This window comes from Vitis vinifera, chromosome 2 (assembly GCF_030704535.1).
Source record: "Vitis vinifera cultivar Pinot Noir 40024 chromosome 2, ASM3070453v1".
Classification (NCBI taxonomy): domain Eukaryota; kingdom Viridiplantae; phylum Streptophyta; class Magnoliopsida; order Vitales; family Vitaceae; genus Vitis; species Vitis vinifera.
Genome location: NC_081806.1, coordinates 7480286 through 7546921, shown reverse-complemented (window position 1 = coordinate 7546921; position 66636 = coordinate 7480286). Strand labels below are relative to the sequence as shown.

Here is a 66636-nt window from a genome sequence, read left to right as displayed (position 1 = left end):
TTTTTTAATATTTAATTAAAATAAATTATTAAAAAAATAAATAAATAACTTAATACTTATACTCTTTAATTTTAAGTTTTATTTAGATTTTAATACCTTTTTAAAATAGAGAATATAAAGTCAAAATTAACATAAAAATCGTATTTTGAAAATGTGACTTTCCCTAAAGTGAAATTAGGGTAAAAAGTTGGGACAAATAATTGAGGTTGGTTTTGGGAAATGGTGTATTTTGTCAAAAATAAATAAAAATTAGAATTTTATTTATTTATTTATTTATAATATGAGAGCAAGTCAATGTTAGAGTCCACTGAGACACAAATATGCCAAATTTCGGACCTAAAAATTAATAAGAGGAATGTTGTGGTAGGCAAACGTTCACATCATATTAGAATAATGGATACATTTTTCTTTCTTTCTTTCTTTCTTTAATCATTTATAATAAAAAGCCAAATTCCAAAATTAGAAAGAGACAAAGTCTAAATGGCCTACCATGAGCCACCCGACATCACAACCCACCAGGCGGCCTATGTCACTTCCATTCACCTCATTGACTCAATCACATGCCCATAAAAATCCACCTTTTTTTTCTAATTAAATTTTATTTAAAGAATTTATAACTAATTTTTTTTTAATATAATATAAAAATATATTATTTGGTTACCAAAAATTTAAAATTTTGAACAATGAAATCAAACAAATCCTCAAGGTCTGAGATTGATTATGATAAAATTCGTATATATATAAAGTCAGAATTTTTTATATTCTATGATCACAAACAAAATAGAAAAAAAAAATTAAAATCATAAATTATTTTTATATATTATTTCATATTTTTTCATATATTTAAACCTTTTATGTAAAAATTAAATAATTTTAAAATATATAATTTTTTTAATAATTGTAATTATATTTAACTTTTTTTTCACATTTTTTATTATAAAATCAATTATGAAAAAATTATTATTTTTAATATATATTTTTTTAAGAACCAAACATTGTCTAATATTATAATTTAAAAATCGTGATTTTGGATTTTTACCTTCGCTTTCAACTAAAATTAAAAATAAAAAGTTATTCAAATGGACCTTTTTTTATTCAAATTAATGCGGTAACCACTCCGGTGGGTGGGCGGCTTCGCTGTGGACATGGGAATTCCGACATTTCCTTTATTAAAATTTAAAACTGCCTTCAAGGCTTCAACAATGAAAAGTAATCAGATATGGGATCACTTCATTAAAAATATAATATTTAATAGGATTGGGGTCCAAACTCCAATTTTATAAAACCAAGAGGGCACCAAAATAAAAGTCAAACTCAGTGTCCAAAAATAAGTAACAGTACGGAACAGGAGGCTAGGGCGCTTTATAAAGAATTATGAGCCGTTGGATCTCCGGATAAGCTCGGTGGTACACGTGTCCATGGATGGGGGATAGCTGCGTCAAACTCAGCGTCGGCTGGGTGTGAAAGCCACCGCCGGTATGTCGGCTGCACGGACACATGCCACGTGGCAATTTTGGATAGGGAATGGGATGGTGATGAGGAATACTTGGTGCAGTAAATAACGAGTTAATGACCATACATGGATCCACGTCACATGTGATGATGATGATATTGGGACTCGGGAGCAACACTAGCCACATGCGGTCTTAACCCACTTGTGCTCACAATTTGCTAGAGTCACGTTTTACGCATTTGAAACATGATCTTTTAAAGCAAAAAGCTTAATAAATAAATAATTTGATTAAAAGGCTTGAAATAAATTCACATGTATGAATAATCTTCACTTTTTATAAAATATGAAATAAATCTTTTGACATAAAATTATCTACACAAAAAATATCATCTAGTAATTTTCTTTTATCATCTACATTGATATGAGAATATGATCTTCTATATCTTAGGTTTTTATGTTTTTCCATCTAACGTATATTATTTATATAATATTTAGATCGAATAAGCATATGAAATTATGTCAATTGCTTTCATATATTACGGGTAACATAAAAAATATCTCATTTTTTCTCTTGAAAATCTTTAAAATTACCATCAAATGAAATATGAATAATCCATCCTCCTCATAATTTTTAAATAAAAATTAATTAAATAAATAAAAAATTTATTAATTTTTTTAAAAAAACTTTTAATTTCTCAAACGTAAATTTAACAATAACACAGAGAATATCTCTATTTTTGTCGAAGTAAAAAATAAATTTGAAAACCGTAAAAAAATTATTAAATTTAGTTGACTTTTTTTTTTATGGGTTTTTCTCATCCAATGTGAGATATTTATATGATAAGAGGTATGAAGAAGACTTCACATTCGAAAGAAAGAAGTAAATCATTACAATGTGGACTTCTATGTTGATATATCTAAGGAATATGGTGGTTCTAGTCTTCTAGATGAAGTAGAAAGGTCAACAGGATATGAAACCAACCTCGGTTATTGGATTAGTAATGAACCTCATCATGTTTAATACACAAATTACTTGTGCCAAGTATAATGAAAAACGGTTCTAATTACATTAGACAAAATTGTGAATTAATATAACAATCCTGTCCTTTGACAACACCTTCGTTAATCAAATTTAGATGGCTTAGTCCCTTCCTTTCGTTCATCTACAATTAATTAGGAATAAAAAGTGGAGCTACCAAAAATTGGGATGAGCATACTTGATCATGTTAAGTTTAGGATGAATATATGGACAAGGTTTTTACAATTACTCATATAGGATAAAAAATAAAATTATAATGTAAGTTAAATACATGCGGAAAATATTTGTTACTTGAAATATGGGTGAAAATGGACGTTAGAAACGACTTGATTGACAAAAAATTGTAGAGATATAAAGAAGCTCAAAAACTCCACAAAAAAAATAAAAAAATAAAAATCAATGGAATCACCTATAATTGTATTATTTGTAGGCAAGTTAATCGGTGAACAATAAAAATTTCAAACTGAATGAAGAACTATCTTCATTATATTTTTAATTACTTGAATAAAGAAACAAATTTTGAATATCATGGAATTTTATCTATTTATCCATACCTTTTTTTTTTAAAACCTAACGTGGACTATGAATTTTATAAAAATATTTAAATTCCAACATCTCCCAATTGCCTACACTGGATATCATAAAATTTATATATCTTTTTTCTCTCATTCCTAAATCAAGTCTTTTTTTTTTCATACAAAAAATGGAGTGTGCAACACGACGAGAAGTTGTAAAACAAGAGTACTTATGTTAAGTGTCCATGTCATCAACACAACACATCACTAAAAAAAATTATCTCGCCTAGACCTCAGATTTGTCAATCACACCACTTCAAACACTTTCAAAAACTCCTCAATGACTCATATCTCAATTAAAAAATGATGAACCCTAACTTATATTAACATTGATGTGAGCATTCAACTCATATATTTTACATTGTATATGGTTTAGGTGCATAGGAGTTGCATAGATAATATAAGTTATGAGTTATTTATAAGTAAATAAGTTGTTCTTGAATTTGGGTAATCTAGTAAAAATTGTAGTGCACTACCTCATAATTGGAGGGATAACTTGTCTTGGTTGTCGAAATGAGTTTTCATGGTAAATGCATTAGTGTACATGATGCACATTAGATAGGACATACGGTGAATCATAATGTAAGACTATAGATTGTCATGATTCATCAAGCTACCATTGCATGCATTCTTAACCTTGAGAGGATATTGAACCTATACAAAAATTAACATGAGACTTTGACCTATGAGTAAAACCCTAAAGTGGTTATATATCTCCCAAGGATTGGTCGCTATTGATGAAGGCTAGTGACAATAGGTATTTTCAATAGAAGCACCATGATATCTCATGGGATTGAGATAGTATGTTCATTTGAGTGATCTAAAGGACATGTGATCATAAAATTCGTGCCCATAATAATTTCTTTAGTGAAATTTGATATATGCTCATTGAAATTAGAGTATGTCAATTGATCACATAATAAATGAGATTTATAACTCAAAGATTGGAGATGAATTTTTTATAAGTGATAACCAAGGATGAAAATATTGGTAATCACGAATATATCGGTACTTGGATTTTATGGATATATCGGCGGATATTTTGACACAAAATATCGATAAACCAAAAATCTATCAAAACTTATGAAAATGTAAGAAAAAACTCTTAAAAATGAAATTAGAAGTATAATAAACATTTTAAAGTTGTTTTGTTGAAGAAATTAATATATGTATGATATGATTTGCGATATTAAATTTAATTATATAGTATCGACTGATGAGAAATGTGAATTTTGTAAGTGTAGACTCATTATGAAGTTAAATTATTACAAATATATTAATTATATGATTTAAATATATTACTATATTAAGTTAATTTACTTACCTCTATTGAAAATATATTAATTAATTGTAAAAATGTATTAATTTAAATTCAATGTTATAATAATTTAAAAATGTGCTAAGTTAATTTATTCTCAATATACTATTATTACACTTGAATATCAAAATAAAATAAAATAATTAATTTAAAATTAAATATTTTTCAGATTTACTAATTATGTTATTTAAACATATTTATTATTTTTATTTTAAAATATTGGTACATTTTGATACAAAATATTTTTATTTAAAAATATTAATAATTTTATTTATGATTTTATATTTGTTTTATATTTAATTAGTATACAAAATAAATTATAAGATAATTAAAATTAACTTATTTATAATAATATAATTCTTTACCATTTTTTCATCGATATATCTTTGATATATCCAATATATCTTCGAAATTTTAACGATTTTTTCTCATTTAGGATCGATATTTTGCTTGTATCACCGATATATCCGTGATTACTGATATATCGCTGATATATCACTGATATTTATAGATATTTACCGATATTTCCGTCAAACGATATATCTTATCTATATATCGTATCCACCTTTTCCGATACACGATATATAAGTGATATATTGACGATATATCCCGATATTTTCTTCCTTGATAATAACACTACCTTGTTAGATTACGGATACTAGTTCATGGGGAATTTGCATGTAGTGGATCATAGGTCATACTCGAGCTTTGTCTCATTGTTATTTACATTGAGTATTGGAGTATAGTTAATTCTCTATAGTAGGATGTTGAATCAAATTCAAAAATGGATTCCAAGGGATCCAATACTCTTATTGTTCTTAGTGGCCCATACTCTAAGCTAATATACCATGTTGGCATTGTTTATAAGAGTTAGATTGATTCTAGGTTCATTCTTGTGCATAAAGACGTTTTGGTAATTACGTAAGATCGCACAAAAGATAGGAAATAAAGTCTCTGGATTAGACTAATTGATTAATTAGATGACCTTATGTAGTTAATTAATTAATTAAGATCCGTTTTAGGGTAGATTAAGTATCCCAAGCATATTAGGCTCAAATTACTTAAACCCAGTAAGGGAATCCTATAAATACCCCTTATGGTTAAGGTTTCCGTGACTTTAGACAATCTTCTTCCACTTCTAAAGAGAGAGAGAAAAAAAAATCCTAGGTTTTCACCTTTCCAAAGTCCATACTTTGGAGTGTCAAGGTTATGGTTCAAGTAATCGGGTGGAAGATCTTAGGTGAATGAGACCTCCAGACTATTTAGGCACATTCATCACCTCGAGGAATTGATCTAATAACATTTAGATCTAGGTATGAGTACTATACCTCTAGATCTATAGTTAATAATGGTTTTTATTCCAATTTTATTCTATTGTGATAGATTTAGAGATGCCTAAGCATAAATGCATGCATCCTACAAGATCCAAGGCTTAGGAGTGAAGTAATATGGGTTCCCAACACCTTAGTCTTTAGCTTAATCCACTTAAGCATGAAAGCTTTGTGATGTACTTTTCTTGAAGTTGAAATAAGGTTATCTTATTCTTCTTCTCAAAATTTTATGATATCGACTTCATTTTAGCTTTAATTCTTTCATTTTCTAATCTGACCTTCTCAGTCTTTGTAATTACAACAAATGGCTTATCTTGCAAATCTTCATATTTCTTCTTTATATTAAAGTTTTTTTTATGCAAAATTTGGAAATGTTGGTCTTCCACTTCCTTTGCTTTCTTTAGCTCTTCCAGCACAACCTCTTTCTTATAAAGCGATTCATCATTGCCCTAATAGATAACGTTAAGTTTTGTTAACGCTGCCATCATCTCAACAATGATGGCTAGAATCTACAATAAACAAAGAAATTTATGATACCTACAACCTCATTGTTATATAAGTGGAATCATTTGAAAACTAAATGCGATTCACTATGTTTTAAGCACCTTCAATCCTTGTAGTTAAGTAGGAACAAAAATCTTTTTTAACATATCCTTGTTAGACAAGTTTATTCTTAGTGAACCAAAAGCCACATTCTCAAACGTTTTTATTAACAATTACCTCAAAAACCTCTAGGATCTCCATGGGGCTCGGTCTTAGGGTCTTGAGATCACGGCTCTCGTATTCTCACCCTTCTATTAGAGCTTGGCTATCTAAATTTGGTTTAGGAGGCTTTTCTCTTGTGTCTTCTCATAATGTTATTTGAGCTCTTATCCACCAAGACTAGTAGCACAATAAGGTCTCTATCTTTAGGGGGCTCAACGTATTCATTTCTAAGTGAAAGATGGAGCACTTGGCATATTCAATTATAGGTGAAACCTTGAACTTTGGTAGGACTTGCTTTTAATTTTAAGCGACTCCTCTAATTCAAAATAATCAGAGTTAATAGAATGAAATATTGCTAACACCCATTAATCATTTTTCTCTATGGGTAGAGATGATCTTCCCTACCTACCATCTTTAGGGTAGTAATAGCAACAATGGTCTTGTCCTCTCTTCAAAGTGAAATAAGATCTTTCATGACTATCTACATTACATAGTTAATTGAATTAGTACTTGAATGAAATTGTGGGCATTTAAAGTCAAATAAGAAATGACACCTACCCACTTGATTAAATTGTGGGGTATATCCCATAACTTCTTGAAATCACAAACATCAAAATCTCATTTTACTGTCAATTCCATGTATCCATTCTCCTATCATTTTGTGTAATTATGAAGGATTTATATGAGAGAATATAAGTTCTTCAATAGAGAAATAAAATGAGTGTTCTCTTTCTTTGCCTTCTTGAGAATATACAAAATCACTATATCCCCCAATTTGAGATTATGTGATGAATGTGATTAAAGACCAAACACCAAGTTAGTAACCTAATTTAATTAGGGTGAATTTGAGAGGAGGGGTGAAGGTTAAGAACATGTAAGAAACACCTAATTAGTGGGTGCCAAAGAAGTCTAATGTCAACTTGGAATTGTGAATAATCACGAATAATCTTAGAAGAGTAATCAATATGGAAATTAGATATTCAAAATAGTGTAAAAGTTGAATTCCACATATCTATCCAGTTGATAGAAGAACTTAAACATGGCCTTTAGTGTGTCTAGTTACTAGGTGCCACCATGGTTGGAACAAATAAGAATAAGACATAGTGGGGAGACAACACTAGAAAAAAAAATTAAATTAAAAAAGGGATAAGGTTGTAGAGATGTATCAATGACAAAAATAAAAGAGAGAAGAAAAGCTTTGAGCATGACATTGTACCATATGAGGAAAGTTCAAGGTGGCTACCCTTTTTAAATTAAAAAAATGTTTTCTTTCCCAAGATTGGCATAGTGACTCATGATGTGTTACTGATACCATCGATCTCGATATATAATGAAACTATCTTATTTATGAACTCCATGTCTAACTGTGAGCCTTGTATAATCTTCGAGGGAGCCGTGAAGGTACCATTAGGAGTAAAGTTGTTGAACATAAGTATTCAATTAAGCATACGTGAAGAGTGATTGGATTAATAAACTAAAAATAAACTAAATATATGAGAAGATCTTGGGACTTGTCAAAGTGACAAACTTCATCTTTTCATTTGTAACTCCTTTAGAAAATTATATTAGGTAGAAGAAAAAAATTAAAGTACCATTTTTTTGGGAGTGTTACAACAATATTGATTTTGAATATTAAAACAAATGAGAATTTTGAGATTTTTTCGGTATGTTTTTAATGTGATTTGGAGTGCTTTAAGCGATTTTAAATTTTTAATTAATTTTAAGAAAAATCTGAAGTTTAATTTAAATTAAAAGGATTATTAAAGACCCGAATTTTAAAATTTAACATTTCATCCTATTTTGTCCTTATTTGGACAAAAATATCCTCATTATTATTATTATTATTATTATTATTATTATTTTTGTAAAAATAACCCACTCTTTTTCTTTTATGACATACTAAATTAAATGGTATTTATGCAAAAAAGAAGAAGAAGTTATTTTTCAAATAAAAACATAATAAAGGTCTTATTTACGGATCGAGGGATTATTCCATGCCGTAATTCTTTAATTTTATGTGGTCAACATTTTTCCTTTTCTATGGAACAATATATGAACACTCTGTAAACAATTCGGTGCCTGCTGTTCCGTTCAGAACTCCGTCCGATTGTCGAAGCAGAAGCACGAAACTGTAACGACAGCACAAAAACCTTATCCTAACCCTAATTCTAGCATTTCGTCCGCTCTGAATTTCTCTCAACATACATGGCATCCCCATCGCCTGCCCTAAGCAACACAAGCAATGACACCACCACCACCGCCACCACCACTAACGCCGCGACTGCTGCCCTCGCCAACATTGCCGCCGCCGCCGCTGCCGCCGCCACTCCTTCCTCAATCACCTCGCAGCCGAAGAACCTGCGCGGCCTCAACAAACCCAAGTGTATTCAGTGCGGCAACGTCGCTCGATCCAGGTATTTTATTTTATTTTTAATCGTTCAGTTGCTGTTCAGTCGAAATTTGAAAGATTAATTGGAACCCTAGGGTTGATGCGTGGATGAATTTTGTGGAGTTGACAAAGAATCTGATGGAGCTTGTGTCCATCGTTAGGATTTTGCTAACACTGCTTAAAACGTCAATAATCAGAATGATTCGAAACGGGGAAAGAGGATGCTATTTCTTAATCATCTTGAATTTGAACGACAACCAATGTCAAAACTCTGAATGATGTCAAAACCTTTTAATGGATATGAACCATAGGGATTATCCCCTATGTGGTGGTCGCATTTTAATATATCCCTGTTTGTCTATCAAAAAAAGAACTCTAGGAATCATCCATGGAATTCAGGAATTTGTCAGTGATGGCATTGTTTAATAGAGAAACTTTAGGCTGGTGTCTCTCCCATATTTGGAACCAGGGAGAAGTTAGAAGCTTTCTCCAATTTTGGTTCCCTCTGAAATTCTCTTCACAAGGCCATAAAATGTTTTTGATGGCAACCCCACATTGCTTGTAGATCCTCATCCCCTGTAAGATCATCTATAGCTCTGATAACTTCCTCAGACTGAGGCAAGTTATCCATATTAGGAGGCCAGTTGAATGGCATTTATAGTAATGCCAGAGTCTGTTTTTGCTTATCTTCTTCTGTTTCTTGGTTCTTCCACTCTTTGTCTTTTTAAGGGGCAAAATAAATGCACCAATGACATAAAAAGAAGAGGGATCAACTCATATACATGGGAAATATACAAAAATAAAGCTGCCATCCTCAACACATAAACTACATCCCCGACTTTTCATCTTGAACTTGATCCCTCCGTTCTTTTGGGATCCTAGGTTATCTTTCCCAATCACAGTCAAATATAGTTATTTCCATTCTCATCCAATTAGTTTAATTCCTTTAGATGGACACTTAATGCAAAGATGAATAGGTGGTTTTTAGTAGTCACGTGTTTGTAGAGAACTTGAGCTTCATTCTTGCAGCTTTCTTTGAACTATTAATCATAAGGAACTTTTAATGAGTCTTTCTTTAACATTTTAAAGCTCTAGCCTATTACTTGTAGCCTGTTCAAAAGTCCTAAGTGATAATGTGGGTGCCTATTGCCTCATCTTTAATCCTCTCACCTTCTAGCATCTCACTTCACATGTCCTCTCTAGGACAACACCAGCTTCCTTTTAGTTGATTTCTTGAATTTGAATCTTGAAGTTGATACTTGTCCTCCACTTGGCTAGATCAACCCAAATCATCTACAACCATCTTGTTCCGGTGATTAAATGGTAGGAAGGCTATTCCTCAATTCATCAATTACAATCACTTTGCTTTCCTCATTGTACTTCCAAATGAGAATAGGGCTCCCCTTTTTGGATGCATAAAATCTTGAATGTTGTGCTACTCCCTCTCTTGGGTTCCCCATTCGTCCAACCAAGTCACAAACCAGTTAGTCAAAAAAGGAGCCATGCATTTGGCATCCCTTAAGTGTGCTATATTTCTCTCCTTTTGCATTCTCTCCTCCATTGAGGTTTGGTTGCTTTTTAACTTTTTTGTACATCCTTGAAGGATTGTTTCTCCTTCTTGTACTTGTCTTTCCTTTTTCACTCAACCCATTATTTGAACAATTGTTTTTGTTTTTTTAATGATAAGTAAAGAGAAGATATATATTAATAAAAAGAGCTATAAGGTCAATAGGTTGTATACAAAGGATAACAAAAGGCATAGCCAGGAAGAAGGTAAAGAAAAAATATTGATCCCTCTATCATTTAGATCCCACCCAATCCACAAAATTAATTAAAGGCATTGTCCTTCTGCTATGTATGACCAAACCCATGTTGACAAACTTTTAACTAAAGAGCTCTTCCATGATTGAGCCTATTGCTCTGCATTTTCAAAGGCTTTTCAATTTGTTTCCTTTCACAAAGTTCAAAAAATACACAATACGGTGGCTCTCCGGACCTTCTTGATTTCTTCCAATAAAGGAGCCATGTCGATTGAAGAGGGTCTCCCTAACCGAAGAAGGAGGACCCAAACAATTCCGAATAAAGAAAATAGTTAGTTCCATAACTCTGTAGCTTTAGGGCAACTAAGAAAATGTGATCGATGGATTCCAACTTGCTTTTATAAAGGTAACATTTGTTTGCCAAAGACCATCTCTTCTGACATTGATTTAAAGTCAGTGTAATCTCCTAGCAAGCTTTCCAAGCAATAAAACTTACTTTAGATGGAACCTACGAATTTCAAATAATGTCTTCTAGGCAAGGGATTGAGTGCCCCAGCTTCAACATGGAATAAAGAGATTTGATAGAAAAGGCACCACTCCTTGAACCTATCCATACCACCTTGTCGTTTCCTCCTCATTTCACAAATTTCCCTTGCAACCTTGAGAAAAAAGACTCCACAAAAAGGATGTTGAGAGAAAACCTCACTTGGTTAATTGGACTACCATGTGCCTAGACAAAAAGGATGGGGGGCTTGACATCAGAAAACGCCTTACTCTTAACAAGGTTCTTCTATTTAAATGGAGCTGTGGACTCACATCCCAGATAGAGTCCCTTTGGAAATAGGTTGTAGTTGGAAGGTATGGCTTAAAAGAAAGGCAATGGTGCCCGAGAGTGGCCACGAATGGTTATGGGGTAAGGTTGCGGAGGGCCATCAGAAAAGGGTGGGATGTATTTAGAAGTAAAACCCATTTCATTATGGGTAATGGTGGACGAATAACATTCTAGAAAGATACTTGGTGTGGTGATATCTCTTTGGAAGAGGCTTTCCTGGTGTTCTTTGCCATAGCCATTGACAAAGACTCTTGGATAGCAAATTTGTGGGAGAAAGACAACGAGAAGGGCTGATGGGGCCCCCATTTCAACATATAACTCTATCATTGGGAATTAGAAGTAGTGAAAGTCTTTTTTCAAAAATGATATCATTTCTCAATTAGAAGGGATGAGGAAGACAATTTGAGTTGGAAGGAAGCAAAGACTAGAAAGTTTTCCATCAAAACTTTCTATGCATTCTTAGTTAAAGGATGTAGTGAGCTCTTCCCCCTTGCAAGCATCATTTGGAATCCTTAGGTGCCAATGAAGGTGGGTTTTTTCTCTTGGGAAGTTGTTTGGGGAAGGATCTTAACTTTTGATTGGCTTAAGAGGAGATGTTGGAGTTTTCCGTGCAAATGCTACATGTGTAAAGGGGATAAAGAATCAGTTGGTCGCTTGGTTTTTCATTGCCCCATACCAAAAATATTGTGACAGTTGGTTTTCTCTTTGTTTGGAGTGGCCTAGGTGATGCTACTAATGCATTACTCCATCAAAAGCATCCTTTTGAGTTGGCATGGTTCTTTTGTGGGAAAGAAGAGAAAAAGCATGGAGGGTTGCTCCTTTGTACCTATTTTAGGCGTTATAGAAGGAAAGAAACAATAGGTCTTTTGAAGGCGTAGTGCAGTTGGAACAAGTGATTGAATCTTCCTCTATATATAACTTCATCAATTGGGTTAGATTGTATATAGTTGATCATGCTTCTTCAATGATAGGCTTTGTGAATTGGCTGAGCTCAAAGTAAAGAGAGGCAAGTTGTTCTTTGTTTTCATTTTTTACTTTTCCCTTTTGTTTGCCTGTTTTGGTGCTCTTTGTATGCATCGTGTCTAGATTAGACACCTTTTTCTGGTGCTTTCATTATAATATTTGCCTCATTTGCTTATAAAAAAAAATATCAATGCTCGTTTTTTGTAAATAATGATCTTAGCACCAGGTTTTGGTAGATGGATTGGTTGCTTGAGTTATTTGGCATCATAATAAACTAACATGCCTAGGTACTTATCAAAAGAAAAAAAAAAACTAAGATGCCTAGGTACTTGATTATTGTAGCATGGAGGGAGGAAGAGGCCAAAACCTTCTTTTCCTTAGGGGATTTGTGATTGGGAGATTCAGTTGGTGGTGTCCTTATCTAGCATTTATGAAACCATTGTGTACTAGGCAAAGAGGAATAAATTGGTCTACACTATCTCTTAGGGTGGGTGCTTCTTGATTAAGTGTTTCTACTAGGTGCTTTCTCCTAGGATAAATACTAGTCCTTTCTTTATTCTTCAGATTTGGGATTGTTTAGGATTTCTAGAAACTTCTCATTGTGGATCAACTCATAGGGAAAGGAAGGACTCTTTTGAACATTCGTTGCATATGTAAAACAATGAGAAGTCAACAAATCATCATTTTGCTCATTATTAGATGGTTGGACTCTTTAAACCTTGTTTTCTTCATGTTTGAACCTAAACAAGCCTTCAATCATGTAAGTTGGTGAGGGAATCACATGGCAAAGAGTAAGACAATTTGGAGGACAACCTTGTTCTCTTTTATAGATTTCTCAGATAGGTTGGGAACAACCTACATTTTTACTTGAGTCTTTGGATAATCTTTTATTTTGCAGCCAGATTTGAGGAGCCAAAGTCTTCCAAGATGAAGTTCAACTATTGTTTGGCAGGAGAGGCTCATCCTTCTGATGGCGTCTTTAGTAAGCTAACTGATTTTAGTAGCTTTGTTGGGATGCTAGTAGTGGGTCTTGAAAAGGAGATTATCTCCCTTTTAAGGAAAGATGGAGGCAAGGAGAGGGCATGGTATGAATGCCTCAGGGGGTAAGGAAGCCAAACTCGTCTACCCATTTTGAGAGGGAGATCTACAAATTGGAGTGTACGGTTAACCATAATAGGTCTCCTTTGGTAGTTAAAAGCAGAGGGTGAAGCAATGGGCATCAAGTTCTCATTGCGTAAGCATTTCAAATAGATTTGTTTCTTGGTGTGGTGAGCAATGAGGGATTGAGAGTTGACTAGGGGCAAGCTTGTTTCTAAGGTGTTAGGGTAGTGTATTTGTTTGATTGGTTTTCCATTATTGTTCTCTTTGCTTTCTTGCTGCCCCTGGGTGCCTTTTGTATACTACGCGTTTACGTTAATGGGCCCTTCCTAGTGCTTTTAATATATCTCGTTTTTTGCCTATAAAAAAAATTATGTTTCTTTTGTGGGTTTTCCCTTATATACATCTCTTTACCAAGGTGTCTAATGATATCTTGATTTTCCCATTAAAATTATGTTAATTAATAGGCAAAAATGAAAGAAACAAGTATTGTTTGTGTTTGACCTCTTATTTGAGTAATGGGATCACAAAAGAGATCGTCTCATTGATCGGAAAACTTATGTAAGCCTTAAGATTAAGAAGTTGTTGTTGTCGTTTTTTTTTCTATTTTTTGGTAAGAAAGGGTTAAGAGTGGTAAAATTTTGTTTTAGATTGGGTTTAGGTCTTTTAGTGGCTTTTATCCAAAACAAGGCTCTCATGGGTAAATGGATTGAAAGATTCTAGCAATAAAGCTATGATAGTTACAATGGCTACAAAAGCTAACAACTCTCAAGGGTTTCCTCCCCTCTCCCCTGGTCGGACTATTGTTGGGTTGGTTGGGTGGGTGGAAGGTGGAGTAAGCAACTTCTTGATGGATCATTTCCTTGTATTTTATTTTTATTTTTTAAACACAACTATTTTTTGCCTTTCCCTCAAGTTCTTTTCCATATCTCTATTGAAACTTTAATTCATGCAAAAGTCATTTTTTTTTTTTTTTGATAGGTAAAGAGAAATGTATTAAATAGAAAGAGGAAACACCAAACTAGTGCCCTCTAGGTATACAGGGAGTATACAAAAGCAGCACACAGACTCGAAACCAAGGAAGGGGAAAAAAACAACAACCCCTACCCTTACTTAGAGCCTAGCCACTCAAAAAAGCTAACAAGAGAACAAGAGCTCAAAACTATAAATACCCTAACCCAAGACCAAAGATTACATACAAAAGAATGTTTCAGCCTTTGGAGTGAAAGCACCTCATTCCCAAAAGCCAACAAATTTCTTTCCTTCCATACTGACCAAAATATAAATAAGGGGGCCATTTGCCACGCCTTTTTACGGGTTTTCCCCACAAATGCTCCATGCCATCCAAGGAGAGTTTCCTTAACTGAACCAGAGAGAACCCAAGCCACACCAAAGAGGGAAAAAGAAGATTCCACAATGCCTGCGTCTTAACACAATGAAGTAAAAGGTGATCTAACGTTTCTGCTCAGAAAGACAAAGAAAACACCTATTTGCCAAAGAGTACCCCCTCCTCTGAAGTTGCTCCAAAGTTAAGATTTTGCCTTAGGAAGCTTCCCAAGCGAAGAAAGCTACCTTAGTAGGCACATACGCTCTCCAAATACTATCAAAAAGGAACAAAGCAGAACCTCCGGGCTGCAGAATAGAATAGAGCGACTTGACTGAGAAAACTCCATTTCTAGATGCTGTCCATACCACCTTATCCTCTATCTCCCTTTGCATCCTAAAGGGTTGGATTTTTAGCATAAATCGCTCCACCATCTCAATCTCCCAATCATTAAGCGCCCTTGAGAAAAGCGGGGTCCAACCATCTCCTACACCATCTGGATTCCACACATCCGATACCCAGACATCTTTAGCCAGGGAAATGACAAATAAAGAAGGGAATGACTCGCAAAGAGGCTCATTTCCACACCACTTATCCTTCCAGAATCTCACTCTCCTATCACTGCCCATGCGGTAGGCTAAACTGCTATACATACCCAACCATTCCTTTCTGAAGAAATTTCTGAACTCCTTTATTGATATTAATCGGTACACACCATACACATATATATACACAAATGACTGAATAAGAAAAGATCAATCTAGCTTAATTCTCTCCTAAAATTAGGAAACTAAATCATAAGGAAATATCCTAAATGATCTCTCCTTTTTTATTCCTAAATTAAAGTCCTAACTTTGGCATTATTTCAACACTCCCCCTCAAGCTGGAGAATATATATCATATAATCCCAGCTTGCAAGTTAAGTCTTCGAAGTTAGGCCTAGGTAAAGCTTTGGTGAGGATGTCTGCGGTTTGGTGCTTGGTAGGAACATAGTTTAATTTGACCGTCTCACTAGTCACTTTCTCTGTGATAAAGTGTCTGTCAATCTCAACATGCTTGGTCCTGTCATGATGCACGGGGTTCTTTGCTATGCTTATAGCTGCCTGATTATCACACATCATCAGAATTGGAGATGAACTCGTTTGTCCCAGTTCACTAAGAACCCTTTTTATCCAAATCCCTTCACAGATTCCCTGTGCAAGAGCTCTGTACTCAGCTTCTGCACTACTTCTGGCTACAACTGATTGCTTCTTACTCCTACAGGTAACAAGATTTCCCCAGACAAAAGAACAATATCCGGAAGTGGACCGCCTGTCAATGATGTTTCCTGCCCAATCCGCATCTGAGTATACTTCAGTGTCACGGTTCTCTGTCTTTCTGAAGAATAGGTCTTTCCCTGGTGTCATTTTTAAATATCTAAGAATCCTGTAGACTGCTTCCATGTGTTCCTCAGTGGGGCTGTGCATGAATTGACTTACAACACTCACTGCAAAGCCAATATCTGGCCGAGTGTGTGAGAGATAAATCAAGCGCCCGACAAGCCGCTGATATCTCTCCCTGTCTACCGGTGTACTTTCTTTCTCGATACCAAGTTTCTTCTGACTATCCATAGGAGTATCAATTGGTTTGCATCCAAGCATACCGGTCTCCTTAAGAAGATCGAGTATGTATTTTCTTTGAGAGACTACGATTCCCTTCCTTGATCTAGCCACTTCCATACCAAGGAAATATTTCAAATTTCCAAGGTCTTTAACTTCAAACTCTTCTGACAAATACTTCTTCAAATTCTGTAACTCCCCCATATCATTTCCAGATAGAATAATATCATCGACATAGACTATCAATATGGCCAATTTCCCGGCATGAGACTTCTTGACAAATAGAGTATGATCAGCCTGACCTTGTTTGTAGCCCAGCTTCAGGACTGCTTTTGTGAATCTATCAAACCAGGCTCGAGGAGATTGTTTAAGGCCGTACAATGATTTTTGGAGTTTGCAAACCTGATTCTTTGCCATACTTTCTTCGAAACCAGGTGGTATTTCCATGTAGACTTCCTCTTCTAGGTCCCCATTTAGAAACGCATTTTTTATGTCCAGTTGTTGCAAGCACCAATCTTGATTGACAGCCAATGAGAGAAGGATCCTGATAGTGTTCAGTTTTGCAACAGGAGCAAAAGTCTCCTGATAGTCTATCCCATAGGATTGTGTAAACCCTCCAGCTACCAAACGAGCCTTGAATCTTTCGACTGATCCATCTGCTTTGTATTTTATGGTGAAAATCCACTTGCACCCCACAGGCCTCTTCCCAACCGGCAAATCTGTGATAGTCCACGTCCCATTCTTCTCAAGTGCATCAATCTCATCTTGTACTGCCTTCTTCCATTCTGAAATTTTTAATGCCTCTTGTATTGTGTTGGGAACCTGAGTATCATCAAGAGAAGTAGCAAATGCTCTGTAAGATGGTGATAACCCTTCATACGTAACATAGTTCCCAATTGGATGATCTGTACATCTCCTAACACCCTTCCTCAATGCAATTGGCAAAGTAGAATCATCAATGCTGGGAATTAACACCTCTCCAGCCCTATCCTCACCTATGTTCTCTTCAGGAAGACTTGAATTGGAGTCAATATATTGGCCACATGTTGACTGTGATCCGTGCTCTAATTCCTGTCTTTTCCTCCTCCTGATGTAAACTTGTAAGTTCTCATTAGCAAGTTGTGGGGCTATAGGTTGAATAGGCATGGGAGACTGGATGGTCACGGGAGAAGGAACATTTGTGTGCTGGGCTGGCTGAACTGATGGCGGCATGGGTGTGGACAACTCAGTGGGCGCGAATTGGGAAGGATTTGGTGACTCTGAGTGAAAAGAAGGTACACCCTCAAGAAAAGACTCCCAAACTTGATGTTCATTCATGCTCTCCCCCTGAACATGAGATTTGGGATAGAAGAAGACATGTTCAAAGAAAGAGACGTCCATGGTGGTGTAAAATCTTTTGTTGGTTGGAGAATAGCATTTGTACCCTTTTTGGGTTGGAGAATACCCTAGAAAAATGCACTTATTTGCTCGAGGAGCAAATTTGCTACGATTTTGAGGATACACATGAACGAATGCCGTACAACCAAATACTTTGAGTGGTAAATCAGAAGAGGCGGCATGGGTGTGAGGAAACTGTTTTAAGAAAAGTTGACGTGGGGATTGAAAGGTAAACACTCTGGATGGCATACGGTTAATCAAATAGGTAGCTGTGAGAATAGCTTCCCCCCAGAAATAGTTTGGAACATTAGAGGAAAACATAAGGCACCGAGCAACCTCCAAGAGATGTCTATTCTTGCGTTCGGCCACCCCATTTTGTTGTGGGGTGTCAACGCAAGAACTTATGTGGATAATGCCATGATTTTGAAGATAAGTACTGAGACTACTAGTAAAGTATTCCTTTGCATTATCTGACTTGAGGATTTGTATTTTGGAATTGAATTGATTTTGAACCATAAGATTGAAGGTTTGAAAAATGTGCCCGACCTCTGACTTTTCTTTCATAAGGAAAACCCATGTTACCCGAGTATGATCATCAACGAATGTCACAAACCATCGAGTGTCAGAAATATTTTTTATCCGGGAGGGACCCCACACATCACTATGTACTAGAGAGAAAACAGTCGAAGGTTTGTATGGGATTTGAGGATATACTGTTCGAGTATGCTTTGCAAACTGACAAATTTCACAGTGATAAGATGCTGGATTTTTATTGATAAATAATCTGGGAAACAATTTTGCAAGGTAAACAAAGCTAGGATGACCAAGGCGATAGTGTAACATTATAATCTCACTATCTTTATTGACCTTAGAATTTGACACAGAATTGAAAGACTCTGACATACTCTGAGACTGTACGCAACTTGCTTGAGAGACTTGGTTTGAGAATTGGCCACATGAAAGGAGGTAGAGCCCGGAACACAGTTCAGCACTGCCAATCATCTTCCCTGATTTCAAGTCCTGAAAAACACACAAGTTTGGATAGAATTTAGTAATACATTGGAGATCATGAGCCAATTTGCTAATGGACAAAAGATTACAATCCAAGTTTGGAACATGGAGGACAGAGTCAAGATATAAGTCTTTAGTAAGTTTTATAGAACCTGTCCCGACAATTTTTGACTTTGAACTATCAGCAATATGGACGGATGAATGACCATTACTTGGCTTGTAATTTTGAAGAATGGCAGCATCTCCTGTCATGTGATCAGAAGCACCTGTGTCTACTATCCACGGCCTCATTCATCCTCGATTAGCAGTGAAGGCTACACCGGTAGTACTGCCACTGCCAACTTGGCTTAATAATTTCTGTAGCATCTCCATCTGCTCTTTGTTGAATGGACTCGGCTCGGGAACAGATGTGCTCTCAGAGTTGGCAGCCACGTGTGCTCTGCCATCTCTGTCAAACCTTGGCTTTGGTTTCCAATCAGCAGGTTTGCCATGAAGCTTCCAGCAAGTCTCCTTATAATGGCCTGGTTTCTTACAATAATCACACCAAGGCCTATCCCGTTTCTGACGATCTCCACCACTACTATTAAATGACCGAGCAGCAAGGGCAGAGGCATCCAATGTTGGGGCAGGTTGCTCTTTTGATCCCATCATCACTTTCTTTCTACTTTCTTCACGCCTAACCTCTGAAAAAGCCTCCTTGAGACTTGGCAGGGGTTTAATGCCCATGATTCGGCCTCTAACATCATCCAATTCCCTGTTTAGTCCTAGGAAGAACTTGAACAGTCTCTTTTGTTCCACAATTTGCCTGTATGTTGCTGCATCATCCGAACATTTCCATGAGTGAGTCTCAAATAAGTCAAGTTGCTGCCAATACCTTGTGAGTGTGTTGTAATACTGAGTAACTGACTGCTCTCCTTGACGGAAGTCATGTAGAGCTGATTCAACCTGAAACAGTTCTGAAGTATTTTCAGAACTTGAGTAAGTTTCTTTGGCTGCATCCCATATGTCCTTTGCAGTCCCAAACAGCAAGAAATTTTCGCCTATGTCATTGTTCATGGAATTGATAAGCCATGACATGATCATGCTGTTTTCAATCTTCCACTTCCTGAAACCCGGTTCTGTAGTTTCTGGCATGACTGCTTCTCCAGTGAGGTACTCATCCTTTCCTTTACCGCAAATGAACAGCAACACAGATTGTGACCACTGTAAATAGTTATGGCCATTTAATTTGTGTCCTGTGATGAGAATAGGAGAGGAATCATTGCCACCAAGGTTTGGAATTTCAGATCTGCCCCCTGATTTTGGTGACGTGACGCTGGATACTTGTGATGATGCCATTCCGTATTTTGTCATGGACCGGAAAGGTAGAAGAACACTTTTCAAGGCACGTGCAGGGACTGGAGTTGAGAAAAAATAGCCGGAGGACGCCGGAAAATCTGATCAGAGGGCCCGCGGAAGCAAAAGAACCCCAAAAGAGGCACGTGCAGGGCTCGGATTGCACAAACAGGTAGGAAGGGTGGCTGGTCGGCGTCAGGCGAGCCTGGAGGAGGAAGCGCGTCGCCGGAAAGTGGCTCACGCGCCCTCACGCGCCGGCGCGTGAGATGCAGTCGCCGGCCGGAAAAACGCGCGTGGGCGGCGCGTGGATGGGTTTCTGGTTCCGGTGCTTTGGGACAAATTGGAGATCTCCTCTAGGCGCTCCTTGCGGTGTAGAAAAAAACCGTCGCCGGAAAGGTTCGCCGGAAAAGTTGCCGGCGGTGAGTGTTTTCTGACGACGATTCGACTGACCGGAAAGCGTTTTCTCCCTTGGCTCTGAGAATAGGGACTGATGACCGGAATGAGAGAGAGAGAGAGAGAGAGATGATCGGATTGAGATATGGCCAGAGAGATTTGACCGGAATGAGTGATGGCCTGAATAAGAGATGGCCAGAAGGGATTAGGGTTTCAGAAAACTGGCTCTGATACCATGAAGAAATTTCTGAACTCCTTTATTGATATTAATCGGTACACACCATACACATATATATACACAAATGACTGAATAAGAAAAAATCAATCTAGCTTAATTCTCTCCTAAAATTAGGAAACTAAATCATAAGGAAATATCCTAAATGATCTCTCCTTTTTTATTCCTAAATTAAAGTCCTAACTTTGGCATTATTTCAACACTTTCTAATAGCTTTCCAAAGCCCTACACCATGTCTCCTACTTACGGCCTTAGTACACCATCCCCCCTCCTCTACACCATATTTATGACTTATCGCTTGCTTCCACAAAGCCTCACTTTCAATGGCAAAGCGCCAATTCCACTTACCCAAGAGAGCTTTATTCATCAAAGCTAAATTTCTCACACCCAAACCACATTTCTTTCTTTCCAAACAAACCAAGTTCCACCTAACAAGATGTGGCCTCTGCTCCAGAGCTCCTCCCTTCCACAGGAAGTGTCTCTGAATCTTCTCTAACCCCAGCCTTACTTTTCTGGGCAAAAAGAAGAGAGACATGAAGTAAACCAACAAACTAGAGAGAGTGCTCCGAATTAGGGTGAGTCTTCCCCTTTTTGATATATACTGTCTCTTCCACATAGCCAGCCTTTTCCGAAACCTCTCTTCAACACTATCCCATACCACCTCTGATTTGAAGGGTGCCCCCAAAGGCAACCCCAAATAACAGGAAGGCAGACCACCCACTTTACAGCCCAACTCCAAAGCCAAATCCTCTATATCATTCACCCTCCCCACCGGGATAAACTCACTCTTCTCCAAGTTAACTTTCAACCCTGAGCAAGCCTCAAACCACATGAAAAACAAGCTTAGATGTGTCAACTGATCTTGAGACTCCTCACAAAACACCAAGGTGTCATCCGCAAAAAGCAAGTGAGATATTAGAATCCCCTCTCCACCCCTGCCTCTTACCCTCCACCCTGATAAAAGGCCCCCACTAATGGCCCTTCTCAATAAGCAACTAAACACCTCCATAACTATCACGAACAGATAAGGGGATAGGGGGTCTCCTTGTCTCAAACCCCTTGAACTTTGGAAAAACCCGGAGGGAGAACCATTTATAAGAACAGAGAATCTTACAGTAGAGATGCATCACTCCATCCACTTAATCCATCTCTCCCCAAAGCCTATTTTTTTTAGCACTGCTAACAAGAACTTCCAGTAGACATGATCATAGGCCTTTTCTATATCCATACACATCACACCTCTTTGATTGCTTTTCAACCTAGAATCCACAGCCTCATTTGCAATCAAAACTGCATCAAATATTTGTCTACCCTCCACAAAGGCATTTTGGGGTTCCGAAATCACTTTTCCCATTACCTTCTTGATTCTATTTGCCAACACCTTAGCCAACAACTTGTAAAGGCTTCCCACAAGGCTAATTGGTCTGAAATCTTTCAAATCTTCTGCACCTCCCTTCTTAGGGACTAAAACCAAGAAGGTGGCATTTAGAGATTTTACAAATCTGCCCCTTTCATGAAATTCTCTAAAAATGCCCATAATCTCAACCTTTCACCACATCCCACCAAAAAAACCAAAACGCCATGGTAAAACCATCCGGCCCCGGGGCTTTTTCTTTGCCTAGATCTGAAAGAGTTGCAAATACCTCTTCCTCCGAGAAAGGATTTTCCAACCCCTCAGCCTCACTGCTATCTAACCCCATAAAGGACAACTCGTCAATACTAGGGCGCCACCCCTCTTCTTCTGAGTACAACTTTTGAAACGCCCCCACCACACTGTTTTTTAAATCATTTTCCTCTGAGTGCCAACAACCATTAACTTTCACCTTGGACAGCCAGTTTCTTCTACTGTGAGCATTCGCCATCCTATGAAAAAATCTAGTATTATTGTTCTCCTTCAGCCACAACTCTTTAGACTTCTGTCTCCAAAAAATCTCTTCCCTCATCACCCAAGACTTGTAGGACTCCCTTGCTCCATTTCTTGCTTCACACTCTTCCATATTTAAAGCTGCACATTTCTCCTTTTCATCCCAATACTCAACCTGCGTAAGAGCTTCACCCTTTTTAGTCTCAACGTGCCCAAACTCTTTTTTATTCCAAATCTTCAGAATATTTTTAAGGGCCCTCAATTTTGCATCTAAAATGTAGTTGGATGTCCCTATAAATTTTAAACTCCCCCACCACATCTTCATCTTGTCTTTGAAACCCTTCTCCTCTAACCACATATTCTCAAATCTGAAAGAGGAAGGTCCCCTCTTCAACCCTCCTCCTTCTAGGAGGACCAGGAAGTGATCCGAGACAGGTCTGGGGAGAATTCCCTGCATAGCCCCATTGAACAGATTATCCCAATTGTTCGTCACTAAGAACCGGTCAAGCCTAGACTGGGTCTGGTTATTCAAGCCTCCTCTCCAAGTAAATGGGCCCCCCCGTCAAAGGAAAATCCCTCAGCTCCAAATCCTCTATCACTTCTGAGAATCTCCTTATTGAAGCAGTAAACCCACCTCCCCTACTGCGCTCCTCTAGAAACCTTACCAAATTGAAATCCCCTCCCACACACCATGGGTCACTCCATAACCCTTTAACTGACCCAAGTTCCTCCCAGAATTCCTCTCTATCTCTATTGCATACCGGCCCATGCACTCCAGTGAACACCCACACTACACCATCCACACAATTTTTAAACTGGCACGAAATTGAGAAAACCCCTTCTTCCCAACTAACCAGCTCCACCAGTCTATTGTCCCAGAACACCAGAATACCACCAGTTGCACCCCTAGAATTGACTGCTCTCCATTCTAGATTTCTTCCCACCCCTAGACTACGAACAAGCCCCGTAGTCATTTCTTTAATTTTAGTTTCCTGTAAACAAACCACGTCCACTCTCTGGGATTTAATGACTGACTTGATAATCTTCCTTTTATCCCTATCATTAGCCCCTCTAACATTCCACGATAGAATTCTTATCTTCATTTACACCCTGATCCTGAAGCCCCTCCGAAAATACCCACACTAGAACCCATTTTAGCTTTTTTGTAGCTAACAGTCCACTCTAGCTTCTTGAGTTCCCTACTGGATTTTGAAGATTTTAAACTCGTCTTCCTAGTCACCCCTTCCTTACCCTTTTGCTCAATTCTCCCCTTCATTCTCCTTAAGAAGTACAAAATTTCCTCTTCGAAGCCTTCCGTCGGCATACCCAAGCAGCGACTGAACATCGCAAGACTGCTTGAACTCCAACCTTCATCACATCCTCCTTCTTCCAGGTGACAGATATTCCTTTTCTCAAAAGGACTCGTAAAGTCCGACCCACCGGGACAAGTGCTAACCCATTCACTCTCTCAGCGTCAACCGAGTCCCAAGAAGGCTCACTCCAGCCTCTGAAAGCCGATGCAGCTCTATTCCGCACCACACTCAACGGAAACCGACCCAACTCCCCTTCCGCTCCATAAGCAAACCCCTCTGACACCCCTACAGCTTCGGCGTGGCCCCAGAGAGAAGAAGAAGAAGAATTGGGAACAACGTGATACTTGGAAGCCTCCTCCATCAGAGCCTCGTCGGTGACCCTCCGCCGGCGCGGTAGCAACTCCGCGGCGACTCCAACTTCAACAGCCAAGAGCTCCGCAATTATCCCCCCAACACCCCCCGCGGGAACAGACGGAGCCCTAGCCGAGGAGTTTATAACTTGTTCAAAAATCTCATTGCTATGGAAATTGATGGCCTACCTTTCCCTCTCATTCCTCTAAGAATGTTCACCTACCTCTCTTTATTCTTGACGAGTGTTTTGGACTACAAATAAAAGGGTTTTTAATTCTCTTATTATTATTATTTTTTTTTATAAACAATAAGAGCTTGTATTAAACAAACCCTAAAGATAGGGGCATACTCTATGTATACAGGTAGTACACACAAACCATCACATTACAACACCAAAAAAGACATGTACAAGAATAACCTCTAAAACAAGCCATGCTATCCATAAGGAGGAGCATCTAAGAAATCCAAAAAAGAGAGGCTTTCCATTTCCAATGATGCATGGAACTATGTCAATAGTGATTTAATGAGGAACTTTTTAAATCTTTGATATGCGAACTCTTCTTCATTGGAAATCCTTTGGTCATGCTCTTTCCATATGAACCAAAGTAAGCAAATTGAAACCATACATCAAATAGTTGTTCTCTTCTTATATCGCCCCCAAATTTCCACTTAAGGAGGAGATTTATCATTGAAACTGGAAACCCTCTTTTTAGGCTAAAGACTGCAAAGAGAAAGTCCATAGTACTCTTGTTTTATCACAATGAATTCAGATATGACTAACTGATTTTTCATTGTCTTTACAAATGTTGCATTTGTTGACCATGGACCATCCCCTTTGCATTAACATATCTAAAGTTGATCTCTTCCCCCAAACAACTTCCTACGCAAAAAAAGGCATTCTTAGGGGAGCTTGGGATCCCTAAATCTCTTGGTTGGGAATACTATATTACTTTCAACACTTAAGGGTTTGTAGTACAACTTGACACAAAAATTTCCTCTCCTATCATCTTTTCAAGGTAAAGTGTCATCTCCTTCTTGCACTCTCATAGGGTAAATAAGATTCAAAAATTAGGTCACCTCCTCTATTTCTCAATCTTAGAAGTGTCCTCTGAATTGAACCACCTCCACCTCATCCTCCCTTTTATAAATCTATAACTATAGCATTCTTGGAAGAACCTATTCTGAAAAATTGTAAGAAATTCATCTTTTATCCTAATCTCCTCTACTCGTCTATCCTACCAAAACTTTTGTTTGTCTACCATTTTTTATTTAGATGGTTAATCTGAGGCTAAAGTCTTTCCATCATTTTCTAATGTCTTGCCACAGGTTATCAACACTAAGTTTTGTTTGAGGTGGGGGATGTGAAGAGGGTGAAGTTTTGAGTGGATAGATGGTGTGCGGAGGAACCCTTACATGCGTCTTTTCCCACCATCTATGCCTTAGTGTTGGAGGGTGGGGGGGCAGCATTGGAACCCTTGTTTGCTAGACATACGAATGATGAAGAGTTGTACATAATGGAGTCTCTTGTCTCAAGATTGATGAAAAGTTTGTGAAGTGGGGAGAGAAGGATAGGTTGGTGTGGGTAGGGAAAGGAATGGTGCTTTCTTGGTAAAATTATTGTTTTCTATGCTGGAGTTGGGTGCTTAACTATTTTCTCGAAAACATCATTTGGAATTCTTGGGTCTTGACTAAAGTGAGTTGTTTGTTTTTTTTTTTTTTTTTTTTGGGGCTTACGAAGTTTGTTGGGCTAAAGTTTTGACTTTTGAGCAACTTCAAAGGAAAGATTGGTCCTTGGCAAATAGACATCATCTTTGTAATAGCGAAATGGAGTTTACTGATCATATCCTTTTTCAATGTCCTAGAGCTAGGGAACTATGGAACTTGTGTTTTACTTTAATTGGTGTCGCTTAGGTTCTCTCTTTGTCGGTTAAAGAGGCCCTGTTAGGTCGGTATGGCTTCTTTGTGAGAAGAAAGCAAAAGAAGGCATGGGGAGCTGCCTTGTTGTGTATTATCTTGACTTTGGGGAAAAAAAGAAACCGAAGAACATTTGAAAATATAGAACAATAGGTTCATTCTTTGAAGAGTTCATTTCTGATTAATCCGTTGTCATGAGTTAAGCTATATATTTTTTTTTATAAGTATGAATTAAGTTGTATATTGTAAAAGGTTCTTTGACTTCATTTTAGTTTGTAGATTAGATAAGGTCTAGTTAAGGGAATGAGTAGCTTTTTGTATTTTCACGCCGTTTTGGCTAGGCCTTTTGTATTCCTTTGTATAAAATGTACCTTGGTGTATAAGCCTCTTTATTAATGTATTATTCCTCTTGCTTAATTATCCATATATATTATGTGTATATATATATATCGGGGCTGAAAATTAATTTGGATAAAAACAAGTTAATTCCACTAGGAAGGGTGGATAATTTAGAAAAGCTGGCTTTAGAGATTGGTTGTAAGGTAGGTAATCTTTCATTTGTATACTTGGCTTTTCATTTGGGTGCCCTTTTTAAATCTATGATAGCTTGGGATGGGGGTGAAAGAGAAGTTCTATAAAAGATTGGTAATATGGAAAAGATTATATATCTTCAAAGGTGTAACATTTTTTATACATCCTTGGAGGATTGGTCATCCTTCTTGTACTTATCTTTTTAAGATAAATGAAGGTGATTGTTTATGTATGTATATATATACATATATACATATATAAAGAAGGGAGGCTCACTCTAATTTGAAGCTCTTTATCTAGTTTGTCCATCTATTTTGTTATCTTTGTTGTGTTTGCAAAAGATAATCAGATTAAGGTTGGAGCAGATTCAAAGGGATTTCCTTTGGGAGGAAAGGCAGGGCTCTTGAGCAAAAACCACATTTAGTAAGGTGGACGATTGTTTGTTTAGATAAAAGGAAGGGGGACTTGGTTGCTAGGAGTCTCTCAATGCTTAATAATACACTTCTTTGCAAATGGAGTAGTCATTTATGTGAATGAAAAGGGGGGCCCTACAAAAGCAGGTTATAAGTGAAAAGTATAAGGAATAAGAAGGGGGGTAGCACTCTCGTGAATTGAGATATGGGTATAGAGTTGGGTTATGGAGAGCTCTAAGGAAGGATTGGGATCTACTGAACAATGGGTAATGGGTTGAGGATAATGTTTTGGAAGGATAAGTGGTATGGAACTTTTATGTGCGTCTTCCTTTCTTTATTTGCCATTGTTGATTTCAAGAGGCATGGGTGCAGATGTATGGAATCAATTGGTTGGGCACGATTGTTCAACTCCTTGCTTCTCTAGGCTTTTCAACAATTGGGAGGTGGAAAATTTGGTGCGGTTCTTTTCGAGATTACAAGGGAAGAGGGTGTATAGGGAAGAGGAAGATAGGGTTATTTAGACGAAGTGTAAGAGCGATAAGTTTTCTGTCAAAGCCCTCTACACTGTCTTGGAGTCAGGGAGTTCAGTATCTTTTCTGGTGGGTGTTATTAATTCATGCGTGCTAATGAAGGTGGGTTTCCGTGCATGGGAGGCCACATGGGGAAAGATATTAACTTTGGATCAACTAAGGAGAGGTGGAGATGTTTTCTTTGTCATAACGAGGAAGAATTCGTTGATCACATCCTTATTCATTGTATTAAGACAAGAGTGTTATGGCAGTTGTTGTTTTTCTTTTTTCAGCTTGCCATGGGTGCTTTCTTCTTCGGTTAAAGAGACCTTCTTAGGATGGCATGACCTTTTTGTGAGTAAAAAACCAAAAAAAAAGCGTGGTGAGCAACTCCCTTATGCATTTTTTGGATAATTTGGAGGGAAAGGAAAAGAAGTTCATTTGAAAAAGAGAAGCAATCTAACCGAAGGCTGAAATACAATTTTCTTTGTAATCTTTGATCATGGACTAAGGTGTTCATGGATGATAGTACTTTGTCTTTAATTGAGGGTAGTTGTAGTTTCTTGTTTACTTTTAGATCTTTTTTTTACGTTTTTTTTTTTTTAATACTCTCTTGATTTACATGTCTCATATATCACGTGAATGAAGGTCTTACTTTGGACATTGAAAAGTATTTTCTTTGCACAAATTAGGATGTTTCTTTGTTTGTCAATCTAACATTAAATGAGACTACAACATTATGTTTTTTGATCTCAAACACTAAGGGGATTACATCCAAAGAAGAATATTGGAGCATGTAGGGAATGTTTTCTTTAGCTGCTTCTAACTACCATCCATTTTCTTCCTTATGAACAAATAATACAATTTTATAGACAAGTGCCAAAGAGATGACACACCATAGTATACAAGAGATATACAATGAGTGCCAAAAGGTACTATCACAAACAAGAACAAAAAAAAAAAATTCTCTCTCTTAGTAGGAACCCAACCAATCTACAATATCATTTAAAAACATAGAACCTATATCTATGTACATCTTCACCCACAAAAATAAATTTCTAAGAAAAGAACTTTTCAAAGCTTGAGCAGACTGCTCTCATTGTCAAACAATCTTCCATTCCTTCCTTTCCAAACAGTCCAAAAGATGCACAATGGAACCACTCTCCAAACCTTCTTGCATCTTTTACCCACAAAGGATCCATGCCACCCTAAGAGAGTCTTTTTAACTGTAGCAGCTTGCACCTAATGAATACCAAGCTTAGTGAAAAGCAATTGCTAGAGGACTCTTGCCTTGGAATAGTGAAGAAAAATGTGATCTATGGATTCTTCTTTGACTTTGCTAAGAGAACATCTATTGATCAAAGATCACCCTCTTCTAACTGCCATCCTTACTTATCTGCCAAGAAATATTGTCTCAATATGGCTATTGGCTTATAATGTACACTGATGCAGTTCATTCTCAGTTGATACAAATTGATGTGTTGAATATGGGTTGTTATGCTGATTATCACATTCATTCAGTGTATCAGGTACTGTTACTAAGACATTGGCTACTATCTAAGATGATGTTCAGGTGTTAATTGCACAGTTCTTATCTGATAAAAAATTTGGATGTTAATTGCTCTTTGGATTTTTTAAGATGTTGTAGAAGCTTCAACTCTACACTACATGGGAAAATATGATTTTCTTTGTACTACTTATAAAATAAAAATAAAAAATGATTTGCTTTGTACTGTTTTACCAAGTTGTTTGAAATGTTGTATTTAGGGATAACCGATTAAAAGGGATGAAATCATCCCCACCTTGAAAAACCTTCACATTTTTTCAACCTAAAAAATACCCATTTTGGACAAAAAATGCCCTCATTTTTTACTTGCAAAAATAACTTTTTCTTTTTTTTTAAATACATATGTAAATAATGAAAATGTTGAAGGGTATTTATGTAAAAAATGGGTTACTTTTCAAGTTCAAAAATGGGAGAGGTTGGTTTTACAAATTTGGGATCTTTTCATTCCTTTTAATCAATTAATCCTTATATTTATGCATTGAAATGATATTTTTTCCCTTCTTTAAACTTTTTGATGAGCCGAATTAAACGTGCAGGTGTCCATACCAGTCATGCAAGAGTTGTTGTGCAAAAGCTCAAAATCCATGTCACATACACGGTATGCACACTTTTAGTGATTAGTTAGTAGTGGAGAACAATTCAGTTCATTGCATATTTATATTTGAGCATAATTGTGAAATTATAAAAATGTTTAAGAGGCCATTTTCTTGTATAGTGCTAAAAGTCATACAAAAGCTCAGCTAAGATATGAAAATCTCAATCCCACTAAAAAAAAAGGCTGGATGCATTCCTTGGCTATTATTTTCATTTTGAGGTGGAACCTCCACCTTTTGGACAAGTTACAGTTCCACTCTTTGGTTGGTTGAGATATGAGTGTCATGTTTTTCATGTTTTGACGGGGCAAAGTCGTGTTTGGGGTGGCAACTTTTCCAATTCTTAAGGAGTTCATATATATGATAAGCAGTTCATATATACTTGATATTTATTTTATTTGTATATGCCATGTAATGATCGATGTTTAAGCATATGTATACATGCTGAGTAACTTATTTGAGAAAAGCCATGTTGAAAACAACTATATGATAATTTATTTGAACAAAAAGTTATGACATCCCTTGTATATCTTCACTGCTTTCTAAGTGAATAAGAATGGTTAATATAAATGAAAATAACCTTTTAACCATTCGTATTACAACCAATGTTTTAAAAGGCTTTCAAGGCCTATGCCTCAAGGCTTGCCTCAAGTTGAGGCATCAGGAAACAACCTTGCAGCTTTAGCCTCCACACAGGGTATTTGAGGTTTAAGCCTCACCTTGCTGAGATGCATAACCTTGAGGCTGTTGAGGCTTAAGTCTCAGATATTTGTGGCTTTTTTATGTGGATTGTTGGGTTTTTGCTTTTAAAGGACAGATACTTCGCTCGTGGAGTTGCTGTTGCAACAGGATTTGCTGCTAGAGTTGTTGTGTCACCTTTTTCTTTTCTTTCTTTTTATAAAAAAACAATAGTGTACTAGAAATCGTTAAGGCAAGTACATGAGAAAGATGAGGAGTCCATAGATTTACATAAGTTTATTAAAAAATTGGAGATTGAACCTTCTCTAGTATACTAATAACACCTCTATTGCTATACATCCATATGGAACCATATGAGAATATTCAATATAAAACCTCTCATCATTCTATAAGGATTAATACATCTCCTTCGAATAGAAATAGAAACAAATCATCTCTTCTCACTATCCAAACCCTTACAACGTATACACCGGATGCCAATCAAGCTGAACAACATTGAGAGGAATGCCCTTAAACGCCATGATGCAAGAAGCCTAGAAAGAGGAATAGAAATGAATTAAATCCCATAGTATCTTTGAAGTCCTCCACTTATCCTTGAAGATCCTAGTATTTCTTCCCCTCTACACAAATCCATATCGGCATGAGACAAGCATTTTGCCATAGGATTTTGCCTCTGATGGAGCTCCCCAAACCCCAATATGAGATGGTCATCATATGATTCATGTCACTTATGCTTCTAGGAGGGCTCCAATCCATGTTGTGCCACCTTACTGCCACTGCTTTGATAAAATTTGAAACTGTACCACTGCAATTGGCAGATGAAGAAGGAGAATGGGTAAATTGACGTTGATAAAGAGGCTAATGGAGGAAATAAATAAGACAATGATTCCTTAATAGTTATATTGATGGTGATATTAAAGAGTGAAAGACTAATTTGATGGGGTCATGACTCATGGGAGAGTGGATTTCGGAAGAGAGGAGGAACTAAATTAAAAACTATTATCACAAACAAATCTTATGGTTTACTTGTTGCTCTGTTTTTATGTGTGCATGTGTGTTTTTATTTATTTTTTAAATTGAGGTTTGCGCCTCCTTTTGCCTCAAAGCTTTACATCTTGCCTTATTTGAGTAAAACACCTAAAGACTACCTTTAGCCTTTTAAAACTCTAAGTACAACCACCATGAAGGAGGATGGAGGATAAAGGAAAGCTCTTTACTTCATGATAATTCCAGCAATCTTGTTGCCAATTATCATGCCTACTGTTGGATGAGGCCAAATATTCCTGTATATCATGAACTAAATATCTTAATTGTTGACTAGCAGTCAACTTGGACTTTTGAGCTGTTGGTTAACTTAAATATTTTGACTAACAATTGATGTGCTCGTATTGGTGATGATCATGATCCTTGTGCATGCTTGTGTTCTCTATGTCTCATAATTAAATGCATTATTTTTCATCTAGTACATTTGACCACTGAAGTCATTAGACCACTTTGACCATTTCCTTTTGTGCCTTGAAATGGGCCTGAAGAGAGTACTGTTATCTAGGTATAATATGACGAGATCGAGCCACAAACAATACAAATTGCAAAAGGGGTTTTGTTGGTGTCCATTCTCCCTAGTAAGATCAAAACTTTACACTGCAAAGAGAGTATGTGTTGAATCCTTTACCTCTTTGATTTAAGAAAGACAAAGCTAAATTTGCCATTGTGTTAAATCTTTTCCTTTGAAATCAATCTCACTCTTTACCCCCCTAGAATGGATTCCAAGCTCTACCATTATGGAAGACAATTGGCAAAGTGCTATCTAGTGACAGTGACAGTAATTATGGCACTTATATTCCCAAAACTTCTTTTTTGTAGTTATCAATTTAAATCATTATGACACCTTAACTGTGCCGCCTTTTCCTTTTGTACATGTGAAAGGTCTTCTTGCCTTCCCTTTGTACTTAAGAAGTCAAAAAGGATTCTTTTTCCCTAGTTTGCATTGTATCAGCACTGAGAGTGTCACTATTCTGTAGCAGCTCCGTTTTCATCCTTTGATTCTTTGGGTACTATATGATTGTTAAAGGGCTGCATGCCTTGGCCCAAGGTGCAGACCTAATTGTGGTCTCTCATCTAGCCTTTCAATGAAGTGCCTTTAACTAGGAGCTACCTTACGTGAAGGCATGCATCTCGATTAAAACAAATATGTTCACCCTGTCTAGGTTTTTTTCCCATAACTCATACTAGATGATGTCATTTTGGCCCCTTTTTTTTCTGGAAAAGAGAGAAAAATATAAAAATGACAGGCAACAGCAGTCTTTTGTCTTCTCCTAAAATCCTCAACTGAAACCACAAACACTCAATCTCCTTGCTTCAAAGCATTTGAGGGCTTTAGAAGAAGGAAGGTGACTTTCAACTTGAACATGTGACTGCACTGTTGGGTATTCGTTCATTAGTTTCTAGTGATTTATTTTAATTAATTTTGTTATTTTGAGTTTATTACTGTTTGGTGATTTTTGACTTTATTGTTGTTTGCTTGATTAATTTCCTGAAGATACAAGCATTATCTGTTTCCTCTGATTATGAGTTTCCTATGGCCCTAAGGGCCTAATTAGTGAAATGGAACTTTTGTTTGGCTTATTTATTATTATCCTTGGAAGTTCTAATCATATACTGAAGTTTTTTTTGTAGAGAAAGAAAAGATAGATGTGACCTTATGTTCAAATTTCTGAAGTGCCATGGGCTGAAATATTGAAAATATTACACTATGTTTTTTTGGGCAATTTTTTTTGGTATATTGATAATTTCCTTTTTCTGAATTATAGAAAAGCACCTAGTGAAAATAGGGCACAGCCAGTACATAGGATATGTAAAAGTACACCTATAGGCACAAAGAAAGAAAAATTTACTAAGGCCAAACATGATCAACCCAAATAATGAAATCTAGACATATAAATTTTATTTAACAGTAAGATGGAAATTGAAGGTTGAAGTAAGGATTTGGGAGTCAGGGAGACATCTGGCTGATATGCTGGCCTAAACATATGTATATATATATATGGTCTAGAAATATGACTATTTGTGCATATATGAGATTTATGAAGATGAATCTCTAAGATATACATAAAGAAAGAGAATTAGTATTAATTGCAATTAAGCCTATCAAAAAAAAAGAAGTATTAATTGCAATTAAAGTAGAATTAATATTACTTGGAATTAAACTAGATTAGTATTTGTTGGAGTTAAATTTAGAGTAGCTAATTAGGTTATAGGAGAATTACAATTAGAGTCATAATAGTTTATTAGAATACTAGTAAACTTTGGATTTCATAGAGAAACATATGAATAAGGTTAATTGATGGAAACCAAAATATGAATTGATTGATGATTAATAATATTAAGTTTTTTTTTTTCCAAGAGTTGCAATCCTCAATGTTAAGACTCCATTGATTTTCCTTTAAGTGAGACTCTTAGAAGGTCTTAGTGAGATTCTAAGGTTTCTATCTCTTCTTCTTCATATCTTCTTTCTTTATATTTTTTATTTTATTTTTCTTTACCATAAACTTTATCCCTTATTCCTCTCTTTAAACCCTAAAAGTAAAAACCCTAGCCCGCCCATTTGATTGTAGACAACCATCCGAGGGTTGTTCTACATCAGTTTTGGTATCAAAGCAGAAATTCTTCGTTTGAAGGCATATGTAATGAGGAGTAGAGCAACATATGCAATCATGATTGAAGGTTACAACTTTTCTTATGCAACTGTCTGTGAACATACCAAGACTAAATGAAAAGGAGGATTAGCGACGTAATAGCATCTTTTGAACTCGTGTTGCTTGCCAAGGAAGACTATGTACTATGATTATTGATGGAGGTAGTAGTTCTAACTTAGCTTCAGAGGAACTTATTGAGAAGCTTAATCTAAAGACAAAAGAGCATCCATATCCCTATTAAATAGCATTGGTAAATGATATATCTATTTTGGTGAGTTCTCATTGCCTAATGACATTTAATTTTAGTAATAATTTTGAGTTATCAGTATGATGTGATGTCTCACCAAAGAAAGTTGCCCATATTATGCTTGGAAGCCGTGGATTTTTTATGAAAACATCCAACATGATGGATATAAGAACGGTTACACACTTCTGCACAATGGGTGTAAGAAAATCCTTCGTCTAATGAAGGAAATTCCACCACGTAAGCAACTAGAGGAAAAATAGTATCCTTGAAACTAGAAGAGCCATCAAATACTTCCATTAAGAAGAGATTCGAAGTTACTAGTAAAGAGGAAGAAATCGTCAATTATGAATCTAGAATGCAAGAAATGATGGAACCAATCATTTAACCTATAGGAGAGCTTAAAGAAGTCGTAAAAGCTTCAAAAGAACTGGTGCTTGCCTTTTCAAGGCAAAACATTATCATGATTGGTGGCAAACATGAACAATCTTATGATATAGTAAGAATTGCTGAAATTTCTTTTGAATATAAGGAATTCAAGAATCTTATTCTTCTACAAGACAGTTTGAAAGAAGAGTATGGAATGCAACTCTCCACAAGCTTGTTGATGACACGTGATTATTTCGAGAATTATCAACTTGTTTTGCAATATAAGAAAGTTTTTCAACTTTCTTATATTGTAAAACAAGTTGATAATATAAGAAAGTTTGATGGAGTGACTTTCGGCCGATCAGCCTGTTAGGGGGTTTGTACAAGCTTTTGGCTAAGGTGTTGGCAAATAGGCTGAAGAAGGTCCTAGGAAGGGTGGTTTCTTTGGACCAAAATGCGTTTGTGAAGGGGAGACAAATATTGGATGCTTCGCTTATAGCTAACGAGGTGATTGATACTTGGCAAAAACGTAAGGAGAAAGGGTTGATTTGTAAACTGGACATTGAAAAAGCCTATGACAGCATAAGTTGGGATTTTCTTATGAAGATTCTGCGTAAATTGGGCTTTGGGGCTAGGTGGATGGAGTGGATTTGGTGGTGTATTTCAACTGCCAAATTCTCTGTTCTTGTTAATGGAGTGCCGGCAGGCTTCTTCTCAAGCACCAAGGGGTTGCGTCAGGGAGACCCCCTTTCTCCTTATCTTTTTGTCTTGGGTATGGAAGTGCTTAGTGCACTTTTAAGAAGGGCTGCTGTCGGGGGTTTCTTTTCAGGCTGCAGGTTTTGGGGGAGGGGCAGGATGGAGCTAAATATCTCTCATTTGCTTTTTGCGGATGACACAATTATTTTTTGTGAAGCAAGGAAAGAAAACATGACTTTTCTAAGCTGGATTCTTGCTTGGTTCGAGGCTGCGTCTGGGTTAAGGATAAATCTAGCCAAAAGTGAGTTAATTCCAGTTGGCGAAGTGGAAGAGATTGAGGAGATGGCCGTGGAGCTAGGTTGTAGGGTGGGGTCTTTGCCCAATGTGTATTTGGGGCTGCCATTAGGGGCTCCTCACAAGGCTTCCTCGATGTGGGATGGGGTGGAGGAGAAAATGAGGAGAAGATTAGCCTTGTGGAAAAGACAATATATTTCCAAAGGCGGGAGGGTTACCCTCATTAAGAGCACGCTGGCCAGCATGCCGATCTACCAATTGTCCCTATTTCAAATGCCCAAGATGGTGGCAAGAAGGCTCGAAAAGCTCCAAAGAGACTTTCTTTGGGGAGGGGGAAGCTTGGAAAGGAAAGTTCACTTAATTAATTGGGAGGTGGTGTGTGCTCAAAAGGAGAAGGGGGGTCTTGGCATTAGGAGGATTGCCCTTTTGAATAAGGTTTTGCTGGGAAAATGGTTATGGAGGTTTGCCTTTGAAGAAGATAAGCTTTGGAAGAAGGTGATTATGGAGAAGTTTGGTCAAGAGGGCCTTGGTTGGAGGACTAATGAGGCTCGTGGGACGTTTGGAGTGGGAGTTTGGAAGGAGATTCTGAAGGAAGCTGATTGGTGTTGGGATAATATAGAGTTCAAGGTGGGTAAAGGGACCAAAGTTAGGTTCTGGACTGACCATTGGTGCGGCAATGCAGCGCTGTCCCAAACTTTCCCCCTTTTATTCGAATTGGCAGCTCATAGGAATGCAACGGTTAACGAAGTATGGGACCCTAGCTTTGGCCAAGGAAGTTGGAACATCAGTTTCTCTAGAGGCTTTAATGATTGGGAGGTGGATTTGGTAGGTAATTTGCTGTATATGCTAAGGGACTACAAAATTTCTTTAGAGGAGGATTCGGTTCTCTGGAAAGGTGGGGGATGTGGCATCTTTAGGGTTAAGGAGGCTTACAATCTGCTGGTTGCTTCAAATGATATTGTATTTCCGAATAAGGGCATTTGGGTGGACAAGGTCCCAACTAAAGTTGTGTTTTTTGCTTGGGAGGCCACGTGGGGAAAGGTCCTAACCTTGGATAGGCTTCAAAAAAGGGGGTGGCAGTTCCCTAACCGATGTTTTTTGTGTGGGTGTGAAGAAGAAACTGTAAATCACATTCTTCTACATTGTACAGTGGTCCGGGTTCTTTGGGAGATTGTCCTAGCCTTGTTTGGCATTCAATGGGTGTTTCCAGAAACGATTAAAGACATGCTTTTCAGTTGGAGGGGTTCTTTTGTGGGGAAAAAAAGGAAAAAGATTTGGACTTCCATCCCGTTGTGTATTTTTTGGACGGTTTGGAAGGAAATGAATAGATTAGCTTTTAGGGGGTGATTTTTATCTATACAGAAACTCAAAAATTCTTTTGTATGTAATCTGTGGAGTTGGGCTAGGGTGTATATTGGAGAGGAGTCCTCTTCACTCTTAGGTTTTCTAGACTGGCTCGCGTCCACTTGAGGGTAGGTATGGTTGTGGGCTTCTTCTGGTTTTTGGGTTGGGCTGCCTTGTATACGTCCTATATGCTGTGTGGCTTTTTGCCTTTTTAATATAATATCTGCTTACTTATCAAAAAAAAAAAATATATAAGAAAGTTTGATATTTGTGTGTTTGCCAATCAAAAAAAAAAAATATAAGAAAGTTTTTCAAAGTTTGATATTTGTCTTGCATGAAATTAAACAAGTTCAAGTGATCTTGAGATCTTGTCTTATTGTGGTAAAGAGTTGACAAAGAAAGATGGGTGGAAGGCATTGCTCGAGATTTCAATTAACGGTGGAAAATCACTAAAACTCCAGGTCGAGGTTTTTTTTTTCAAGTCGGAGGGAATCGATGAGGATGAATCTCTAAGATATACATCAAGAAATAGAATTAGTATTAGTTGCAATTAAAGTAGGATTAATATTACTTAAAATTAAATTAGGATTAATATTTGTGGGAGTTAAATTTGGAATAACTAATTAAGCTATAGGAGAATTAGAATTAGATTCATAATATGTTACTAGAATCCTAGTAGATTTTAGATTTCTTAGAGAAACTTATAAATAAGGATAATTGATGTAAACCAAAATATGAATTGATTGATGACTAATAATATTAAGTTTTGTTTTTTTTTTTTTTTTTTTCCGATTGTCGCAATTCCCAATGGTGAGACTCCATTGGTTTTCTTCTAGGTGAGAGTCCTAGAAGGCCTTAGTGGGACTCTAAGGTTCTATCTCTTCTTCTTTGTATCTTCTTTCTCTACATTTTTTATTTCATTTTTCTCTATCATAAATTTATACCTTGTTCCTCTCCTTAAACCCTAAAAGTAAAAACCCTAGCCTACTATTTGATTGTAGGCAACCATCCTAGGGTCGTCCTACATCAAAGATCTTGTTGATAGATTTCGAAAAGCCAAAAAGTGTTGAAATGTCCACAACATGTTGGAGAAGAACTGAATAAACACATGTATTCCAAATAGAAAAAAAAAAAAAAAAAGGTAAAAGAAAAAGAAAAGAATGAAGATGAGTTTGAAGTTGAAGAAGATGAAGAACATGAGGAGATTTATGGTAAGGGATTTGTGTGGGAGTGCTCCAATTGGTGGTGGCCAAGGAGGCAAGAAGGCATTACAGATTCGTATTTCGTTCTCAATTCCATGGAAGTTGTGCAAAACTGGAAAGATGGGAATGCTAGGGTTACTTAAAAGAAAATGTGGCTCACACAAAAAAAGTGTATTATCTATGTTTTCATGTAATCTTGAGTCTATTTTCAAGTATGGTATGGTATGAAAGCAACAACTTACCATGAGGCTACGGTTACTTAAAAGAAATGTGACTCTGTAGTGAGAAATCGATGAAGGATTGTCCAGTGGAATAGAGAATAAATAGGTGTTCAATTAGATCATATTATGATTCTTTGAATTTGGGAGATGCATTCACCATTCCATCTAAGCTAATTTGGAATCTTAAGACACCTTCAAAAGTTGGTTTCTTTGTTTGGGAGGCAACATCGAGAAAATTCTTACCATGGATAATCTCATGAGAAAGGGATGGAAGCTGGTCAATAGGTGTTGTCTCTATAAACATGATTTTGAGTCCATAAATCCTATTCTCATCCATTATGAATAGATTTTTGAGCTATGAGTCTTGCTGCTAGGGCTGGATGTTTTGTTTTTCCCTTTTTCTCTAGGCACCGATAATATACGTTGTGTGCACATGTTTGTGCTCCTATTTTCATGGTTTCCTTTTCCAATGCGCTCTATTTTTTCCTATATCTATGTGCGCATGTTTGTGCTCCTGTTTTGATGGTTGCCTTTTCTAATGTGCTTCTACTTTTTCCTCTTTATATATATGTATGTATGCATGCATGCATGTGTATAAAAGATGTTCATTTGTCGCAAATGAATGGATTGACAAAAAGGAGAATTTTAATAAATTGTTTGGTGAATTGTTCAAATGTTTGTGGAGTCTATTGGTGCTCCCTCTGTTATTAAGACAAGAAAGAATGTTCAGTCGCTTGATAAATGGGTGGAGCACATTGATGAAGCAAATTTAGTGAGTAAGAATGGATAGTCACTAGAGTGGAGCACAAAATTAGTATTTATTTGTCAGTAATATCAGATTGGGAGGATGCTGGTATTGTTGAAATTTGGCATTCAAAGTTAGGTTTTTTAATTTAGGAAAGTGTTTTAGGAATAAAAAAGGAGAGATCATTTAGGATGATTCAGTTTCCTAATTTTAGGAGAGAATCAAGCTAGATTGATATTTTCTTATTCAGTCATTTGTGTATATATATATGTGTATGGTGTGTACCTAAAAAATCAATAAAAGGAATTCAGAAATTCTTCATGGTATCAGAGCCAGTTTTCTGAAACCCTAATCCCTTCTGGCCACCTCTTATTCAGGCCATCATTCATTCCGGCCAAATTTCTCAATCCGACCATCTCTCTCTCTGGCCATCTCTCATTCCGGTCATCAGTCCCTGTTCTCAGAGCCAAGGGAGAAAACGTTTTCCGGTCGGTCGAATCGTCGTCAGAAAACATTCACCGCCGGCAACTTTTCCGGCGAACTTTCCGGCAAACTTTTCCAGCGATGGTTTTTTCTACACCGCAAGGACTGCCTGGAGGAGATCTCCAGTTTTTCCCAAAGCACCGGAGCCAGAAAACCATCCACGCGCCGGCCACGCGCGTTTTCCGACCGGCGACTGCATCTCACGCACCGGCGCGTGAGCCACTTTCCGGCGACGCGCTTCCTCCTCCAGGCTCGCCTGACGCCGACCAGCCACCCTTCTTACCTGTTTCTGCCATCCGAGCCCTGCACGTGCCACTTTTGGGGTTCTTTTGCCTCCGCGGGCCCTCTGATCAGTTTTTCCGGCGTCCTCCGGCTATTTTTTCTCAACTCCAATCCCTGCACGTGCCTTGGGAAGTGTTCTTCTACCTTTCCGGTCCATGACAAAATACGGAATGGCATCATCACAAGTATCCAGCGTCACGTCACCAGAATCAGGGGGCAGATCTGAAATTCCAAACCTTGGTGGCAGTGATTCCTCTCCTATTCTCATCACAGGACACAAATTAAATGGCCATAACTATTTGCAGTGGTCACAATCTGTGTTGCTGTTCATTTGCGGTAAAGGAAAGGATGAGTACCTCACTGGAGAAGCAGCCATGCCAGAAACTACAGAACCAGGTTTCAGGAAGTGGAAGATTGAAAACAGCATGATCATGTCATGGCTTATCAATTCCATGAACAATGACATAGGTGAAAATTTTTTGTTGTTTAGGACTGCAAAGGACATCTGGGATGCAGCCAAAGAAACTTACTCAAGTTCTGAAAATACTTCAGAACTTTTTTAGGTTGAATCAGCCTTATATGACTTCCGCCAAGGAGAGCAGTCAGTTCCTCAGTATTACAACACACTCACAAGGTATTGGCAGCAACTTGACTTATTCGAGACTCACTCATGGAAATGTTCGGATGATGCAGCAACATACAGGAAAATTGTGGAACAAAAGAGACTGTTCAAGTTTTTCCTAGGACTAAACAGGGAATTGGATGATGTTAGAGGCCGAATCATGGGCATTAAACCCCTTCCAACTCTCAGGGAGGCTTTTTCAGAGGTTAGGCGTGAAGAAAGTAGAAAGAAAGTGATGATGGGATCCAAAGAGCAACCTGCCCCAACATTGGATGCCTCTGCCCTTACTACTCGGTCATTTAATAGTAGTGGTGGAGATCGTCAGAAACGGGATAGGCCTTAGTGTGATTATTGTAAGAAACCAGGCCATTATAAGGAGGCTTGCTAGAAGCTTCATGGCAAACCGGCTGATTGGAAACCAAAGCCACGGTCTGACAGAGATGGCAGAGCACACGTGGTTGCCAACTCTGAGAGCACATCTGTTCCCGAGCTGAGTCCATTCAACAAAGAGCAGATGGAGATGCTACAGAAACTATTAAGCCAAGTTGGCAGTGGCAGTACTACCGGGATAGCCCTCACTGCTAATCGAGGAGGAATGAAGCCGTGGATAGTGGACACAAGTGCTTCTAATCACATGATAGGAGATGCTGCCATTCTTCAAAATTACAAGCCAAGTAATGGTCATTCATCCGTCCATATTGCTGATGGTTCAAAGTCAAAAATTGTCGGGACAGGTTCTATAAAACTTACTAAAGACTTATATCTTGACTCTGTCCTCCATGTTCCAAACTTGGATTGTAATCTTTTGTCCATTAGCAAATTGGCCCGTGATCTCCAATGTGTTACTAAATTCTATCCAAACTCGTGTGTTTTTCAGGACTTGAAATCGGGGAAGATGATTGGCAGTGTTGAACTGTGTTCCGGGCTCTACCTCCTCTCATGTGGCCAATTCTCAAACAAAGTCTCTCAAGCAAGTTGCGTACAGTCTCAGAGTATGATAGAGTCTTTCAATTCTGTGTCAAATTCTAAGGTCAATAAAGATAGTGAGATTATAATGTTACACTATTGCCTTGGTCATCCTAGCTTTGTTTACCTTGCAAAATTGTTTCCCAAATTATTTATCAATAAAAATCCAGCATCTTATCACTGTGAAATTTGTCAGTTTGCAAAGCATACTCGAACAGTATATCCTCAAATCCCATACAAACCTTCGACTGTTTTTTCTCTAGTACATAGTGATGTGTGAGGTCCCTCTCGGATAAAAAATATTTCTGGCACTCGATGGTTTGTGACATTCGTTGATAATCATACACGGGTAACATGGGTTTTCCTTATGAAAGAAAAGTCAGAGGTCAGGCACATTTTTCAAACCTTCAATCTTATGGTTCAAAATCAATTCAATTCCAAAATTCAAGTCCTCAAGTCAGATAATGCAAAGGAATACTTTACTAGTAGTCTTAGTACTTATCTTCAAAATCACGGCATTATCCACATAAGTTCTTGCGTTGACACCCCACAACAAAATGGGGTGGCTGAACGCAAGAATAGACATCTCTTGGAGGTTGCCCGATGCCTTATGTTTTCCTCTAATGTTCCAAACTATTTCTGGGGGGAAGCTATTCTCACAGCTACCTATTTGATTAACCGTATGCCATCCAGAGTGCTTACCTTTCAATCCCCACGTCAACTTTTCTTAAAACAATTTCCTCACACCCGTGCAGCCTCTTCTGATTTACCACTCAAAGTATTTGGTTGCACGACATTCGGTCATGTGTATCCTCAAAATCGTAGCAAATTTGATCCTCGAGCCAATAAGTGCATTTTCCTAGGGTATTCTCCAACCCAAAAAGGGTACAAATGCTATTCTCCAACCAACAAAAGATTTTACACCACCATGGACGTCTCTTTCTTTGAACATGTCTTCTTCTATCCCAAATCTCATGTTTAGGGGGAGAGCATGAATGAACATCAAGTTTGGGAGTCTCTTCTTGAGGGTGTACCTTTTTTTCACTCAGAGTCACCAAATCCTTCCCAATTCGCGCCCACTGAGTTGTCCATACCCATGCCGTCATCAGTCCAGCCAGCCCAGCACACAAATGTTCCTTCTCCCGTGACCATCCAGTCTCCCATGCCTATTCAACCTATAGCCCCACAACTTGCTAATGAGAACTTACAAGTTTACATCAGGAGGAGGAAAAGACAGGAATTAGAGCACGGATCACAGTCAACATGTGGCTAATATATTGACTCCAAGTCAAGTCTTCCTGAAGAGAACATAGGTGAGGATAGGGCTGGAGAGGTGTTAATTCCCAGCATTGATGATTCTACTCTGCCGATTGCATTGAGGAAGGGTGTTAGGAGATGTACAAATCATCCAATTGGGAATTATGTTACGTATGAAGGGCTATCACCATCTTACAGAGCATTTGCTACTTCTCTTGATGATACTCAGGTTCCCAACACAATACAAGAGACATTCAAAATTTCAGAATGGAAGAAGGCAGTACAAGATGAGATTGATGCACTTGAGAAGAATGAGACGTGGACTATCACAAATTTGCCGGTTGGGAAGAGGCCCGTGGGGTGCAAGTGGATTTTCACCATAAAATACAAAGCAGATGGATCAGTCGAGAGATTCAAGGCTCGTTTGGTAGCTAGAGGGTTTACACAATCCTATAGGATAGACTATCAGGAGACTTTTGCTCCTGTTGCAAAACTGAACACTATCAGGATTCTTCTCTCATTGGCTGTCAATCAAGATTGGTGCTTGCAACAACTGGACATAAAAAATGTGTTTCTAAATGGTGACCTAGAAGAGGAAGTCTACATGGAAATACCACCTGGTTTCGAAGAAAGTATGGCAAAGAATCAGGTTTGCAAACTCTAAAAATCCTTGTACGGCCTTAAACAATCTCCCCGAGCCTGGTTTGATAGATTCAGAAAAGCAGTCCTGAAGGTGGGCTACAAACAAAGTCAGGCTGATCATACTCTATTTGTCAAGAAATCTCATGCCGGGAAAATGGCCATACTGATAGTCTATGTCGATGATATTATTCTATCTGGGAATGATATGGAGGAATTACAGAAGTTGAAGAAGTATTTGTCAGAAGAGTTTGAAGTTAAAGACCTTGGAAATTTGAAATATTTCCTTGGTATGGAAGTGGCTAGATCAAGGACGGGAATTGTAGTCTCTCAAAGAAAATACATACTCGATCTTCTTAAGGAGACCGGTATGCTTGGATGCAAACCAATTGATACTCCTATGGATAGTCAGAAGAAACTTGGTATCGAGAAAGAAAGTACACCGGTAGACAGGGGGAGATATCAGCGGCTTGTCGGGCGCTTGATTTATCTCTCACACACTCGGCCAGGTATTGGCTTTGCAGTGAGTGCTGTAAGTCAATTCATGCACAGCCCCACTGAGGAACACATGGAAGCAGTCTACAGGATTCTTAGATATTTAAAAATGACACCAGGGAAAGGTCTATTCTTTAGAAAGACAGAAAACCGTGACACTGAAGTATACTCAGATGCGGATTGGGCAGGAAACATCATTGACAGGCGGTCCACTTCTGGATATTGTTCTTTTGTCTGGGGAAATCTTGTTACCTGGAGGAGTAAGAAGCAATCAGTTGTAGCCAGAAGTAGTACAGAAGCTGAGTACAGAGCTCTTGCACAGGGAATGTGTGAAGGGATTTGGATAAAAAGGGTTCTTAGTGAACTGGGACAAACGAGTTCATCTCCAATTCTGATGATGTGTGATAATCAGGCAGCTATAAGCATAGCAAAGAACCCCGTGCATCATGACAGGACCAAGCATGTTGAGATTGACAGACACTTCATCACAGAGAAGGTGACTAGTGAGACGGTTAAATTGAACTATGTTCCTACCAAGCACCAAACCGTAGACATCCTCACCAAAGCTTTACCTAGGCCTAACTTCGAAGACTTAACTTGCAAGCTAGGATTATATGATATATATTCTCCAACTTGAGGGGGAGTGTTGAAATTTGGCATTCAAAGTTAGGTTTTTTAATTTAGGAAAGTGTTTTAGGAATAAAAAATGAGAGATCATTTAGGATGATTCAGTTTCCTAATTTTAGGAGAGAATGAAGCTAGATTGATATTTTCTTATTCAGTCATTTGTGTATATATATGTGTATGGTGTATACCTAAAAAATCAATAAAAGGAATTTAGAAATTCTTCAGGTATTAAAATGACCAAAATTATTTTTGACAAACAAAGCTGTTATAAACTGCTTTATGTTCTCTGTTATGTGGCTTTGTCTTTTTGTGCCTGTTGTATACGTCCTGTGTACTCTAGTGTACTCTTTCTTTTGCTGAATATATACATCTTTTATTGCCTATCAAAAAAATGAAAAAAGGATTGAAGCAGTTATAAACTCTTAGGTTATTCTTTATATCCAAGTTTGAATGGAAAAATTCTGGGCTTAAGAAGTGTCTAGTTGCATTCAAAAAGTGGAGTTGAAGTTCCCACCTCTGGTCAATTTCCAACAGGTCTGCTAGTATGCATATGATCCAAAACAATTATTATTTGAAGTCATGATAGATTGTCTACAGTCACTATATCCTTTTTCTTTTGGGAATTGTTCTCCCATTGTACTATTCTCTTCCTCAATGATGGAAGTTTAAGGATTCCATTGAAGAAAAGATAAGGGTTCTAACTTTGGCTAGTTCATTCTATAATAATTTTCCCGTTCATATTATTTATTTATTTTTAACTTTTGTATTGTTTATTCTCATTTATTTATCTGAGAATTCAGAGGTTATATGTTAACTGCAGCTGGAAGTTTGTGGTTATCATGACTTGCAATATGATATATAAGAGATATAACTGGAGCCATTAAGACCTAAAACTCAATTGGTAGGCTCTCCTAATACAAAGTAAAAACTTGAGAAGCAGTGTATTTGAATCCATGAAGGGTTTCTCTTTCAATTTCATAATTCAGGAACTCAGTAAATATCCTATTAGCCAGTTAGCATTAGATAGGTCCAAACTCAGCATCTGGATAGGTATAAACTGTAAGTCCATATAGAGATTTTATTTTGTCTTTTGCCTATTATATTTCCTGTTAATTTGTTTTTTTTTGTTTTTATCAGAAAAAAGAAGTGTATTAATTAAGTATAAAGATTTTGTGAGAGGGATGAGGAATCCTTCCCACAAATATACAAACCTGATCTAAACCATTAAAAACCTCCAATATACAAGGAGATTTGTACAAAAAGATAGATTACAAAAGAATGTACAAGGGAAACCTCTCTTGAAAAAATAACTAGGCTCCTCTCAATGGTGGCCCGACCCTAGTGGTATACATACTGTTAGCCAATTAAGCTAAATGATGTTCAAAGGAATGCCTTTAAAATCATCATTACAAGAGGTCCACAAAGAAGTAAAGAAATGAAATAAATCTCATAAAGGAATGCCATTAAGCAACCTTGTTTATTATTTTTACTACTACTACTACTAACACTATTATTACTACTACTACTACTACAACTATTATTATTATTCTTGTTATTATTGTTACTATTATTATTATTATTATTGTTAGTATTTGTTTTAAGTGTTCTATATTATAATTGCAGTTTTGAAAGCAAATGCAACTTTTCCGGACAGGACGCCATCTTCAAGCTCCCCTTTGTTTGACCAGCAGTCAACTGAAGTATCTCCCTCAGGGTAAGTTGTAAGAGTATCTTATCCAGATGTACATCTAGAATTCAAATCTTCTGTCACATTTTTCTGAATACATTTTATGGCATAGAAATCAAAGGAACTGTTCTTCCCTAAAAATTTCATTCTCCACGTGTCTTAAGTCTTTTCCCCCCTTCTGAATGACTAATGCTTGGAGATTGGCCTAGTAGAGATTTGTCTATTTACACACATGACAATATATGAATATCGAGTTTCTAAATTCACAGGATTTAATGATTTAATGTTTTTTTACGAGCAAAACTGGTTTCAAAATAAAATTCCAAGTTCTCACCTTCTTGTTTCTGTTGGATCCAATTACTTATTTATTTCACTTTGCAATAATTCCATGGGGACTTGTTTAATGCATTCGTTTCTAAATTTTCTTTCTGTTCCTTTTAATTTTCACCTCCATTGACTTGTTTGACTTGGGTTTCAGTTCTCAATATCACAGATCTTGCCAAATTTTATCCTTGGGTCTTGAAAGCAAGTTCTAAATTTTGTTCTGGTTTTGAACTTTGGTTGACCCTTTCATATGCTGGGCTCTGTTTCAGGACTTCACTTAGAGTTGCATCACTTAGGCAACTTTCAAATAATTTTGCCCAATTTAATAATGTGCAAATGCCACTTCGGTCGAGGAAGCCACTCACTAGAAAGGTGCATATAACTAGCCAATGTATTATTGTTTCTGGTTGTTACATACTACATTATGATGTAAGAATGAATTGCACTAATCTAGGAAGCTATTTCAGGATGCTGCGACTATAAATGAATGGAGGTTTTCCAAATTGAAGGAGTATAAGAATAGAAACATTGAAGTGGAAAATGAAGCTTTTGATCGATACATGCAGAACATTAGTTTACTGGAGGAGGTATTTTCTGTAAAATCTACACCAGATGGCACCACTGACCATGGAATTTCTGTATCAGATGCTGCTAGCCCTAATCTAGAAGACAATTCAAGTGTCATGGTTTCATGGCTCAAGTTGAGACTAAAATCAAATCCAACTAGAAGTGACAACTCTAGAAAGAGGATACTAGAAATTGTCGATCGGGGACTAAAGAAGCTTAATTATGTCAATGACCTAAATGATCAAAATGAACTTCCCGCAGGGTCAAAGAGGCCAAAAACTGGGCGGGCTGACAGGCTTTCAGCTTTAAGCGAGCTTATTGATAAGTTGAACAAAGCCCGAAATGAGGAGGATCTAAATTCTTGCATGGAAATGAAATCTCAGATATTTAATACTAATACAGAGACCAGCCAAGCAGAGATTGAAGAAGTTGACACATATACTGAGCAGACAGCTAAAGATGATTTGGCACCAATGCATGAATCAAATTATACTCTGCCAAAATTCTTAGGAACCACTGAAATTGATCAAGAATCCCTGAACAACATCGATGTGCATTTCTCATCCACTGTGCAGATTGAAGATTTATGATTTTAGTGCTTGTATCTTGCAAGCTGTAGTTAGGTCAAGTTTTGATTAGTTTATAGGGAAGATGAAAATTATCTGACCTGTAGTGTTATGCAGTGATATAGTGGGCTTATATTTCTGTGTTGTATCATTCCCCAGCTACCTATAAAAAGAATAGAGAAACAGAAAATTCATACTGGCAATTACTAATTTTTTTTTTGTGGATTTGACGTTGTCGATATTTTATTGCATTAATAGACAAGGAGGGGTAGTTCCCTGTTTGGCTTCAATGGATTTTATGCTCGAGATTTATGAAAACGGGGTGCTGTCATCTTTGAGGTAGGGGCTGTGATGGGATGACCTTAATGGCATCCATTTCAGTTTGAAATCAAATTGGTTTTCTCATATCCTTTTGGGCCGGAATCATGTCAGCTATTTTGAATTTTTGTCCCAAATAGCTGGCCTATACTCAACCTGCTTGTGGGTCCTTGGCATTTATCTAATACAAATTGAGCTGAATTTGCTGTTTGCTAAACAACCACTTCTTTCAGGGTGGAGTTGGATGAATCAGAGCTTATTTATTATAAAAGTTGGAAGCGACTTGTTTTGGTGGAAGCATAGAAACGCTCCCCGAATCATAAATTGGAGGATTCAATTATTGTTGCAAATAAGTATTGGGATCAGTCTGAAGGCCAAGCACAGGTTCCATTAATTGGTCAATCTGTATGGCCGCTGCCCCCCAAAAAAGTTTCTATATACTTGACTTTTCCAAATCTGACTTTCAAAGGCCAGCTGAAGCCTGAAGGCGATGACCCTAAAAATCCAAAATTACAATTAAAGAAGAAAAAAAATCTGCCTAGGGCAGTCTCTTTGGGCTAAGAAAGTGGGTCAATGACCCGAATGAGACTTCCAAGCAGGCCATTCACATGCCCACATAAAAGTATTCTATTATAATTTGGAGTTGATATCTTGTATTCTCAAGAATCTCAACCTTGAAGAAATCCCAAACTGGAATATGTGGTTTTCAAGTGATATCATGTCCTTAATGTCACTGAAAGCCTCCTCCATAAACTATGTCTTTTTCTGAGGGTCATAATATAGGGCTGGCTTGGATGACCATGGAAATGGAATCATTCTGTTTTATTTTCCATGGCATTTTCTATGCACGAAACCACCTTCTGAAATTGAAACTTTACCAAAAGGGGAGGCCATCAGCATATCGGATAATAAGATGCTGAAATGATATCATTTCATTGAATCCTAAAAATGCCTCTCCACATGCAGCCAAGATAAGGCTCATGTGTGGACTGATATGAAAAACAAAATGAGGAAATTTTCAACAACCAACCAGCTCCCCATTCATTATTTGTCTTTGAATCAAAGTCATTTTAGTTGCAGATGGATTGCTGGTGCCTTCATAAAAGGAATCCTAAATGGTTTCTAAAGGCACATACCATTATGACAGAGAAGTTCCATCTTTCTCATATATATATAATTTTTTTTTTCTTTAGGCTTTGAACCCACCAAAAGAAATGGAAAATCTTTCTGAATTTTTCCTCAAAGCTCCTTTTAACACATTAAGCTTTGTGGGTTTGTTAATGGGTGAGTGCTTTTCTTGCTTTATTCTCCTATATACTTCCCAACCCACAACACCTTTCTTGGTGGACAACTATCTTTCTAGGCCATTTTCCCTTGAAACAAGGCTGTCAATACTTCCAATTTCAATGGCTCTACTCATCTCAACATCACCTTTTCAAGTCCCTTTTGTATTTTTATCAACCCCATTATCATAGCCAGTGCTCTCAACCTTATTGATCTTAATCATGATTCTTTCTTATTGATCTTGATTCATTACAGACTCAATTATTAACCCACCCAAAAAAAACAAGAGAGAATAAACTATTGAAAAGAAACAAAATTGGGTGAGCATATTGGCAAAGAAGACTCTGATAATGTAAAGGACAACTCTCAATATTTTCCAGGAAAGAAGTGGCTGCCTAAGGAAGAAATACCCCATAAAAGTGGGTATTTTCACTTGGATTATTAGAGAAACCCCAAATTTCAAGTCAAGTATGATCATTTGGCAGGTAAAAGAATATGGGCTCTTTCCCTGATTCTGACTCCTATCCAACCATGCCACAATCAATACTAAAATTAATGACATGAACCCATCACACTCTAGCTAGGACTTCATTCTCACATGCTCTCCATCTGTATTCTTTCTCGATACTAATCAAGTAGATTAATTTAAGGAAAGCCACACGAAGACAGGAAGATGAACTATAATTATGTTGGCCCAATGAATTAAATAAAAAGCTGTAAGAAATATCACATGCAAGGCAATGGTGATTTCCATGCCCATTATTTATAAATTAAAATTAAAGTATAATTTTTTCACAAATAACTATTAGGAAAGTTGGGGAGGAAGCATCATCCTATGTGTGCTGTTTGGTAGGTTCTCTTTGTGAAAAGTCTTTCCATGTGTATGTGCAGCCAAGAATCATGGTCTCTCTATAATTGTGTACTATTACTGTTGGGGCAATGAGGCGATGCCCTTTGCCCATTTGTTGATGGGTTTTGAACTTTGCATCTAAAGCTTTTTTACATGCTTTGTCAAGTACCTCAGGGCCACATGCCCCTTCACTATTCTAAACCTTCTTGTGTTTGGTTGATTCACTCGGTTTCTTCACTTGCACTACTTTCCCAAAAAACCCCATTTCATTGTTTCATCATCTATGCTAAGTTTTTTTAAATGCCCATCTCTTGTATGCTGTGAGTTGGTTAGTCTTTGACCATGATGTAGCCCCAAATCATCATACATATGAAGGTTGCTTGGCCAATTTTATTACTCGGAATGACTTGTTATATTGGTTTCAGTCTGTTTGGCAGGCTCTCTGGTTGAATGATATTTTGCTTAGACCAACCTCCTAATCTAGTCTTAGTCATCTAATATTTGGACGGCGTGCAATGACCTAAAGAATGACATATTAGGAATAGTTGGGAGGGCAGATTGTTGATGATCAACACTCTGGGTCCCCACAAGGCATTAAAATCCCTGAATACCTGCAATTTGTCCTTCCCAAAACATGACCAAATATATATTCCAATGTAAGTGGCTTATCCCTAAGTTCAAGAAATGTCATTTGATTAATATTTAAACTTAACAAACAAGGCGAAAGAAGATGTGATCATGGGATGGGGTCAAGGGAGGCAGGTGGAACTATATGTATGCGTTCCAAATTACGTGTTGCGTCGTGCTTTGTAAGGCATTTGGGACAATAATCCAAACAAGAAACTCCAAACCCCACTTAAGGGTTCCACAAAGGTGCCAGTATCGCGCATCGATCAACCTCATTAGATTAGCATATAGTATAATAATAATAATAATCACCATCATGAATGTGGCATATGAATTCCAAGCTTTGTTACTTATCTCCATACTTAACTTTTTCTCCAAATGGGCTCTCCTTGATGAGTTACTTTTATTGAGAGCAACAGTCTAGGATAGAGATTTGATTTCAACTTTTGCTTAATATTCAAACTTTGAACCTCCACAAGGAACAAGGCCTGCCTGCCTCTCTTTCTCCAAAGATAAATTAAAAACATTATACAAAGACAGTGATTTAAGCACCAACTTTTCTTAGTCATTTACTCCCACAAATATATATGCATATATATATATATATTAGGGTCAATAATGAATAGAAATTAGTGGGTTTTCATTGAGACATACACAAAGGGAATCATATGCAAGTGGGAGGAGGAAGGGGTTTGGGCAAAGTACAAAGGAGTTGTGGGAGTGGGAGAGGGTGAGATTGCACATAGATACTAGTGTATCCTCCTTGGAACAACATGCAATAAGTGATTGTTTGTCGGCATTTACTATATGTAATAATACTCAATATCAATCTCCTACCATTCCTCCCTTTTTTTACTTGGAAATTTTTTCCTAGTCCCATCATCTTGACTTGGATAAAAAGAAGCTTTAAATCATTCCTCTTCCTATAATCAACATCTTCATCTACTACTTACAACATGTAAATCAGGTTTAATTATTAACCCCTTTGTTGTTTTTCTACTATTCATAATTGAATTTTAAAAATAAAAGAAAAAGGAAAAAAAGAAAGAAAGAAAGAAAGTGTGCTTGGTTTTATCAAGAAGGGTTGTTGGCCATTATAAAGACTTTGATTATGACTAGGTACAACCCTTTTCTTCAATTACCTCTTCTGAGGGTTATCACATAAAATCCTAAGTTATTATTAATCCTATTCAACTATTTTGAAAGATATTTCAGAGTTCATCATTTTATAATTTGTCCAATCAATTTCTCCCAACCCACCAAATCAAACTGTAAAAAATCACACATGAAATTAATTTAACCGTAATAATGAAATTTGACTTATAATTATCTCCCATCATATTCAAAACTTGAAGGAAAATCAAGAAAATTTTCTTTCTCAATTTTCCCACATACCATGCCAAAAAGAGAAAACACAGTGGGCCAACTGAAATATAATGGCTGAAATGGGAGTCCCCCATATGTGTACATCATGTATATCCAAGAGATCTGACCCCCACCTAATCAACTTGAAAGAATCAAAAGATTTTTTTATTTTTTTTCCAATGCTCACCTTCCTCTCGCCAAGTCTCTTTCTTCTTCTTCCTTTTACTTTAATTTTTAAAATTATAAAAATAAAAAATAAAAATATATTCTGAGAACCCACCTTCCAATTTTGGTTGATGACATGATGAAGGATGGAAACAAAGCCAAATCCTCCATAATATCAACAAAAAAAAAAAGAGAGTGAGAGAGAGAGAGAGAAATTTTACATTGCAAGAATGTAATTTACCAAGACAGAAGTGGATCCATGTGTACTAGATTTTGTACTGATACTTGGTGTGTGCAATCTTATGTGTCCCAGGTCACATGTACAGCACATGACATGCCTGTTCTCGAGTGTAACCTAATCCATAATTATTCTATAAGATATGCGACATATATGCATGTACATTTGGCAAGCATTGTGGCCATCATGCTAAGAAGACAATTAAGGCTCGATTTTAATATAAATATATATATCATATATGGGGTTGTGGATCAAACTTTATATATTCTACCTCTACATCATATAATTTCCTCCACATAGGGTCTCATCAGTGGACCTAGACTCATTCATTTTGATTCTTTTGAATACCAGAGATTTTAATTAGAAGTTGATTATTAGGATCAAATTATGAAAAATGATACATGGAAGCACATGAGTTTGACAAGACAAGTCTTAATTTTGTGGACCCAGTGCTTGAGGTCCAAACCCTAGTACTGATAGGCAATGGGCCGGGTCCTTGGTTTATTGGGTGGGTGGTGTATTTTCTTACTTTGTGTATAGTAAGGTTTGCTTATCGATGATGATGAATTTTACTTTGAAAGGGTCAAAAAAGTTTCATAACTTGGTTAATGATAATGATTATGGTTGCAGAAACAAACTTAAGGAAAATTTAAAAGGGGATAAGAGAGAGAGAGAGAGAGAGAGATTGAAAACACAAGGGCGGAGAAAGGAAGGGAAGCATGTGATGGGAAGTTGGAAAAGATTCAAAAGAATTGGATTGGAAAACCAAAGAAAGATGAAACATGAGAACCCATTTAATAAATACCCCTGAAGTAGGAAGATTGGAAAAGATTATAATAAAGCTAAGCCTGCCATCTGCATCCTTCCCATCGTTGTTTTTTTTATTTTTTTTTATTTTTATGGTGTCTGGATATTTTTTACTAAGGTAGGTGGGAGGAGAGAGAAGTGATTTGAAATGGGGATATGTGCCAAAGAAGACTGGAGAGGCATGAATGATAGCAAAGAAAGAGAGATGAAGACTCTTCTCAAAGAGAGGGAAACAAGGCAACGTGGAGGCAAAGGAAAGGGAAAAAAAAATACTGACACCATATGCTTTGAGAGTGAAGAGAGGAGGAGGAGGAGGAGGAAGGGGGTTGGGGGTTGTACTAAGCAAAGACTTTGTTAATAATGTTGGTTGAGGGAGGCCATATGTGTTTGAATGAATTGACCCAACCATCTCCCATTCCCCACCCCCTACTCTCCCTCTCATCACCTCTATCTCATCTCATCTCATCTCCTCTCCTTTGGCTATCTTCCAAGCTAGTCCCCAACCCCCAATAAAACAGACTTTAAGAAACTCTAAAGTCTTTCCTCTCTTTTAATATTTGAACTTTCTCCATTCTATGAGGCCCATGATGGCAAAATTGATATATTCATTTTCATTTCATATCGGGTTTTTTTTTTTTTTTTTCAAGAAAAGGTAAAATTGAATGAGTATTTCACTTACAGTAATTAAAAGTGTTTTTTATTCCATCTGTTTGCATGGAGAGGAGTAATTGGGTGTGGATCCACTAGGAAATTCCCACTACGGTGGAATATGGTCTCCCACTTTCTCTTCCAGCATCTTCCATGCTTTGTGATACCTTATAGCTTTGAGGATTCTAACATAGTAATTTTCTTCCAATATAGGTTTGCCTAAGAGAAAATCTGAAAGGAAAGTCTAATGAATCCACTGTTCCAAACAGTAGTGCTGTTGAATTATTTGATGCTAAACAAGAAAGATGGGACACAGATATGTCCTTGCCACTGCTACTCCATGCGCCATACTGCTCACCAAATCAATGTTTAAAGGCTGTTAAAGGTGGCAACTGCTCTACATCTTTGACTCCCCTGCCTTTTCAAACACAAGATTCATCAATCTTTCCATCCAGGTTTTTGCTTTGATTCTTGACAAAATATATGGGGAACAGTATTTTATACAATGAAAAGTCTAGGGTTTTTGAAACTTATGGAGAGAGTGAAGAGACAGCCACATAAACAGCTGACCCAATTAATGAAACTCAGGGTTCTTTAATATGCACCAAGCTGAGCGAGCTCAGAATGTTCCCAAGCGATTCACTGAGTTTAGATGTTTCCTTGGGAGATGGGTTTCACCCATTTCTTGGATTCAATTCCATTTGGTGACCAAAAAACAAACCAGAAATTAAATAAAAAAATAAAAAATGAGTGGGCATGATGAGTCAAATTTGGGTGGATCAGCATTGAAAAAGAAATGGCAGATGATAACCATAATGTCGTTGAAACTCCTTTTTCCCAAACTACATAGAAGTTGTGTTGGGCAATACTTTTCTTTTTTATTTATTATTTATTTGTATGATAATTGATGAAATTTCCTGTATATTAAAAGGAGTTTTCAAATTCAAAGTGCAACCCCACATTGCACAAGCTGTGTGCAATCTACCTGTTTTAATGTCATGATTTTCATCACCCCTATGCCGAGAAAAAAGAAAAAGAAAAGTTTTTTTTTCCCCCAGAAAATGACCTGAACCAAACGCCTTACTCTTACCTCCATGAAAGTGACGGGGCAATTTGAATACAAACCCTACAAATGAAGCCAAAACCCATGAAAAAAGGGCCTATTCCACAACACAGAGAAAAGATATAGAAAAGAAAAAGACCCAAGAAGAATCAAATAAACGAAACAAAAACAAAAAAATGAAGATATGGGGGTGAAGGATAGAGCTTTTTCTTGGGGGATTTTCACTTTATAGCCACCATGTCCCCAGAAAGAAGAAAAGAAAAAAGATGCCAATATTTGATTTCTTATAGCAGGAGGATGGTGGGAGTGTTGTTTGTTTGCAAGCTTTGTTGGATTCTAACAAGAAAAAAGGCTGTGAGAATCAGTGATGATAGAGAGAGGTAGAGAGGTTCTCTCTCTTTTGTAATTGTATGTGCTTGTGTGCATGTCTGACGCGTGAATGTTATTAATGCGTCTCGTTTTCCCAGAAAATAATATCACAAAAATATTCACGCATTTTCACACATCCCTTCTGGTTGTTGTTGTTGTGGCTATTATTATTGAGGAGGTTGCTGTGTTGTCGAAGTTATAGGGCATTCTCGGAATCAAATCATCCATTTCCCCCCACACCTTCAATCACATTCTCACCAACTTGGTGTGGGGTGGGAGGCAAAGCCAGAATCATGCCATTTCACTTTGTTATCTCCACAGTCCTCTATGTCTCTACTCTACCCACTTTGTATTTTCCAAATTTAAAAATTAAAAAAAAAAAATGAAGAAGTTTCCTTGGAGCTTTCATGGTTGAATTCATCACAAGGGTTGGGTGGAGAAGGGTTAAAACACAAAGGTTTTATGTGGCTAATGAGAAGGGTTGATTTTTTGGTACCACTTTACCATATGTATGTAGGAATAAATGTAGTGGAGCAAATGAAGGTAAGATTGAGAATGATCACAAATGTGGGAACCAATAATTTTACACAAGGTTGACCATTTTGGTGGTTTGAAATTTTCTGAGTGTGCATGTTTTGAATTTTCTCCATGGATGTTTACAATTATATATAAAATGGTGATCTACCACCCCCAACCCAAAAAAACGACCACAAATTGGTGAGGTCAGAGGTGGTCAGGCTTGCTTATTGGAATAATTTGAATACCAAATTTTCAAAGCATTTAGTGGGGTTTTGCTTTAGGTAGCTACCACTTTTATGGTAATTCTCCTATTAAAACGCCATCATAACCATTGACAAGAGCACCTCCGATCTCAATAGAATTAGGGCATCCGTTTCCAAAATTACCCTTCTTTGATTGACCCAAAGCCATAGTTCTAGAGGGGGCAGTATGGTCATTTTAAAATACAGAATATCTTCTCTGCCGAAAGAGGAGGTGCTAAAATCAATGACTCCTCCCCCCTCCCCCTCCATTTGAAAAAAGAGAAGGGAAAAACCAAGGGAGAAGAGGAAGAAGCCATAGGCCATTTGAAATAATTATATTCCTTTGGCACCGTTGAAAGAGAAGAGAAGCTTCTCTTGTTTGCATCCAAAGTCAATTATATAGTGCCAATAAGCAGTGATTCCAAGCAAATGCCAACCCCATCACTATGCCTTGATTCCCCCATTTTAATCCTTTTGGCCTCACCTCATGGTCCCCATGATCATGAAATTTTCATATAGACAATCTCTGTGTCCACCTTCCCCGTTGAATTGGCCAATTTTTTTGGCTTATAAGTGTGGACATGCCTCTCTTGGGTCGTGGCTCGTGGCTCATGGCTCCACGCATCCACAAACCTTATCATATGGGCTGCCTTCGCATCATCCTCTTGGTTCCTCATCATCTCTTCCATTATATAAGCTCAAATCGCTTTCTTTATACGTATCTCCCTAAACATATATTCTTGTTTGCTCATTGAGAGCCATTCAAAATTAGATAACAAAATTTTTTTGATATGTATACTTTGTTTATGTTGGACCTACAATTCAATCAAAGTTTATTCATGACAAAGCTATCAAATATATAAAAATGGTATTTAAAGTAGATGATCTATGTTGATCTTTGTTTCATGTTAATCTTAATTTAATACGATACTGATCGACCTTATTTATTCATAATATGAATTGTGATTATAATTTGATACGTGCAAGCCTTAAAATTGTTGAAACTAGCACATTTATATTATTTTTTTATTTAAACAATATTTCTTTATATTCATATTATTTTATTTTAAAATAGTAAAAGAACTCCTTTAAATGTTTTTTTTTTTTTTGATTTTTTGTTAAAAGCAATTTGTTTTCAAACTTTACATTGTTTGTTTTTTCTAATTTTTCTATTATAAATTTTCGATTAAATGATTAATAGAAATAAAATATTATAAAAATAAATATCTTAATATTAGAATTAAATGAAAAAGGCAAACCTCACATAAGATATAAATAATAAATTTTTTATCAATTTAAGGGTTCGGATTATTTAAGCTTTTCAAATTTTTTTTCTAAATATTGGTGCCATTTTTAAAATTCTTAACAATACCAAAATGCATCAAATTATGCAACAACACTAAAAGGCTTCCATAATTATATTTTCCTGTTAAGATGACAAAGTCTTTCAACATGATGGCATAATTTTTATTCACAAAATACAGAGAGTATAAATTAAACTATACAAAGGGGTAATTAAAATCAATCATGACAAGTTGGAATGAATTAAAGATGTGGGAATTATTGTGTGGTAAGTTTTCACAAGTTTGAAAATGAAAATCACATTGGTCTAGGTCTTATTCTAATAGCCCAAGGGTCAACCAAGTTAATATGCAATCTACTTTTATGTTTTTCCAATAACTAGATGAGCTTTTAGTCCTTGTTTGGATGGAATCTAGAGCGTATGTAAGACCAACACAAATCCATCTACTTTCTACTTTTTCATTCATGAGACCAATTCTTGAGAATAGTGACATTAAAAATGAAATCCCAATTCCCAAAAATAGACCAACCCATTACAGATCTAATACTATGGCATGATGGGGAAAATGGAGAAGACAAAAGGAGCCCACTGCTTGATGTTAATGCAAAGATAAATGAACAAAATATTTTTTTTATTTTTTGTGGTGGAAGGGAAGGGGGATTGTTGGTCAAAGTGGGTGAAAAACAGAAGGCTTAAACAACAAGGGATGCCCCATTTGAGGGAAATGGGAAGTGCCCATATCAGTAGGCTTATACGTATATGGAATCATGATAAATGGAAAGAGAGGTGAGTGGTGACACATACTCAAATCTTGTATACAGTTATGCTGATGTGATTGGTGTAGCACTCTCAATTTATGACTATCATACCTCTGCTATACTCCCTTTGATTAGGGGACCACTCTTTCTTGTATTTATTGTCTTTTTTTTTTTCTTCTTAACCCCTCCACCTTTCAATTTTTCTTTCTTGTGTTTCCTCTTTTTCAGCTTCTGTGAAAACCTCTTTTGAGAGCTAGTATAGAAATGATTTGGGTAGATGGTTCAAAGTTTGAAGGGAAACTAAACTTAATTTAGAGAAAGGAGGATGATGAAGGAAAGAATTAGGAGTTAGACAATAGACAGATACCAAATTTCACAAAAGGGGGAAAATGATATAAAAGCGAAACCAAAAAATGGGCCCTGAAGATGGCTCCAAAGGGGTGTGCCCACAAGGAATAAGGGTGGGGGTTGGGGTTGCAGTGAGCTTTGATTCTTTGCAGCAAAATACAAGACCCACCACCACCCACACTCTCATGTTGCTTCTCCAATACCTCTTTCTTTCTTTTTCTTTTTCTTTTTTTTCTAACTTCGTGGCACTGCCATTATCATCATCGTCATCAGAAGAAGAGATGCCAAAGTACTTGCAATGCCTCATAAATTATAACACCACTGCCCACCTTCCTTCAGCCTTCAACTGACATTTTTCATAAATAAGAATCTCCACCTACCTTCCTCTCTTTCCTTTGTTTTTCACACTTTTACCGTTCCCCAATGCTTCTCAAAGACCCTATATGTATGTACACGCATGGATGATCATTCAAGAGTTCTCCTAAAAATTAAAATAAATTTCTGCACTAACTTGCCAATTTATTAGTACAAAGCACATTTGGTTTTTTTTTCTCAATTATTGCATATTCAAATTGCTTATACAACTAATTTTAGGTTGAATGAGTTTAAAGTTTCAATAATCTTATTATACCATACTCAGTGATCGATATAATATACATGTACCGATCATACCTTAATGATCAAATCTTTAATTATTTTTAATTAAATATATTAATTTTGAATTTTACAAATTTGGGTCTTTATTTTATGTTTATTTTCAAACATGTGTATCAAAACACATTTTTTTCTCTAAAGATAATTAAATAAAATAATAATAATAAATCATTTGTTTATATTAGTTTCATTAGAAAAGAGGATTGAACTCTTTAAGCAATAGAAACTCTTATCGCTATTACATAAAGCTTTCCCACAATAGAATTGTGTGAAGTGAAAGCTTAACAACAAGTCCATTAAGAATAAAAAATCAAAATTATTTTTATTAATGTGTTTTAATCACAACTGGAATGACTTTTGTATTAATTTCAAACGAAATAGTAAAAATATATATTTTAAAATGATCAAGTAGGGAAGAAGGGTATTAAGTGTTATAAGCACTATAATAAAGGCTATTATACTGCCCATGTGAATATTAGTAATCTTAATTCCATCTGTGTTGAATTTAATCATGTTTGCTAGTACTCCTTATGTCATTCCTTTTGTTTTTCTCACCCTAAAATAAAAAGTAATGATAATATAAAAGACGAAAAAGGCCAATGAATGGAATGATGTGATTATTCAGCTAATACAAATGAATTGATAAAGATGAAAGTTTGAAGGATTCTTAATATTGTTTTAGGTGATTGTTGATTATGTTGTCATAAGTTAAAAAATGTAGATCATCACTAGTTGCCCCTGTTGCTTTGTTTGTTAACCCCTATCACCTCCATGAAAGATAAGATAAGATAGCATATTATATATTATATTTCACATTATATTACTTAGTAGCATCTTCACCAAATCCATGCTCTTGGTGCCTCTTGTTAGACTACTTTTTGCAAGGAATGCTAATTTTTCCAAAATACTAATTAGCATAAATTTTAAATAAAAATTAAAAAAATAGTAAAAGGGTTTTTTTGAAATGGATATTAAAAAGGGGGTAAGAGGGGGAAAAAAGAGATGATGGATGGTTGGAGCAATTGTGGGAGGTGATTGGGGAAGGTTGGGAGTGGTTTTGGTGTGAGGAAAGGAATGCATAGTGGGTGGAATGTAGGGGAGCGGTGGAGGTGAGAAATGAGGATGGTGCCATGTTTGAAGAAGAAAACAAAGGGCGAGAGGCAAAATTGAGTGTAAAGAAAAGAAAAGAAAGACAAGAAAAGAAAGAAAAGGAAAGGGAAGGAAAACCCAAGAAAATGAAAAGGGGGTTTTGGGAGTGTGTGGGTCAAGGAAATGGATGGGGAATGGTTGGATTGGGATTAAAGAAATGTCTCAAGTAAAGTGGGTGTATTTTCAACCCCAACCAAATGCACACTTCTAGGAAATGATGACTCACATTACATCTCAATAAATAGTCTTACCATATATTGTTTCAAATTAAAGAAAAATTAATTTACTTTGATTAATCGATTTTGGAGAATTGAGAACTAAGATGAGTTAGTGGGTCTTCTTTTTTTGGGTTGGGGTGGTTTCATAACCCAAATTTTGAGATACTAGGTTGCTTGCTTCAAAACTATAATTATTATTATTGAAATCATGAAAATTTTAATTTAAAAACACATTTTAATAGATTTAGAGGTTAAAGTAGTGATTCTTTTAATTATGAATTTTAAAAAACTTCTATCGAGAGGTATCGAAATTCAAAATTTTGAAAAAAAATACAAATAAATATCATCAAGTACACTAAATCTAGAACTCGACAAACCCATTTAAATGCATGGTAATAAACAATTATAAAAAATTAAAAATTTCAAAGGCTTCCCCTAAGTTCCCATTGCCCCAAGCATAAGTTCCTTACATAGTTTCAAGGAGACAAAACCAAAAGAAGAATCAAAATACATCTAAAATAACAGCTCAATCTTCTAAAACTTGAGCTGTAAATTAAATTAAAGCATTCTCACTAGCTTAAACCATTTGATTCTCATTTGGTATCGGTTAAATCAATGTTCATATGTTCTATACTCATGAACATACTTGTATAATGATATTTCAAATATTGAAATATCATTAAAATATACAGGAGGAAAAGTAAAAGATAATGAGGGTCCAGGTCTTTGTTGATGGATTAGCAAACCAAGTAAAAGAGACAAAGGTGGTTCCCTTTTAACTATCTACATACAAAGCCACTATATAAATAAAAAAAAGAAGAAAAGAAAAGAAGGGAGAGAAATGAAAGGGAGAAGAAAACAATGGAGCAGTGAGTTGGGTGGGGAGAGGGGAGATTGCCGTGAGGGAGTAGAAATGCTAATTGAGAGAGAGAGAGAGAGAGAGAGAGAGAGAGAGAGAGATTTGATAAAGAAGAAGAAGCCGACCCTTTGGCTTTGGTGGGTCCTGAGCAAAGACAAATTGCGTGATGCCATTCCAAGAACTCTCTTTCACATTTCCTTCTCTCTTTCTTTGTCACCCCCATTAATTAAAGTTCAAAATCCTTCTTGGTCTTGGGGAGGATTACCATTACCAAACTTAACTTTTTCTTGTGACATCCACTCCTTTTTTATTTTTTTTCCTCTTTTTTTTTCTCTATTTTTCATTAGATTTCTTTAATCCTTGTGAATTGAATTTTGGTGATGGCGTCAATCTCAATGTCATCAACCAACCTAATAATGTGTATTGAGAGGTGGGCTGTATCCAAGCTCAGTTGATCTCATCAATACAATAATCTTGGTTATGGGATTTGACTTATTAATTTTAGCCATCAAAGTAACCCCAAATGCTTTCATATTAAGTTTCATTGCTTCATATATTATTTCTCTGCTTGTGCATTAATTAGTATATAAATAGTCTTATGTAATTGCATGATCAAGACTAATTATTATCCACCCATAGAGAATATCCATAGGTTTAATTTATCATGTATTTGAATTCCAACCCATGATTTGGATTTAAGAAAAAAGGGAAGGGCTAATGAGGGGACGAAAGAAGTGAAGACTCCCAACCACAAAACAGAGGAGAGGGAGTATGAGGTTGGAATGAAGGTGAAATGGGGTAACTCAAAAGGAGAAGAAAAGAAGAAAAAAGACAGAGAAGGGAGATGTAACTAAAACGGTTCAAAATTTGAAAATGTCTTGAATCTTGAAATAGGGGTCCTCAAATAAAGGGTGCTACAAATGTCAATTGACATGGTCATGAGGTGAGGGAAGGCGTTTTGATCAAACTACTTACAAAAGGAGGTGGGGGGCGGGGGGGCTTGTGGGTTGTGAGAAGGAAAAGAGAAATCAACCAACAACCATGCAATTAGGTCGGAGGTGTTCTGATAATCCCTTCTCTCTGTCTATTCTTTATTTTCTAAGATAAGGAATTCTCTACCCAACCAAACATTGCTCTTCACACTTTGAATCTTCAATCCCAAGTTTATTTCTCTCTTTTTCCTTTTTTTTTTTTTGAATTTTACTAAAAAAATATTTTTGAAACTAAATGCCCTCCCCATATTTAAAGCTAAATTGAATTTGTGTGGAAGAAGATTTGCATAATCCCAACTGTATAAATAATTCAATCTATGGGTCTTTGATTTAACCCTCACACAATTAATGTGACCAACTAAACCCCAAAAAAAAATTGAAAAAGGCATTCCAATGGGTAATTAAGACCCCACTTTTCTCCTTTTTCAACCATCATTTTAATAGAATCATAATTGTTTTTCCACCCAAGACTTAGCTCCTAATTTGTCTGGGTGTTTTTTCTTACTTAAATATCTAAAAAAGGAAAATTAAATAAGGGGGTATATGAAAAAGAGAGAGAGAGAGAGAGAGAGAGAGAGGGAGGGGGGGAGAGAGCTGGCGAGAGACGCATGGGCCATGTACAAACAATTCCAGCGGCAGCGGTAGCGGCAGGGAGACCTGCACTCCCTCAACAACAACTTCTACTACATCATCCCCACCTCCTCCACCCACTATTATTCAATTTTTCTCTCTTTTTTTTTTCTTTTATTAGTTTTAAATAATTAATAATTTGATTTATTTGGTAAATAATTTAATTAATTAATGGATTGAATTTAAATGCCATGTTTAAAATAACCCCAAAACTCCCTCGTCAACAGGGCGAGAAAGCAAAAGAGGAGAGAGAATATATATATATATAAAAGGGAGGGGGAGGGGGTGTCTCTCTTGGACTGATTCGTTTCAATCGCATCTGTTCTCTCTCTTCCTCTCTAAAGAAAACACACTACAAAGCAAGGCATGGGAAACAAGGCAAACCCAAATTAAGGAGAGAAGCAAAACAAATAAAGTAGGTGAAAACAAAGTGGAGAGATGAGAAGGGTCATGGTGGCCTCTCAACAGACATAATTCATTTACTACTCTCTCTGTCTCTCTCTCTCTCTAGAAAACTCCCCCTCTTCCTCCCCCTCTCTCTATCTATACATCTGTCTCTATTTTTTCTTTGATTTCTTTCTCTCGTTGAAGAGTCCGTCTTCTTCTCTCCTTTCATGCTTGTTATGTGCCCCTGTTAATTACTCCCCTCCGCTCCCACATTGCTCCATACCCTTTTTCTCCTCTCCCTTTATCTTCTCTTCAATCCCCATATTTCTTTCTTGTTATCCTTTTATGGCCGTTCAAGCTCAGTACCCATCCAATGTTCTTCTTCTCAACAGGTTGGTTTCACTTCGGTGCATTTATGGCTTTTTGGCTCTACCTTCGTCTTTCAATGTTCTATTTTTTTTAACGGGTTGGTGATGGTGGTGGTGATGTTTACAGAGGCGTGCAAGACGGGAAGATTGATTGCTCTTTACAACCGCAGCCGGGTGGGTTTCTGGACCAATCCCATATGTTGTTTAACAATGGAGGTGAGCTTTTTTTCTCGTTCTTTTTGTTAAATTTTATTTTGGAATGGAAACGAATGAATTAAGATATGGGTTGTGATTGGCAGTGGTGGCCAATAGCCGGAAAAGAGGAAGAGAAGTGTTTGGCAACACCAATACTGGCGGTGTAGTTGCGCCTACGGTGAATTCATTTCCGCTTCAGCCTCAGCCTTCTCAGCTGATAGACCTCTCCGTCCTCCACAATCACCAGCCAAATGTGGTGTCCACCGGCCTCCGCTTAGCCTTTGGAGAACAACACCTTCAACACCCCCAACAACAACAACAGCAGCAGCAAAATCAACAACAACAATCAGCTGTATTATCTCTATTATCAGAAGATTTCACCGCCCAAATAAAACACCAAAGGGACGAAATCGACCAGTTCCTTCGAGCCCAGGTACCGATTCTCTTTCAATTCAAATGGGTTCGTTTCAATTTTCATTTTTACGGTGCCCATCTTCAATGCAAGAGTGGAATTGTTTTGTTTTTCTTTCTTTAGGGAGAGCAGTTGAGGCGCACATTAGCGGAGAAGCGGCAGAGACACTACCGTGCCCTGCTCGGCGCGGCGGAGGAGTCTGTTGCCCGGAGGCTGCGAGAGAAGGAGGCCGAGGTGGAAAAGGCCGCCCGGTGCAACGCGGAGCTGGAGGCTCGGGCGGCCCAGCTTAGCATGGAGGCGCAAGTTTGGCAGGCAAAGGCTCGGGCACAGGAGGCGACGGCGGCCTCGCTGCAAGCACAGCTGCAGCAGGCTATGATGAGCGGAGGAGGGTGCTCACAGGATAGGCGTGGGGAGGAGGGGCTAGGATGCGCGGTGGGCGCAGAGGGTGGGGGATGCAGCGGGCAAGCGGAGGACGCTGAGTCGGCGTATATCGACCCGGAACGAGTGAAATCGTCAGGACCGATGTGCAAAGCGTGTAGGAAGAGAGTGGCGTCAGTGGTGCTGTTGCCGTGTCGGCATTTCTGCATCTGTACACAATGTGACGGCGTGGTACAAGCCTGCCCTCTTTGCCTCTCCCTCAGAGATTCCAGTGTTGAAGTCTTTCTTTCTTAAGCCCCAATCCTCAACCTCAACCCCAGGATTGCAGAAGATGGGGAAAAAAGAAAAAAGAAGAAAAAAAAAATTAAAGAAAAACAGAAAAACAAAAAATCAAATAATATGAAGTATAATAAGAAGCATATTTCCCCCCTTTTTTGAAGCTTTGTTTCCACCCACCCAAGACTGAAATTTTCTTGTTTTTGTTTTCTCTGTTTTTTTCTCCCCCTTACCCCTCTTGGAGTGGAAGTACCTAGAGGTAATGTACATGGCCACATGGGCAGTGGCATTGGTTTTTGTTCTTTCTTTTTTGAAATTTAATTCATATATAAATTCTTTTATTCGATAATCACTTCCCCTCTGTTATTTTTTTCATTCAGTTTTAGACTTTTAGTTGCATTTCATGGAAAATTTTAGCCATCAACATATTTACATAAATGCATATTGCATTATAGTTCCCTAAATGGGCTTTGTTTTAGTGCACTGATTGATTACCTGAAAAGCATTCATCACTCATTACTGTATAATTTTTGAAAGATGGAGCACAATGCTGAGGAGGGGAGTAAAGGCAGATCAAATGGAAGGCTCTCTTCTCTCCTGGTCTACCTGCAGAATCCAAACTTCCCCTCAGGTTTTTAGAGCTTTCCTTCTCTAGAATTTCATTGTAGGGCATATGTCTTTTGCCAACTTTAGTATGATTCTCCTGCATTAGAATGCTCTTAACCAGTTTAGATTCGATTTTAGAAGTTAAAGTTCCATTCAGCATGGTCCAGTAAAAGCATTTTGCACTCCATATAGGGGTGCCATACTTATTGGGCAAACAAGGTGGGGATATTCATGAGGGCATTTCATATCAATTGAAAGCATTTTGTGCTTCTCGTGATTTGCTATAAATAGGAACCTTCACCCTCCATGTGAACAAACGAATCATATCAAAATTCCAGTTCATGAACTTGGGAAATGATCTATATCCATTTTACCTTGCATTCTCACTTTCTTTTTCAAATGACAACAATCCCAAATTCGAGTTTTTCTTACTTTTTTCATTGTTCTCTATGTTACTTTGGATATAGCAGTTGTGTAAAGAAGTTGCTTTGTGAGTTCAAAAGAGTATTTCCATTTAGGGTGTTACTCAAAGCAACTTCAAGAACCCTTTGTTATGTATAATGTCAAATCATAGATTTAAAACACGCCTCTTTACCAAATCTATACCATAAAATTTAGCATATTAGATAGCCATTTGATGACTTCCAATGAAATCTTTGGGAAGAAGTAGAAAAGGAGGTTTGCATTGAGGAAGGGCATATGGGAATGTAAACAATTGTAGGAAATGTGAATTCTAGGAAATGCTTTTCATGCAATCTTTCATGGACCCTCATTACTTCTTATTAGACGGGTA

General features: G+C 37.0%; 2 protein-coding genes across 2 annotated transcripts; both read left to right on the top strand.

Annotated features, from left to right (window-relative positions):
- The first annotated feature begins 8436 nt into the window (after nt 1-8436).
- On the top strand, nt 8437-48105 carry LOC100243688 (uncharacterized). Its single transcript, XM_002279608.5, has 5 exons — nt 8437-8835; nt 29735-29796; nt 46295-46385; nt 46952-47054; nt 47150-48105. The coding sequence occupies exons 1-5, from the start codon at nt 8627-8629 to the stop codon at nt 47837-47839; spliced, it is 1155 nt and encodes a 384-aa protein (XP_002279644.2). The 5' UTR covers nt 8437-8626; the 3' UTR covers nt 47840-48105.
- Nucleotides 48106-63245: 15140 nt separating this feature from the next.
- On the top strand, nt 63246-65586 carry LOC100265998 (probable BOI-related E3 ubiquitin-protein ligase 2). Its single transcript, XM_002279630.5, has 4 exons — nt 63246-64000; nt 64104-64192; nt 64276-64604; nt 64707-65586. Exons 1-4 carry the CDS (start codon nt 63954-63956, stop codon nt 65253-65255), a joined length of 1014 nt encoding a protein of 337 aa, XP_002279666.1. The 5' UTR covers nt 63246-63953; the 3' UTR covers nt 65256-65586.
- The last annotated feature ends 1050 nt before the right edge of the window (nt 65587-66636 follow it).

What these genes read in the sequence shown, in the direction of transcription:
- LOC100243688 (XM_002279608.5), top strand. Translation starts at nt 8,627, where the DNA reads ATGGCATCCCCATCGCCTGCCCTAAGCAACACAAGCAATGACACCACC. An exon ending in GGCAACGTCGCTCGATCCAG is followed by an intron (nt 8,836 to 29,734) that starts GTATTTTATTTT and finishes TTAAACGTGCAG; the next exon opens with GTGTCCATACCAGTCATGCA. An exon ending in GGAAGCCACTCACTAGAAAG is followed by an intron (nt 47,055 to 47,149) that starts GTGCATATAACT and finishes AAGCTATTTCAG; the next exon opens with GATGCTGCGACTATAAATGA.
- LOC100265998 (XM_002279630.5), top strand. Translation starts at nt 63,954, where the DNA reads ATGGCCGTTCAAGCTCAGTACCCATCCAATGTTCTTCTTCTCAACAG. An exon ending in AATGTTCTTCTTCTCAACAG is followed by an intron (nt 64,001 to 64,103) that starts GTTGGTTTCACT and finishes TGATGTTTACAG; the next exon opens with AGGCGTGCAAGACGGGAAGA. An exon ending in TATGTTGTTTAACAATGGAG is followed by an intron (nt 64,193 to 64,275) that starts GTGAGCTTTTTT and finishes TGTGATTGGCAG; the next exon opens with TGGTGGCCAATAGCCGGAAA.